At 37.3% G+C, this 72,089-nt stretch overlaps 1 protein-coding gene across 1 annotated transcript; it reads right to left on the bottom strand.

The window, feature by feature from the left end:
* Nucleotides 1-19,467: 19,467 nt before the first annotated feature.
* Nucleotides 19,468-26,400, bottom strand: LOC122027056 (pre-rRNA-processing protein esf1-like). Its single transcript, XM_042585861.1, has 7 exons — nt 25,770-26,400; nt 25,319-25,435; nt 23,639-23,850; nt 22,690-22,852; nt 21,855-21,983; nt 19,907-20,670; nt 19,468-19,800 (listed from the first exon to the last, which is right to left on the bottom strand). Exons 1-7 carry the CDS (start codon nt 26,298-26,300, stop codon nt 19,602-19,604), a joined length of 2,115 nt encoding a protein of 704 aa, XP_042441795.1. The 5' UTR covers nt 26,301-26,400; the 3' UTR covers nt 19,468-19,601.
* Between the last annotated feature and the right edge of the window lie 45,689 nt (nt 26,401-72,089).

Genomic DNA, 72,089 nt, shown 5'->3' with positions numbered 1-72,089 from the left:
AAGAAGAAGAGGAGGAGAGTTCTTCTTCAAGTTCGGAGCAAGAAGAAGAAGCTTCTACCTCCGGAAGGGATGAAGGAGAGAGCGTTCATTCATCCTCAACTCTAGGTAACTCAAGCCATTTAGTTTCTAGCAAATTACACATAATGTGCTTTGAGTGTAGGGAATTTGGACATTACAAGAGTAAATGTCCAAAGAGGGTTAGAAAGACTCCACCGGCGCCAAAGGTCAAGGAAGCCGGAGTCCCAACATGCAAGGGCAAGGAGCACGTGGTGTGCTTCCAATGCAAGCGAAGGGGACACTATAGGAGTCAATGTCCGAGGGGGAGGCAACCTCACAAGGACAAGAGACCGAGCACGTCAATAGGGGGAGCAAAGGCAAACCCTAAGGTAACATTTAAGTCTCACTCTTGCAATAAGACACATGCTAGTAGTTTTGTTGCAATTGTTAATAATGATAAGCATGTTAACTTTAGGAACCAATATATGTGCTTAGGTGCTAAACATGTTAGCCTAGGTAAGGACAACACTAGAAATGTCAATCCTAGGATTAACTCATCTAAGGTTAGGGAGAACCTAGGTAGAAATCCCAAATCAACTAGACACATGCCTAGGAATACCTCAAAGAAAAATGATAAATTAAAGCTTGAGGTATTAGAGAAAGAAAATCAAGTCTTGAGGTCAAGACTTGACTCTCTAGAAAAGGCTCTTGAGGACTTGACTCTAGGGTCTAGGGGTCAAAAACCCAAGTCCAAGGACAAGAAAGGTTTGGGTCACAAACCTAAGTCCCAAGTGGTCAAGCCAACTTACCATGATGTTCCATTCGATTATGGAACAAAACCTAGGACTAGGAAGACCATCACCAAGGTCACAAGGGGAGTCACTCCTAGAGTTGATCTTGATGAGTCCCAAATGACCAAGGCTTCGAAGCCTAGGAGGGTCATTAGAAGGGTTGCTAGGGAAGTCATCCCTAGTGAATATTTAGTGAACCCAATGAGCTCAAATAGGTATTGGGTTCCTAGGAGCGTGATTTCATCACGCTAGATTAGATAGGGTGTGCCAACCTTACTTGAATAGGTAGTTAACCTATTCATGGCAAAAGGTGGCACTTTAGGATTTTTCAAGGTATAATCAAGTCTTGAAAATGAAATTAAGAATTATTCCTAAGGTGATTAGAATGTGTCAATCAAATTTGAGGAGTTGTCTAGAGTCAATCTAATTGGCACATAGTGATCTAAAAATCTTTGGTATAAGATGCTAAGTCTATTACACTTAGGAATATAGAATTTATGGCAAAATGATCGAAATTATCAAAAATGGCAACTAAGGCTAGAATTAGGTATTTTCTATACCTTTACATGTTATTTGTCATATATTGTTTGTCATATGTCATGTCATGACATCATATTTATTTTATGATCATTTAAAATGTCATGATAATGCTTAGGTTAGTTTAAATGTCATGCTTTATTTAAGTTTCACACTTTATGCCATGACATCATGACATTGGCACATGTTTCATTTATGATATCATTATATGTCATGTCATCATCTCTTCTCTTGCATTTATAATCAATGAAATTGATTTAAGGACTAAAACACAATTTGATATGGAGATCAAATTGTTGTTTAGAAAATACATGAGAACCTAGTTAAGATGACCTAAATCCATTTCTCACATCAAAATTGACTTGGATGTGTTTGATACACCTTAGATGTGTGTGAGATATTAGGATAATGAGTTAGGATCAAGGTGCATAGTTCTTGTACCTAGATGAGCCTAATTCGAAATTGGGGATCATAGGGAAAGCTTATGTACAAGTCATGTACATTTAGCCCAAAGATTGTGGTCCTAAATTAAATGGTTTAAAATCATTTCAAAATTGATTTGAAAAACCTTGATGAAGCTTTTCTAGTGATAGCATTTATCATTGAGCAAAGTGATACAAAGATGAGTTAACTTTGAGCTATTTCAAAGACTTTTGAACTTTGTATCAAGATCTGAAAATGGAACTTATTTTCATAGAAAACTATTTTTCCATGATAGTATATGTTATGAGGAGTGTATCCTCAAAATTTTATAATTTTTAGAATTTTCTGTGATTTTCTAGAGGTTTCTGAATTTCGGGAGAAGAAATCAGAAATCAGAAATCAGAGTTGTGGACCGATCAGAGGGGATTCTGATCGGTCCAGGGGTGCCTGGATCGGTCACCGTGACCGATCCAGGGAATCCCTGATCGGTCTGGTGACCGATCAGGGCGTGCCAAGTTGCTAAATTTCAACTGTTGACTAAAATTTCAGCTACGGAAGTTGGTGGTTTAGAGTTATAAAGGTTTGAAACTCACCAAGACATTGTTGGTGCAATGGTCAAGGGGGAGTTGACCTTTAGGGGGAGTTTTTACTCCTAAAGACTTGAGTGATATGGGATTATCACTAAGTTAATTGTTGGACCTTAGTATCAAGGGGGAAATTAAGAGTTTCAATGAAAGGTATGGGACTTTCATTAGGAAGAAACTCTTGACCTTGATTCACTCTTTTTGATGTGTGTCAAAAAGGGGGAGAGTAGAAAGGAGAATGGAGAATGTCTAGAGAAGGAGAATGTCTAGAGAATGTTCAGGGAAGAACATTGGAAAACCTAAGTTAGGTTATCGGGTTAACCAAACTTGATTATAGGTTTGATTATGAGTTTTGTCAAACATCAAAAAGGGGGAGATTGTTGGTGCAACCTTAGGTCAAGGTTGACCTGGTTGACCAGACTCGAGTTGACTTGACTCGAGTTGTGTTTTGATGTTTGACGAGTTATGTTTGACAATGTTTGACGTGAACAGAAAAGTTGTATCTTGATGTTTGACAAGGATACAAGCTTGGGAGATTGTGGGTGCAACCAGTGGTCAAGGTTGACCTGGTTGACCCGAGGTGAGTTGACCAGACATCTGGTGAAAAATCCAAGCAGGGAGCTTGGCACGGGAAAAGTCCAAGTATGGAGACATGGCACGGAGAAGTCCAAGTATGGGAACTTGGCAAGTGAAAGTCAGAGAGGGCTCGGTAGCTCGTTCTCCGGACTAGGTCAGAGAGGGCTCGGTAGCTCGTTCTCTGGACCGGATGTGGAAAGTCCTGGTGAGTGAAGCCAGGCAGACGGATAAGTCCTGGTGAGTGAAGTCAGGCAGTGGGAAAGTCCTGGTGAGTGAAGCCAGGCAGTTGTGAAAACCCTAGTGAGTGAAGCTAGGTGAAAGTCCTGGTGAGTGAAGCCAGGCAGTGGGAAAGTCCTGGTAAGTGAAGCTAGGTAGTGGGAAAGTCCTGGTGAGTGAAGCCGGGTAGATTGGAAATCCTGGTGAGTGAAGCCAGGTGAAAACCCTAGTGAGTGAAGCTAGGTGAAAGTCCTGGTGAGTGAAGCCGGGCAAGGGAAAATCCAGATGGATCAAGGGTGATCGGACATCTGGTGTTGAGAAGGTCAAGTAGGTCAAGGGAGTGACCGGATACTTGACACGAAGAGAAAAGTCCAAGTGGGTCAAAGGGATTGACCGGACACTTGGTGGGGAGTCTTAGCAGGTCAAGGGAGTGACCGGATGCTAAGCATGATGTACCAAGAGGTCAAGGTTGACCGGATATTGGTTTGGACTTGGTTTGGGCAAAAACCAAGACCTGGATCGGTCTGGTGACCGATCCACTGATACTGTGGTTTCCTGATCGGTCTGGAGACCGATCAGAAAGCGATCAGTGTGCCTCTGTGAGCTTACTGATCGGTCTGGGGACCGATCAGGGTACGCACAGAGAGTTGGGCAACTCTCTGTGAAAGCATTCTGATCGGTCTGGGGACCGATCAGCATAGAGCCTGATCGGTCCCCACGACCGATCAGATCAGCCCCAGACCGATCAGGGTGATGCCTGATCGGTCTGGCCCTAGCCGTTGAGAGACAACGGCTAGATTCTTCTGCTGTCTTTGGCCTCTGTTCTTCTCGCAGGTGGATGCAGGCTATAAAAGGGCTGAGGGCTTCTACAGTGGAGTCTCTCTCTTACTCTTCTTCTTCCTCTCTGTTCCTTCTTGCTGCTACTATTTCTCTAGAGCTTTGCTGAGCTCTCGTCTAAGCTTCGCGTGAGCTTCCTTTCGGCTGGGTTCCTGCTGTTGTAGGCGTCGCTTGAAGCTGCTGCTTCATCCAGTCGAAGAGAAGGCAAGTAAGCGAAGGTTTTACAGTTGTATTGTATTTTGCTTCTTGCTGTACTTGTACTCCTTCTTGCTGTTGTAAGTTTTTGTGGCGAGGTTTCTCCACCCATAAGGAGTTTATATTAGCCGGTTTTCCGGGGACTCATCCACCGACGGATTGATAGGCTTCGTCCACCTTACGGACACGCCGAGGAGTAGGAGTATCATCTCCGAACCTCGTTACATCTTCGTGTTGAGGTTTGCTTCTCCTTTTTCGTTTCTATTTGTTATTTCCGCTGCACTAACCCTAATCGTAGGAAGAAACGAAAGTTTTTGAGGTCAGTTATTCACACCCCCCCCTCTCTAGCCGCGTCCATCGATCCTATCACATATTATATATTTTGAGTGTAGGGAACATGGGCACTACAAGAGTAAGTTCCCTAAATTGGCTAAGAAGAAGGGTCAAGTGGCACCAAAGGCAAGGAGAAGCCCAAGGAGACCGCCCCTACAACAAAGAAAAGCAAGGAGTATATTGTGTGTTTTTCTTGCAACCAAAAAGGACATTACCGGAGCCAATGTCCAAAGGGGAAGAAATCGGTCAAGCCTAAAGGAGAGAGCTCAAGTCAAGGGGGAGCTTGTAAGAGCAAACCCAAGGTATCATTTATTGAACCAACTCTTTAAGTAATGGCAACATGCATACTAGTTCTAGCTTATATCATTTTAATGCTATTTATCATAAAAATAGAAAGTATGATAGAATTAAGAAAAATCATGTGGCCTATCATGCTAAAATCACTCAACCTAAGGTTAGAAGGGTAGAAAATAATTTAGGCAATAACTCTAAGGATTCTAGGTATTTGCCTAAGAAAAAGAAAAATCATGGCTTTAGTGAAAAATCTAAGGTTAAGGTGTTATGGAGAGAAAAACAAATCTTGAAGTCAAGACTTGACAAATTAGAACCCTTAGAAAAATCACACATGAAAAACTAGGGTACGAGAAAAATAACCTAGGCATGGGACATCAAGATCCATCCAATGGTCATAAAGGTTTGGGCTATAAACCTAAAACCAAGAAGGATGTGACCGAATATCATAGGGTTCCATATACCTATGGAACAAATCCTAGGTATAGGAGTCAAGTCAAGAATACAAAGGAAGTTATCCCTTGAAGGATCTTTGCAACAACAAATGTGACTAAGACTTCTAAGAAGTCTAAGAAAGTCACCAAGAAGGTCACAAGGGAAGCAATCCCTAGGGATGACCTAGTGGAAGTGACCAAGGCTTCTAAGAAGCCTAAAAAGGTCATTAGGAAGGTATCTAGGGAAGTTATCCCTAGTGAGTACCTAGAGCATCCAAGGAGCACCAATAGGTGTTGGGTTCCTAGGAGCATTTTCTCTACCCCTCAGATGGGTTAGAGAGTGTCAACTCTAATTAGAAGGGTAGTTAACCCAATCTTGATGAAGTTGACACTTGGAGAGCATTTTCAAGGTTATGGTGAACCTTTGAAAATGAAATTGATTAAATATTTACTCTTTGGAAGAGTAAAACGTGCCAAAATTTGGGGAAGTGTACTGAATTTATATTAGCACAATTAATCAAGAGTAAAAGAATGGTAAGTTGGGTTTTGGCATTTTCTTGAAGAAGGAAATATAGGCAATCTAGAATTAATTTTAGGTTTAACTAAGAATTAAGGAAACTTAGATAGATTATCTAGGTATATTTTATTTATGCTAATTGTCATGCTTTGTTTGCCCATCATATGTCATGACATCATATTTTACATCCATGATTATTATAAAAAATATAAAAATACCATGACATGTTATACATACATCATGTAGCAGTAGCATATTTTCTTTTGAAAATTATTTCTTTTTTATGTATGTCATAAAATCATAATGTATTATTTTAATTTCCTTGCAATTAAGGACAATGACATTTACTAACAAGTGACATCCTAGGTGGATGTTCATAATTCTTAAAATTCCTAGATAGATATTCATAATCCCTAGTTTAGGGCAAAATCAAAATCTACATCTCACAAAGACTATAAGATGACTTGTATGTATTTTAGTGCACATTAGATACAAGTGAGATGTTAGGATGATGAACAAGGCTCAAGCTGTTAATTTAGTGCATCTATTTGAGTTTTGATTTCAGCAAATCACATAGTTATGTGTACTCCAATCATTGGAAAAGCTAATGTACAAGTCATGTGTATTGAACCCAAAGAACATGGTTGGAAATTGGTTTTGAAAATGATTTTAAAATAGTTTTGGAAAACCAAGGTGAAGGCTATCTTTTGATAGTAATCATCATTGAATAGTTAGGCATTAACTTGGAAGAAACATTGAAGTTTTTGTAAGTTTCCAAGTTTGTGTCAATCTTTGAAAAATATGAAGTATTTTCTTAGAAAACTATTTTTATATGAAAGTATAAACCCTAAATAATGTCTACATGAGTTTTCATGATTTTTAAAATTTTGTAAAATTTTTAGGGTATTTCTGAATTTCACTGAAATTGGATTTCAGGAAATCAGACATCCAATCGATCGGGTGATAGATTGGAGTGTCTCAATCTTTCGGGTGATCGATTGAGATAGGGAATTATCACGAGTAGAAGCTTGTTAAATCGATCAACCGATCGATTCAACTTTGCTGGATCGATCAGTTGATCGATTCAAGTAGGTTTTCTATGAACATAAGCTTGTGGAATTGATCGGGTGATCGATTGAAGCAAGTATCTATCGACTGAGTCCCAACCCAATCAATTAAAAAGGCTGATTTTTGGCTGGGAAAGTCTGATTTCACCACTTTAAGCCATTTTTAGCCTCTTTAACCATTCCTAACCCCTTGAAATACATTTATACACATTTAAGGATAGTTTTCATGATGAAAACAAGGAGAAATGGTTAAGGGACCACTAGGTTGAAGTTTAGATTGAGGTTCAGTTTCAATATTGGATTTTTTACCTCAAAACTTCAAACTTTAGGTTTCTAAAGGTTTAAGGATTCCAAGTCATTGTTGGTACAATGACAAAAGGTTGAAGCATGTCTTTAGGGGGAGTTACTTTTTAAGGACATGGAAATTAATTTTTCTGAAACCATAGAAGGTGGTTAAACCTTTGTTTTGCAAAATGCTCAAGGTTGAGTATGGGAAAATAATGGAAGATTGGATATCTTCATTGTTGGAATGATTAATGTTCAAGGGTGAGCATTGGATACAATGAAGAGTATGTGACCTTCATTGTTGGAATGATGAATGCTCTAGGATGAGCATTGTGAAATGGTTTAATGCTCACGGGTGAACATTGGATACGATGAAGGGTATAAGACCTTCAGTGTGGTGTTGTAAACAACGAGTGAAGTTGTGAACAATGTTGAGTAATTTTTTAGAGGGAAAGTTTTTTATGTGTGTCAATAGGGGGAGAATGAAAGGTTTAAGTTAGACCTTCATTATCTAAAGAGGGAGTTTGCCCTCTAGGAAAGGAAGAGAATGAAGGAAACTTTCATTCATGCATTGACATGAAGAAAAGTTGAGACTATGGGATTAGTCTAACTTAAAGGTATTGTCAAACATCAAAAAGGGAGAGATTATTGGTGCAACATCCCCTGAGTCAAGGTTGATCAGTTTGACTAAGCTTGAGTTGACTCAAACTTGAGTCTTGATATTTGGGTTTCGATGTTTGACAATACATGAAGATTACAGGTGCAATCGTCCGATTGGGGAGATTGTTAGAGCAATTCTCTTCTGATTAAGGTTTGACCAGGTTGAAGTGAAGAAGAGTCAAGTAGGTCAAGGTTAATTAGATACATGACTGGAAAGCCCTGGTGAATAAAGCCAGGCAGATTGAAAGTCCTGGTGAGTGAAGTCAGGAAAATTGAAAGACATAGTGAGTGAAGCTAGACAGTTGGAAAATCCTGGTGAGTGTAACTAAGTGAAAGTCCTGGTGAGTGAAAACAGGCAGGCAGAAGCCCTGGTGAGTGAAGCCGGGCATTGGAAAGACCTGATGAGTGAAGCCAGGCACATGAAAATCCAAGTGTATCAAGGTTGACTGGACACCTGGTGTTGGAAAGTTCAAGTAGGTCAAAGGGTTGACCGGATACTTGGCATGTGGAAATCCAGGTGGGTTAAGGCTGACCAGACACCTGGTGTTGGGAAGTCAAAGTAGGTCAAAGAGTTGACCAGATACTTAGCACAAAGAAATCCAGATGGGTCAAGGATGACTGGACATCTCATGAAAGTTCAAGTGGGTCATAGAGGACCGGACACTTGGCACGAGACGGTAAGTCCAAGTGGGTCAAGGTTGACCAGACACTTGGCACGAGGAGAACAGTCCAAGTGGGTCAAATAATTGACCAGACACTTGATGAAGAAGTCTCAACAGGTCAAGGTTGACCGGATGCTAGGTATAAGGAGTTCCAACAGGTCACGGTTGACCAGATGTTGGAATTGGGAACCTTGGACTTGAGTTAAGCAAGTCCAAGGGAGGCCAATCGATCAACCAATCGATTGGACTGTAGTCCAATCGATCAGTCGATCGATTGGCTGTGTGTACAATCGAAGGCTCGCCTAATCCATTGGGAAGTGAAATCGTGCACACAAAAGCTTACCCAATCAATCAGTCGATTGATTGGGCACCGCCAATCGATCAACCGATCGATTGGGGAGCTAGAAATCGTGAGAAGTCGCGATAGAGGCTGAATCGATCGTGTGATAGATTCAAGCTTTTTCCAGCGAGCACAGAGGTGCTCTGAATCGATCGACTGATGATTCAATCCTCTCAATCGATTGATTAATCGATTGGGATGTGACCATTGAGAAGGAAGCGTCGAGTTTAAAGTCGTCTTCCTCCCAATGCCTCTAGAAACTCTTCTCCACTGTTTTCTCACAACTCTCATAGGTTTTCACTATCAGTTCTTGAAGCATCTTGGAGTCAAGTGCTGTTGCATTTTCCAAGGTCAAGAGACGTTCCACAAGAAGAAGAAGCTAGGGTTAGGGTTTCATGTTGTAAATCTTGTAAGAGTTTACCTGTATTTGCTTCCCTTTTCTTTCTTCTTATATTGAGAGTTTGTACAAGGCTTTTTTGCCATCGACAGTTACCGAAAATGAGTGTTTTTCATAGTGGAGTGTGTGTCGCGTGTGGATCCTTGGATTAGTCACCTCTTCTTGAGGTGGATACCAAGTAAATCCTAGTGTTAGCGTTGTGAGTCTTATTTTTTGTTCATTTTGCTGCACATCATCACCAAGAAGCAAGCAACCGGAGCGCGACAAGCTATTCACCCCCCCCCCCCCTCCTCTAGCTACAAATCGACCCAAACAGGTTCCTCTCTGCCACTCACGAGGCAACAACCACATCGCCTCCAAGCCTGGTTTGCTCCAACGCTATGCTCCTACAGTCCTGTTGGTCCCGTACTCCCACATCACCATGCTTGCCATGGCCACCAACTGCGGGCTCCACCAGAAGTGTCACAATCCCAACTCCCAAACTGCCAACAATCATTTATCTTCTCCGCCCTAACACTGTAATAAAACTGCACAAAGACAATGGTGAAAAATTATTGTGAAAGACCTAAAAAACGTTGTCGTTTAACGTGTTGAGAAGAACTGTTGTGTTTTAGATGAAGAGACAACGATTTTTAACTGTTGTCTTTGAGCATCTCTATCTTTCTCAACACGTCAATTTACCATGATTTTTTTAGATCTTTAACAATAATTTTTAACCGTTGTATTCCATGTGTAAAGACAACTTATTGTACCCGTTATCTATGAACGCCTTATTTTTTTCAATGCATCGATATCTCATAATTTTTTTCATTTTAGACAATAATTTTTAACCGTTATCATTTGTATTGAAATATTATTATTTTAATCATTTAACTATTATCATTTCTCAACACTAGAGAATAATAAACCGTTGTCTACCAACATATATACAATAAACCATTGTGTGTGTGTGTGTGTGTGTGTGTATATATATATATATATTGATCACTTCTTGCAAACATATATTTATATACAAACTTATAGCAAAATATATATACACAATTATATACAATACTTGTCATTTCTCAAGTTTAGTAGATTCGTCCTCTCTTGAAGTTAGCAATTAATGAAACTTCTCAGTTTCAGAGTTCTCGAAAAGGATGGCTAGTTGGAAATGTTGCCTCTTCTGCTCCATCAAAGGTTTGACCTGGTGGCGGTACAAGCATCTGAAAATGTCAACATGTCAGACGAACTTAAGAACGAGCAAGAAAGCAGACTAATAGAAACATGTCAATACCCATGCCAATCTCCAATGATCTTCCTCCATATTGAAACCCTTCTCTGTTTCGGCCATGCTTCAACTTGAGGAACTTAAAAAGTAACAACCAATTTTGGTTCATAACTAAACCAAACCAATTTGGTTTATTATTAAACCATAATGAATCTAACTTGCCTATAATAGGCATAGTCCACCATCTCTTCCAACCTGACAAATACTTTCCATATTTACCCCTTCATTTGGTCCTATCAGACTTAATCTCTCTCAATTTGAGAATCCAATTCTCAAACTTGTTTTACATCTTTTGGATATATTTGTAGTGTGGGTAACCCAATAGGTTCTCGGTTATGTTAGTCTTTCATAATTAACCATTAATTATGAATCGATCATAAGTGACACCTAGCATTATATCATGTTCCCCAATTGACTGAAAAATCATAGTTGATTCCAGAATACTTTTGTAACCTTCAGTAGTTATGGTCATCAGTGCGCATGTTCCTTTTGTTAATGCAGTTAACATCAATGGTCAAACTCAGGTTTTGATAAATAACAAATAGATTAAAGTTAGGTGTTATGTTTATCTAACTTCTTTACCGAGTGTGCAGGAATTGATGGGTCTAGAGGACCTGACATCATACTGAAGCCTAGTTAGATCTGAAGACCTAATAACTAGCACGAAGTCCAGATAGGTCAAGGTGTGACCAGATATTTGGCAGGAAGTCCAGTTAGGTCTGCGAGACCTAATAATAGTTGAAGTCTAATTAGGTCTATGGACTTGGCAACTAGTAGGAAGACTTAGTGCGTCAAGATGTAAGGCAAGTGATCGTAAATGGTAAGTAAAGGTAAGTCACTAGAGGAGAGTGATCTAATGAGGATAAGACCCAGTGGGACTATAGGCATTAGTCTAGCTTAAAGTCATTTGGGAAGTCTAAGATGAAACCATGACTAGATCATAGTCTTGATAAGACAGAATCTAATTAATAATGACATTTAATATATTGATAACTTTGTTTCATAGTTTATTCTTTATTGTGCTAACCTTGTAATGCAGGAAATCAATTGTCTAAAGAAAGGGGTCCAGACACTCAAACACAGTCTAAGCGCCCGGAGTTGGTCCAGGCGCCTAGTAGGCAGTCGAACCATACAGGCAACTAGCTGAGGTGGCAAACTCTTATAAGTCGGCATATGTTAGGGTCCTGGCACCATGCATCCAAACATGTTCGGGTGCCTAAAGATGGATGAACTTTCAAAGTTAGAGTTTTATGAAGGTGCAGTTACATTAGCAATCCAGCCGCCTTGGGTGGTCAAGACACCCAGAGGTGGATAAGTCAACGAAGTCCTAGGGTCGAATAGGCCTCATTGGAGGCGCCCGGGAGTGGTCCAAGTGCATGGAAAAGGCCTATGAAAAGGACTTCAACCAAAATCTTCATAACATCTTTCGCTTCAACTTTTATACTCGCGCGCTGTTCCGAGAAGACTCCTACGACATCGAAAGGCTGCTTCTGACACCAACACACAGGTGCTTCAACTTCTACATCATTGTGTTAGTAAAAGTTAATTTATAGTTATTTGCTTTATTGCTAAGGAGAGTGTAGGGTGTTATACTTTCCTCGTATTACTCTTTGTACTCAATTACTCTACTGAGAGTTTACTAGTAGAAGATTTTAGTGGATTATCCATCGATAGGTCCAAGGGACCTAGGTTTTAGAGTAGGGGTTGCTAAAGGCTTCGAACCAAGTAAAAAACACTTATGTTCGCTTTCTTATAGTTTCTTCTTTCTTAGTTTAATTTTCCATTGCGCACTTTCTTTTAAGTTTTAAAAAAGACACTATTTTTAAAATACACGTGATTCACCCCCTCCCCCTTCCTCACATGCCAATGGTCCTACACCTTTAATTTGTCTTATACCTACTTGGTTGAGAATATGATCTATGCGTTAGTCCTCACTAGGCTGATTACGTCACACATAGCCCAAGTAATAGTTCCTTATCCTGTGGATTCAAATTACTTAAACACGTGTTCAAGAAGATCATCCTCATGGCGTGTAATGCATTGGCCAAAGACTTACGAGTAATAATCCTGACAAGAGGTCTTAGGGTATGTCTCCTTTATCAAAGGAGTGATGAATTCTCTATGAGATATTCAAAAACCTTCAGGCATATTAACTTATACCTAATCATCCCAGATTTACACCTCCTAGGAGATGTTTGCTAAAATGTCAAAGTATAAATCTTCATGACTAAGATGACTTGAATACCTCAAGTCTAAGGAAAATTACACTTGAGATACAATGAGATCTTCATTGACATAAATAGAACCACATAAAATCTTATAGCATGTCACATCCAATGAACTAGTTACCTTAACCAGCAACCATATATTAAATCTCAATATCCTAATATTTTCATCTAGTGAGGACTGACTTATTGGATAAACTAAGGTACATAATATATACTACTCCTACAGAATTGATAATACTAGAGAATATTTCAATACGTATATAATTACACATGGAGAGATACCTACTAATTGTTATCCAATCACAATTTTTCTCATGCTATGTATTGGATTATGGACTTCATTAATTGAGTTTAAGATCAATATCATATACATATAGAATGCACACTCAAATAAGAAATTTTATTTATCCAATAAATAATACAATATCTAAGATGATTATCTTAGGACACTCAAATATAACAAGCTAGCAACAACATTAATCAACAACATAATATGTCTTCCTCTGAGCCGACATATTTTATGCATGATCTGAAAAAAAAAAATTATTCTATAGTTGTAAGCTACTTTGAACAATATATCTGGCATAAAAGTAATTTTCATTTGAGTCAATTACTTTTAGCATAGATATATGTTTTACCGACACAACATGTACTAAACCTACCTAATGTGTCTTCCTTTGGACCGACACAATAGTTTAATTTAGTAGTATGTGTATAGATAGATCCAAGAAAACCCTAAGAACTTTAATAAAACAAACAAGCACTTGATCAACTTTTAATTATTCAAAAATTAGGCTTATCAATTGATTGATACCATATGGTAATCAATTGGTATCACCCAATCAATTACCCCAATCGATTTGAAAGCCTACTATATGCGACTTCAAGGCCATCAATTGATTGATGATCAATGCCAATCGATTGGTGCAAAGTAATCGATCCTACTCATCGATCACAAATCGTACTATGTTCGACATCTAACTCATTAATCGATTGTTGATTTATGTCAATCGATTGGTGGTCACCAATCAATCACTTAAATCGATTCAAGAACCTTTTGTACTCAATTTTAAGTCCATCAATCAATTAGTGAAAGCATCAATCGATTAGTATCTTTAATCGAGTTGGTTGATTGATTAAACCTATCTATCACGACTTCAAGACCGTTAATTGATTTGCAAAATTGTCAATCGATTGATAGCTTCTATATCCAACCATTTAATTAGCAATCAATTGGTGGTTAGTACCAATCGATTACTAGAGGCAATCGAACCAAGTAATCAATTAAAATCAATCATTTGTTTGATCTCGTTGTCCTAATCGATTGGTGAAATTCACCAATCGATTGGTGTTAACTAAATTGATTGGGTCAATCGATTCCCATCGATTCTGTTCTCAAACTTAGGTCTATTAATCGATTACCCAACTAAGGTAATCGATTACACCATCACGATTTGACCTAAAAACATATCAAGCACGACGGTTCTTTTTGAAGATGGCGACGGTTCACCACTATTCTTCATGTTCTTTATGGAAATCATGAAAAACCTAGAAGATCAAGTCTTTCCTAGGTTTTCTTTGCTCGATCTTCGATGATCAAACATTGGTTTATGCATAAAACATTGAAAATGATGAAAAATCTTACTTTATTGCCATGAAAAATAATGAAACAGAACCTATATGGTTCTAATACTAATTGATAGAAGTTGTTATTTTCTAAACCTCATGAATTCTAAAACCCTAAAAGAAATACAACATGCATCTAGTTTCATCAAAAACATGGAAAGACAAGATAAAAGCATAAACAATGACAATGACAAAGGAACCTTATTGAAAAATCATTGTCATGTAGCATCGTCTAAATAATCCCTGTGCAAAAAGATGAAGTAGAAGCAAGAGGAAGATCTTCCAAGGGGATTAGGGTGACCACACCTAAACCCTTCGTCAATGGGGAATGAAGAGATATCAAGATCATACCTAAACCCTTAGGGATCAATCCTTTATATATAGGATCCGATCCATTATCAGTCCATGGAAAATAACAGACCGAACTAAAAGGATCTACATATTCAACCCACATCTAATAATTTGAAATCTAATAACCTCAAGTTAGATCACTTAAACGAGTTTGATTCGCATTCAAATACACAAATTACATTTAGCCTGTCATAAAGAGATTAAATCCAACAAGTTTTTCTTGTTGTTAATGGTTGTTTTGATGAGTAAATTCAAAAATTATCTACGTCATTGTTGGTGCAATATTCCCTAGGCCAAGGTTGACCTGGTTGATTGAGCTTGAATTGGTTCAAGCTTGAGTCTTGATGTTTGGATTTCGATGTTTGACAATACATGTAGACAACACATGGAGATTGCAGGTGTCATTGTTCATGTGGGAAGATTGTGAAGGAGAGTCAAGTAGGTCAAGGTTGACCGGATACTTGACTGGAAAATCCTGATGAGTGAAACCAGGTGAAAGACCTAGTAAGTGAAACTAGGCAGTTGTGAAATCTTGGTAAGTGAAGCCAGTTGAAAGTCCTAGTGAGTGAAGCTAGGCAGAAGAAAATCCTAGTGAGTGAAGCCAGGTGAAAGTCCTAGTGAGTGAAGTTAGGCAGAAGAAAATCCTGGTGAGTGAAGCCATGTGAAAGACCTAGTGAGTGAAGCTAGGCAGTTGGGAAATCCTAGTGAGTGAAGCTAGGTGAAAGTCCTGGTGAGTGAAGCCAGGCAGTTGGGAAGTCCTAGTGAGTGAAGCTAGGCAACAAGGAAAGTCCTGGTGAGTGAAGCCAGACAGAGGAGAAGTCCTAGTGAGTGAAGCTAGGCAGAAGGGAAGTCCTGGTGAGTGAAGCCAGGCACAGGAAATCCAGATTGATCAAGGTTGATCAGACGTCTGGTGTTGGAAAGACCAAGTAGGTCAAAGGGATTGACCGGATACTTGGTACGAGAAAATCCAGATGGGTCAAGGTTGACCGGACATCTGGTGGAAGTCCAAGTGGGTCATGGAGGACCGGACACTTGGCACGAGGAGATAAGTCCAAGTAGGTCAAGGATGACCGGACACTTGGCACGAGGAGAAAAGTCCAAGTGGGCAAAATGGATTGACCGGACACTTGGTGAGAGAGTCCTAGCAGGTCGAGGGTGACAAGATGCTAGGCATGATGTACCAACAGGTCATGGTTGACCGGATGTTGGTTTAGGGGATTTTGGATTTGGTTTTGGGCAAAAACCTTAAGCTGGATCGATCAGCCGATCGATTGGCTCATGCCCAATCGATCGGCTGATCGATTAGGTGAGTCCCCGCGACAAGCCTCCTCCCAATCGGTCAGTGGATCGATTGGGAGAAGCTCGCGATCGCACAGAATGGCTCTGGATCAATCGGCCGATCGATTCAGAGCCTCCAATCTATCGGTTGATCGATTGGGAGTCGCGATTCTGTGCGATAAGCCCTGGATTAATCGGCCGATCGATCCAAACGATTCCCGACAGCACAGAGGCGCTCTGGATCGATCGACCGATCGATCCAAAGCCTCCCCAATCGATTGAGAGCAATCCAATCGATTGGGATTCGACCGTTGGCGCTGGATAAAGACATTGGCGTGCGATTTCGTCGATAGAACTTCCACGGCTTCGATCCTTCTCTTCAGCGATCTTCACAGCGTCTCCACATAGTTCTCACTGCCAAATCTTGAAGGTTCTTGGAGGCATTTCCAAGTCCAAAGGCGGATCTACAGTAAGAAGAAGAAGCTAGGGTTAGAGTTTCTTGTGTAAACCGTGTAAGTTTTCTCTTGTATTTGCTTCTCTTTGTTTCTTGTTGTATTGAGAGTATTGTAGGGCTTCTCCGCCTTCGGTAGTTACCGAAAAGGAGTGTTTTCATAGTGGAGGGTGCATGAGTGTGTGGATCCTTGGATTAGTCACCTCTTCTTTAGGTGGATACCAAGTAAATCCCTTGAGTTAGCATTGTGTGTTTGTTTTCTTGTATTTCCACTGCACATCATCAAAGAAGCAAGCAACGACGAGCACGAGATCGCGCCAAGCTATTCACCCCCTCTCCTCCCCCCTAGCTTAATTTTCGATCCCAAGAGTCATCATTTTCTTTTCAGTGGAATTCAATCACCAGTGTCTTTTGGTGGTTTTGGAAGTATGAGCAGGCACCTGGCCTTAACCGGTTGTCAACTAGTAAGATATTTTATTCTTGAAGATTGCCATTCAGAAACTTTTGTTATAAATTAACATTTGATTGTGTTTGTTGCTATATATATAGTTATTAACAAAAAGAGACTATCTTAATTAGTTATCCATCTTTCAATTTCATCAGATTAATTATATGGTACTTAACTCTCCTTGTTCTTTGTATTCTGTAGAATAAGGTATATGTGATGCAGTAATGGGCTATGCATATAATTTGAGCATGCTAAACCCTTACATGGTTAGTAGTTTTGCTTCTTTTCCTATTTGGATGTCTTTTACCTGAGTTAGGAGTAACTAACAAGCATTGCAGCCCAACTTAAGTGCGTGCATCATAGCTGTTCCAAAGAGCAATGTCAGCAAAAGATCATACTGAGGTCTGACCAACTTTTATCAATGAACTTTTATATCTCAATTTCCAAACTATATATGCAGGTAGGGAAATATTTCTTAAGCATCCATCAAAAAGACTTGGAGGTGCAATGATTAGGCCCTTTCTATAGTCTTTATAGTTTCTGAGTTCACCAAAAAGAAACATATATTGGTATAAACAGGAGGTATTAGAGTTAAAATTTTGTGATCAAATGATACAATGTAACTGTTAAGGTGCTAGTATCAAGTTAAGTTTCCAAACTCTCGAAGAGCATACAGATTTTCATTCGTAAGTAAATTTGCATCTATGATTTAATTTGAAATTATGAAATAACATTTTTATTGTTCTAGAGTGTGCATTTGATATGGTATATATATCATTTTAAACGTGATTTTTCTTATGAATACCGCTAGATTTGCAATTAGAAATATTTATCAAAATATCTTATTATTATTTGATAATTGTTTAATTTTATTTTTTTAATCTGATTTTTTAAATTTTATTTTAATTATATGGATTTTAATATCAGATACCTCATTTGGAACAAGGTCCATTACTCATTCGGTCCATTGCATGAATAAAGGTCCTCTTAATGGTCCTTCCAGAGTGGCTCCAAATATTCTAGAAGGAGATAAAATCATGAAAATATTTATCCTAACATACTGATTGATCAAACACTTAATAAAATATTTTTATATCTATTGAAAATTAACTTTGTTTTTCCCATCACATTTCCCCTCCTCGGTCCCACCTTATTATTTACACTTATGCCCTCTTTCTTTATTTCCTCACCCAAGTTTTGTTTTTTTTAGTTTTATTTCTTTTTATTTGATTGATTTTGTTTTTTTTGTTAACGATTTTTTTTATCAATTTTACTTTTTTATGAGTTTTATTTTTTTAATAATTTTTTTATTATATGTTATACTCTTTGCATTTCATTTTTTCTTAATTTTTTATTGATTTTATTTTTTTTTTAAAACAAAACTAATAAAAAAATGTTGAGGCTGGCAATTAAAAAAAAAAAGAAAGTATAAGCATAAAACGTAAATACAATTAAATTTTGTGATGGAACGTAAGAGGAGAATGTGTCAGGTGGATCAGTTCAAATTTTCTGTCTCTTAAATTTTTCTGTCCTCGTGTTTCCTGTTGATCGGACGGACTAGATTACATCTCAAAGCATCATGGCATCCTTAAGATGTGTGCAGTATCATCATGATGTGTAAGGCATCCTTGGGATATAATCCGGTCCGTTCGATCGACAATGGGACACGGGAATAGAGAAATTTGGGAACAGAGGATTTGAACTCCAAGTGGATGGGAGAAGAGCAGATCCTCTGGTCTGCAAATTATTGATCAAGGATGGTCCATTACATGAGGACCCTTGATTTGGATAGACCCTATCTTTAAATAGGTGGGGTCCATCTAAATCAAAAGTCCACATCAATGAATCATCTATTGATTCATAATTTATGGATTAGAGAATTCCTACTACCATGGGAGAAGTAATTTACCTTCAAAATATCCATATAAATACCAATATTTATAGTCTGTAGGGCCAGTATCATTTTGTCCATGCATCTTATATGCTTATTATCAATGTCATGAATTTTGTGCTGAGGGCATGTATATTACATGATTAATGTTAGGAATTTTGATGTTCTTTGCTCCCTCAAAAGTATCTACAAATAGTAGCACACTGATGGTGAAAACAATTTAGCATTGACTGATAATTAAATTAGCAAATACTAGAAAGTTCATAAATCGATAGTTCTTTTATTTTTGGGGAGTAAACAAACAAGATGCATCATTGTTCAATAGAATTAAAAATTAGTATAGTATATATATCATTTTAAACTAGTAATTTTTTTTCACGGATACCATTAGTTAAAATTAAACCGAGATAATTAGAAGTATATATCAAATTATCTTATTATAATTTGATAGTTGTTTAATTTTTCTTTTTTCAATCATTTTTGTTTTATATTTAATTTTGATTATTTTTTAATATTAGATGTCATCCAAATATCTGAAAAATGTCATTTCAAATACTAAAAAAACAATGAAAGGCAATCATATCAGATAAAATCATTTTGCAAACCTTACATTAATGTGGAGTGAAGAATTATCAAAGTAATTTATCATATTTTTAAATTTTACAACAGATTCAAAATGAAATATCAAAATAATATGCCCAGTAACTCTTGGCACCACAAAGAATGCCACAATTGATCCCGAGGGTAAAAGAAAATTAAAGTTCTACCAATAATTTACTTAATTTCTTCTCTAAAGCATCAATATCTATTTCATAATCAAAAGCTCAATGGTGTACCAAAATCAATATAGTTTAATGGATCCTCATCTAACTTAAAATGATAGCAGCCCACGTTTTCATGATAAAACAAAACAAAATCATCTTCTCTTGGATTGTTCTCGCAAGGTACCAACATTTCTTTTAAGCGATCGTATGGTCGATAAAAGCTCATTCTTTTCATCAGGTACTGAAACAGTAGGCCTAACATCTGGTTCGACGACATTATCATCTTGTTGGGTGTCCATGCACACTGCACCCTTCTGCTTTCGAATTTTTTGCTTAACATAGGTAGCACTTCTGTAAAACCGAAATAGAACTATGTAAGGGCATAATCTTTTACATATCATACTAAATAGTAACAAAATTATGCTATCTGAAATCAATGGTGTAGTAACCTACTAACCTTTTGTACTCTGGATTTGTTGGGTCCAAGGCATACAGATGAGATGTGGACAGAGCTGAGAATCTTGGGTCTTTGCTAACATCAATGTCAGGAATTTTGTCCTCGAGGGCCACTTCCTTTCCTTTCTTGCCTTTAACCTTTGTGCGCTTCATGTTATATCCCTTAGGACCTCTATTAGATCCTTGATCATCCGCCAGCAGCAGCTCCAGCTCAGCTCTGCTAACTTCTTGTTCCTTTTTGATATCTCGCAAAGATCCTTCATCATCCACCTTGTCGTGTCTGGATCTCTTTTTTTTTGGCTCGGCCTTGGTCTTTTTCTTGCTGGTCTTGATGGTTTCAGAATCATTGGGTTCTTCCATGAAGAAATCATCACTCATGTTAGGTGCATCCTCTTTGGTATCATAATCACTGCTATCGTCCTCAGAATGCTTGCATCGGTTCCTCCTAGCCTTTCTTTTCTCACTTTTCTTTTTGAGAACTGTTTCCCAAACTGTTTCTGATTTTCTATCCTTCTTCTCAAGTAACCTCTTACCGAGATCCTCAAGCTCTGTACTGAAGGTGATCTCCATTTCTTCATCATTGCTGTTCTCTTCATCGGAAGCATCTCCAGATTTTAGAGCAGCAGCTCTGTCTTCATGAACTCTCTTACGTTTTTTTAATTTGCTAGGAGATGAAGCTGCTAAATGGTCATTTTCTTCATCTATACTGTCATTTTCGTAATCACTGTCTCCACTAGATGCTAAATACTCATTCAACTCATCAAGCTACCAGAAAATTTATAAAAAAAAAAGATCAATATTAATGAACTGAAAACTAAAACAAAGAAAAACTTTAAAAAACATTGCATGTACATAATAAGATAACAACACAACCCCAATAGGCAATCCAAAAACTCAAGGCTTGAGAAGAAGTCCTTTCTTTATTTTTGTTCCCACACCGATTAAATCTCAGGATGACAAGGATTGAGGTTAACTTCGAATCTTTAAACCTATCATCCATGTGGGTAAATTCCACAAGCTTATCCACTACAATAATAGCTTCAGCTATTTCACCAAATATTTTGACGACGGAAAAGATATATGGCAATCCGCAATGTCAAGCATGATCAACAAGAACTCCTTGCATACTTGTCAATCAAATGATGCTTACATCAAGTAATGCAGCTTTAGTCAAACACTGAATTCAACATTCTCAAAGTCGAATTGAACCTTCAATTATTACTTCATCAAGGTAATATTAGTTAGCTTTCACTCTGATTTGGGATAGATGAGTCGCAAACGATGAGTTTAAAGTTTGTTCAAAAGATATAATTTTTAGAAAAATGATATGCTCAAGGAAAGAATCTCAATAAAATGCTCAAGGATAGACACATAAAATGATGGGACCCACAAAAGTAAAATGGTGGGACATGAATTTATGTGTCTATCCTTGAGCATTTCATTGAGATTTTTTCTTGAGTGTATCATAGCTCTATTTTTTATTTGTCAAAGGAATAAAGAGGTAAACAATCTATCCTTCCACTAAACTCTCGTTCTGATTGAGAGATTGACTTCTCCCTTTAAATGAAACAAGCCCGAAGGCCTACATGTGATAATGAAGAGATTAATGAAGATTGTTATGTATTCACTCCCTAGACAGAAAGTGGTCAGCGCCAAAGTCACTGAGAGAGATGCATTGACAAAGAAAGAAAAATCATCAAGAAGAATGGATATGTCTGCTTACGGGAATGAATTGTCAAAGTTGAACGTAAAAAAAAAAAAGAAAAAAAAAATCTAAACATAACCAAATGTAAAAACATTGGCATAAACTGATCAAGTTATTATCACAATAGTGGCATAATTTGAAAGAAATCAATTCCAAGATACAAGTTTTCTACATGAATCCTGTTTAAGAGAATATTTAACAGTATGGAAATGTAGCTGAATTGATCTTAGCCAAGATAACCAACCTGATCTGGATTGAACTTTCCTCTTAATAATTTTTTACGCTCTGGTTTGTCTTCTTCCCAGGTTAGTTTGACTTTACTGTGTTGTAAAGCTCGAGTTTGGAAATCTGGCCCGTTGTAGCCTGCCGATGCCTGAACAATATAGCAAGAATGTTAACCAAGTTAGTCTGAAATAATCAAATAAATAACCTAAACATAGTAAAAAGTATTCAAACTAAAGTAAGATTTTATGGTGAGAAGTTTACTAGCATCCTCATTGCCTTAGTTATTGTGAAAAGTTTATTAGGATTATCAATGCCTTAGTAATCTTGTAATTACCTTAGTTTTATCACGATAAGTTTACAATAACATTAGTTTCTCTTCTTGTAACTGCTACATAGAAAAGAAAATTGTTCCAGTGCTTTTTTACATGATAGACTGACTACATATAGAAAGTAATTACAAATATGACATGATGAATTCGTCAAATAAAATTCAAAATATAATTAATACCAACTTGAATGTGTTAGTTGTTTTTGTATCCAACATTAAGTATTCATTGACAGCTGATATGACAGAGAAGAACATAGCAAATACCATGTTGAATAAATTGCACGATATCTAAATACTGTTAATTAGTTATCAAGCAACATGAAAATTTCATCGGTCACAATGGTAAAAGCACTTCTATTATGATGCTGTAAGTTTTTTCCTTCTTTATTTTTTTTTTTTTGTTGCCACTTGGAGAAAACAAAGAAAGAGCTTGAGAAGTCTGTTTAGTTTACTGACATATTTTGTCACAGTTAATGCTAGTCAAGAGAGCAGAAAACTTAAAATCCATCTCAGGAAAAACAAGTACCTCTTTGGCTATATCTTGAGGAGGTTGCTTAAAATCCATCGAATTAGGAATGAAGCGCAGATCAAACACATTAGAACTTTCTAGAAACTCGGTACCATCCAGATTATTATAAATATGACTTGCGGTGGCAACAGAATCAAGAATCACCACAGCATAATAGTACCTGCAATGCCATTGAAAGGAAAAAAGCAAAGCAATGCAAAAAATTTAAGATGATATATCATCCACATGAAATGGACTAAAACAATAAAAAAAATTCAAAATCATGTAATAAACTATAACTGCAATATCATTGCAATAAAAATAGCAACACTGATATAGAAAGATCATCAGAAGATATTATCCATATGGCTTCACTATCAACATACAAAATTACAAAAATCATATAATAGTATAATAAATATTCTATAGTTATCGATTAGAGGGTTAGCTGTTATGTTCATCATGTAAAAAAAACTACGTAGCATGATGAGAATGCTAAGATCGATATGTGGAGTTACTAGAAAGGATAATTTTTTAAAAAATTAATATTCAAGAGCAATTAGGTGCAACTTCAATAAATAAATAAATAAACTCCTCCCACCCTCTAGCCACTTGGCGGTCGACTATAAGCAGACTTCGTAATTTACCTCCTTTCACATAACTTGGACAGCTATGAGGAGTGCCTAGGGTGAGCTTTAGCTACAATAAACTTAAAAAAACAGAAAATAAGTTGAGATGGCATGGATATGGTATGGATGTGTTAAAAAACATAACCAGAATGAAAAAAATGCAGATATTTTGGTTATCCACATCTGATTGCTAATATTGTACAAATAATAAGAAGATATGTATTCTTGACAATAGGAGATCATATGACATTTAGCAAAAAAGCAAAAGAAATCATGAAAGTTCAAACAATACTATAGAACAGAAAATCATGAAATAAGACATGTTTTACTAAATTCACCTTAACTTGTTCAACTCATAAGTACGCAGTTTTTCATTGTCGATATCAGAATCATCCTCATCTGAATTACCACTGTCAATTAGAGCAAAAGGTCCACTGACTGCTTCAATTTCCATGCATTTCAACCCAAATTCAGATGGATAGATAGACACTGACAAAACTTGTCCACCCTTTGGGAGACAAGAACTCATGACGACATATAAATCAACAGCCTATATGTTAATGGAGAAATTTTCAGTTATGTTTTACAATAAATATAAAATCCTTAAGCAAACATACATCAAGATTAAATAAGAAAATTTTAAGGCAATCATTGCTAGCTAAATTAAAGATGACTATCAGAACAAAAGTAAACATAACAAACTTTTTTAAGTACAAGAGATAGGAACTAACTAGGATATAAACAAACTGCAATTGAAAAATCAATGGAAAGGCTAAATATGCGAGGATGAAAAAGTGGACTACAACAACAACAACAACAACCAAGCCTTTTCCCACTAAGTGGGGTCGGCTGTATGAATCCTTTTACGCCATTGAGCTCTATCTCCTATTATATCATCATCTATATTTAAATAAATTTTATCTTGTTTTATTGTTGCTAACCAAGTCTTTTTTGGTCTTCCTCTTCCTCGTTTTATATGCATGTTTATCATAGTTTCACATCGCCTAACTGGAGCATTTATTGGTCGTCTAAGTACATGTCCGTACCATCTTAAACGTGTCTCTCTGAGTTTTTCCTCAATAGATGCAACTCCTACTTTCTCTCTAATGCTCTCATTTCTTATTTTGTCCATCCTCGTATGTCCACACATCCACCTTAACATCCTCATCTCTGCAACTCTCATCTTCTGCTCATGTGCTCGAGTCATAGCCCAACATTCAGCTCCATATAACATAGCAGGTCTAACTGCTGTTTTATAGAACTTACCTTTAAGTTTAAGCGGTACTTTACGGTCACATAAAACACTCGACGCTCCCCTCCATTTCACCCATCCTGCTTGTATTCTATGTAAGACATCTCTCTCAATCCCTCCATCATTTTGTAAAAATGATCCTAAATATTTAAATTTCTCGGTTCCAGGCAACTCGTCCTCTCCTATCTTAACAATTGTTTCATTACTTCTAATATTGCTAAACTTAAATTCCATATATTCCGTCTTTAATCTACTAAGCTTAAAACCTTTCCCTTCTAGTGTTTCCCTCCAAGATTCTAGCTTAGCATTTACTCCTTCACGTGTCTCATCTACCAAAATAATATCATCTGCAAATAACATGCAAAAACTCTCTACTGGGCACTAGTTCAAGTTCCCTAATTGTCCATTTGGATTTGAATTTGATTTATAATGCATCAAAAGTTGTTCAAGTTTCACCAAACATGCTAACATACGTTATCACAGAGCATATCTTATTTATTAATGGGAAATCAGTATACAATGTCAGATTCTTTCGATTATAATTTCTAAAACTAACTAAATAATGAGTACAAACTATAGGAAAAATTAAGTCATAACTACTCATATACGAGAAAAATGATTGAGCAAAATAAGTACTATATTTCATATGATATTATCTTAAGCCACAAAATAAGCCCTTTATACAACGAACAAGCTACCATCATGTAGAAAAACAAATGCATACTAAAAAGCAACAAGATATATCAATTGAAGTTCCATAACGTACCTTAATATGATCCCAATCCATATTTACAACAGCGAGTCTATTAGTTTCATTATCGATTATAGGTGTATCCTCATGACTAGCCAATAGATACTTCCAAATGTCACTATTCACTGAGCGCTGTACAAAAAAATAGATAAATCACAGTTAGACTACTGCTAAAATAATATATTTCACTCTGTTTCCTAACAATATAAAAGTGTGATACCAGTAAGCCTTCCAAATAAAACAAGGGAAATCACAATGGAAGACTAACAGAAAATTACTACCTAGCAATCGTTAGAATGTGAATTTAGAAAGACCATCTAAAATCACATATTTAGAAACTTTAATAAAGGAAGGTAACAAATATTAAATAAGTATACTAAATAAATTGAAATAAAAAGTAGAACATACTTGAATTGTGAATCCTACATAACAAAAAAGAAAAAAGAAATATTAAAATAATACTAACATCATCGTCTTCAGTGTCTTCATCTTCCGACGAACTATCCTCATGGCTACTAAAATCAGAACGATTCAACTCCTCTTCATCATCAACATCACTGCTCTTAACTGCTTGCTCCGCTGAAACATCTGTCTCGGAATCGATACCGTCACTACCTTCCTTCACAGGCTCCCGCTGCTTCTGTTGCTCCCCATCCTCCTCCTGATTGAGATAGTAATGGAGAAGAGGATTCACAGATTTCTTCTTACGCTTCCCTCTCTTGTCGACGGGAGCATCAGAAGCCTCGAATTTCTTGTCCGAGAACATATGGGTGAAGCGGGAGTCAATTTCAACCTTCGATTCACGCTTCGGCATCCGCTGGAACCGGGGATCGTAGTGCACCGACGCGAATCGGGAATCCGTGGTGCGTTTGTTATTGGTCCCATTCTTGGCGTTGCCGTTCTTCCTCTGCTTTCCTGTCGGAGGCATCGAAGAAGACGACGCCTGAAGCCGTTGCTCCTTCTTCTTCCTTTTCTTCTCGCCGGCGCCGTTCTTCATGGCGGAAGGCTTTGCTTTGCGTCGGCGGACTTGAGATGACTCAGATTGCAAGCTAGGGTTTTTTAGGGCACCGCAGCTTTGTTTATTTGTTTTGGCTGTTTCTATTTGAGAATTTATAGCAACCGTCGCAACTTCTTTAAGTTTTGATGATACTTGACTTTTTCCTGCCCAAACAAATAACAATATAAAAAATTAGATAATTATATAATTAGAAAATATCTTTTATTTTTTAAAAATACCTCATCTAATTTTTTATTTTTTTAATAATCCAAGTATCGAGTTTTAAATCGAAAAATATAACTAAATCTTGACAGCTAACATCACAAGTAATACAAGAATTCGTAGAATGTATTTGATATATATAACATTTATTATATGATTATCAAGTAGTCACATAATTAAATTTATGAGAAATAAAAAATAATCAAATGTTATTTTATTTAATTTAGATAATATAATAAAAAATTATTTGTTTGAAAGTTTTAATGAATAACTTAGTTTAATATTTTATTATATTATCTGATCCGATGGTAAGGTCAGACCCCGCTCTGCAAAAGGTTACTGCCATGCTAGAGGTCAAAGTCACGGTGGTCACGGGTCTCCTGTCATCGTCCGATCGGGCAACCCACTTGCCCAATCGGAATAAGGAATGTTTGATTCGACATTATCACAGCTCGGCCACACACCGAGCTTCCGACGCTCAGAGAACCAAAGTAGCGGCAAAATAGAAGCCGAGCGGCTATCCTTCTCAGACTTACATCAGGTCTCGGAACCAGCATACGACTTTTAAGCACGACCTCCCATTCGTCGCAATAAGGAGCCCGAGCGACGGATAGACGGCCGAGTGACCATTCCGCTCGGCCCGAAGACGTCAAGACAGCAGGACGGTCGGGTGATCCCCCCGCTCAGCTCCAGAACAAACAAATTAGGGATCCTGCGACATCCTTTTGGGAACCCGTGCCATCGACAGACGACATGGTTGGCGACATGGACAGGCAGAGGGTCATACGGCGGAAGCTTCCACTGTCATGTCAAAGATATACTCGAGTCATTGTGGTATGGTGTCAGAGACGCTTTCCTAACATGTCTTTTCAGGGGAAGCCTTAAGAAGCACACACTCATTGAGAAGTGTGCACGCGCTCCCTCGTAGCCCTGTATAAAGGACCCCAAGCTTCAACGGAGGTATGCATAATCTCTATTGTAGCTACAGTTACTCTGCCACTTTGCTTCCTCGTTTCTTCTACATCTTCAGTGGTTGACTTGAGCGTCGGAGGATCATCGCCGGGGAACCCCTCCTTGGCTCTCGGCACTGACGTTGTTGTGGTTACAGGTTTCACTAACGCGAAGTCCACCAGCGGTCAACAGGAGTGTCACGTCCCCAGCATCCATCGCCTCGACTCTTGGACATGATCAAATTTGGCGCCATCTGTGGGAACGCACCTGCATCAGAGCCGAGAAAATGGAAGAAGCTGGATGACTTCACACCGTGACGCTCACTCAAGAAGAACTTGATATGCTCGTGCAAGCTCGAGCAGCCAAAATAGTCGAGCAGCAACAGCAGAAGGCGCTGGCTGATCGGCTGGCACAACAGGCCACATCAGCGTCAGGAGGCCGAGCGACGCAGGAGGACCGACCGAAACAACTCTCAATTTAGGGACAAAACAGAGGGCCAACCGGCACCCATGGAGAGACACCGCCCGCCCCAATACCATTCTACCGGGCTTTGTTCAAGACGCCCTCGAAAATTGCACAGGCGAATCAAGAGCGAAGATCTTCTTCAGATGAAGCACCCGTTCGGGACGCCCGAAAGGGAAAGGCACCTCAAGGCGACAGATCCCTCGAACTGATCAATCGCCGGTTCTCCGAAGCGATACTGCAGGACCCTTTGCCAAGACACTACGCTCCATTAGCTAATGGAGAATACAACGAGTCGACCGATCCAGACGACCATTTAGGCAAGTTCGACAACGCGGCCACCCTTTACCAATACACAAATGGGGTGAAGTGTCGGGTCTTCCTTACCATGCTCTCCGACTCGGCACAGTGATGGATCAGGAGACTGCCGGACGGATCGATACAAAGCTTCAAGAATTTTCGAACAGCTTTCCTACATCATTTTGTGAGCAGCCGGCGCTACCAGAAGACGAGCATCAGCTTATTTTCTTTGAAGCAAGGACCAAGAGAAGCTCTCCGGGCGTACATCCAATGATTTAATCAGGTAGCTATGAATATCCCCTCATCTGAGACCATGATGAATACCTTCACCCAAGGGCTCGTAGAGGGAGACTTCTTCCGGTCACTCATCAGGAAGCCGCCACCGTGACTATGACCATATGCTCAAGAAGACTAATGAGTATATAAACGTGGAGGAGGCCCAGGCAGCCAAAAGGAAGGAGGCACCAGTTGAACTCTCGGTGCCAACCGAATAGCAATCGTCGAGTGGCCACCAACCACCGAATGGGCCAAGATCTGAGGATCGGCTTCACCAGGAAACGAGGGCGCACGTCGTGCAACATGTGGCTTTCGATCGGCCAAAGGCATCGAAAGGCAAGGTATGGACACCCATCAGTCGATGTCGCACAATACACGTGACTGCTGTGGTCAGACGCCAATCACCAGACCAGCCCCAAGGGGCTATCGTCGTCGATCGCCCTCTCCCGACCGACGGCACATGCATCAATCCACCGGACGGTGAGAGGGTGCGAGAAGGTCACCCAAGCGACAACGCCACCATCAGTAGTCCGCCATCGACCATCCGCTAGCCTCCCGTGAACGAAATAGGTCGTCTGCTCGAGAAGAGGAAAATAGAAGCAATACCGCTAGAGGAGAAATAAGCATCATCATCGACGGACCGACCAGCGGTGACTCTAATCGAGCCAGGAAGTCATACGCTCGCCAGTTGGAGATACATGCAGTGGGATGCAGTCGAGAAAAGGCAAGTGGACCTGAGATCAGCTTCGGGCCCCGGGACCTTGAAGAAGTAGAAGTCCCGCGCGACGATGTCCTCATCATCCAAGCGGTAATCGCTAACTATACTATCCATCGAGTTTTTATTGACATAGGGAGCTCGATAAATATAATCTTCAAGAAGGCTTTCAATCAGCTCCAGATTGACCAAAGCGAGCTACTTCCAGTGATGACCCCACTATATGGATTCACTGGCAACGAGGTACAGCCGATCGGCCAAACTAAATTGGCCATATTGCTGGGAGAGGAGCCATTTAGGAGGACCACAACCACAAACTTCATCGTGGTAGATGCCCCCTCAGCCTACAACGTCATCTTGGGCCGACCGACCCTCAATGAGTTCCGAGCAGTAGTTTCAACCTACTGCCAAAAGATCAAGTTCCCGGTAGACGACCGGGTTGAAGAAGTCAGAGGCGACCAACTAGTCGCTCGGCGCTGCTACGTTGAGATGGTCAAGACCGAGGCCAGATCCACTCGAAAGACTCCCAAACTAGAGGTAAGCGTCATCATTGAAAACCCACCTACTCTAGTTTATGAGGAGAAAGAGGAAGTGCAAATCTATCCTCGCCGAGCAGAAGCAACAACTTTCATAGCGTCCGGCCTAAAAGCTGAACAGAAGGCGGAGTTGATTGCCTGTCTCCAGCAAAACCATGACGTGTTTGCGTGGTTGACGCACGAGCTCCCCGGGATTTCCCCGAGCATTGTGCAACACCAACTCCACGTCCGATCGGACACTTTTCCGGTAAAACAAAGAAAGAGAGACTTTAGCGCCGAGCAAAATTTGATCATCCGGGCGGAAGTAGAGAAACTGCTGGAGGCCGGCCATGTGCGGGGAGTTCAATTCCTGAGATGGCTCGTGAATGTAGTATTGGTCTCGAAGCCGGGTAACAAGTGGCGAGTCTGCATTGACTTCCGGGACCTCAACAAGGCATGCCCAAAAGACTTCTACCCGCTGCCTCGGATTGATTAGATGGTAGACTCCACTGCTGGGTGCGAGCTGATATGCATGTTGGACGTGTATCAAGGGTACCACCAAGTGTCGCTCGCCCGGGAAGATCAAGAAAAGGTCAGCTTTATTACGGCTGATGGCACGTATTGTTATAATGTCATGCTGTTCAGATTGAAGAACGCCGGAGCCACCTATCAAAGGCTGATGAACAAAGTATTCTGACGGCAGATCGGCCGCAACTTAGAGGTATACGTCGACGACATATTAATCAAATCCCTTTGAGCAGCTGATTTATATGCAGATATCAAGGAGACCTGCCAGACACTTAGAGCGTACGGGATCAAGCTGAATCCAAACAAGTGTCTATTCAGCGCGAAAAGTGGACGATCCAACAATTGGTATCAGAACGGGGTCACTTTGATTTGGTGCAACCACCAATCAAGTATTGTAGTGATTTTCAGTTTTTCGAAGTCGATCGGAATCAGTATTATTGCTGCCTTCTGATATAGTTTTTTCGTAATCGAATTTTTCTCAAAGTTGGTGCAACACCACTCAAGTTCGCGTGTTTAGTTTTTTTTAACCCGTACTACTAAATCCAAGACCTAGTCTTGGAACCTTTATTGTTTATCTTTCTGTGTGCAAGATTCATTTTTCAAATGGCCCATCAAGAAGGCTACAGCATAGCCCGACCTCCGCTCTTCACCGGCGAAGATTTCAGCTACTGGAAAGGCCAAATAGAGTCATACCTCCAAACCCAGTTCGAGATGTGGATGATCGTCAAGACTGGGATCTCGCTTCCACTCGACGATTCGGGAAAATCAGTTTCGTGTGAGAACTGGGACGCAAGTATAATAAAAAAGGTCGAAGCCAACGCCAAAGCGACTTGCACCCTCCAATGCAAATTAACGAAGGAGGAGCTGAACCGCGTCGGCCCGTTCTCGAGCGCTAAAGAATTGTGGGAAAAGCTGATCAAGTTGCATGAGGGCATGTCCGACACAAAGGTAAGTAAGCGTGACTTACTATTTAATAAATTATATAACATTAAAATACAGGAAGGTGAGACGGCTAGCCAGCTTCATGCCCGTATATAAGATCTGCTCAACGGACTCCACGCAATCAGACAAAAAGTGGAGAACAACGACGTCCAAAGGTACGCCCTAAATGTCTTTCCGAGAAATACCTTGTGGACATCCATGGTAGATGCTTACAAGGTATCCAAGGATTTATCTTTAATTAAACTTGATGAATTATTTTCTGAATTTAAATTATATGAACAAATTAACACTCAATCGTCCGAGAAGGGTATAGCTTTGATTGTAGGTACAAGCAGAGCGCGCGAACCAAAAGCAAGACGCAGAATCAAACCGGAGTCTGAAGAAGAGCCAGACTCAGATGATGACAACGACAAGATCACAACCAAACTCGTCAACTTGGTAAGAAAGCTCTACAAAAAGAAGAAGGACTTCAACAAGAAGGACATCAAGAAGGTGATCCCGTCCAAGGAGGTTCAACTAAATTCAAAGGTGAAGTTCGAAGTAACCTGCTACGGCTGCAACCAAAAGGGATATATCAAAGCCAACTGTCCGAATCAAAAGGATGCAAAGAAGCAAAGAAAGAAGAAAGCTTTGAAGGCAACTTGGGATGAGTCCTCATCAGAAGAGATCGATGAAGAGCTCGAACAGGCGAGCTTACCTTGCACTGACGGCCTGAGACCAAATCAACGAATCTAAAAGCGAGGACAAATCAGAAGTAGAATCAGAGAGAAGTCACGGATCCGTATCCATTTTCAAACGGCCTAACCCCGATATAAGTAATTCTCGGTTACATAACTAGTCAATTATCTTATGGGTAAATTAGCTAAATCTAATGTTTAGATCAAATCACTTCTAAAGGAGGTAACAACCCTTAAAGAAGTGACTAACTCTGAATCCTTGACTGACCCTATTCAGACTGAAACCTCAACTCAAATCCAAAAGCTTCAGGAGAAGAATTCCAGCCTGAAAACTCAAGTCAAGGATTTGAAGATCACGTTGGAACGGTTTACACTAGGTTCCAAGAATCTTGATTTGATTCTTGGAAAACAAAAGGTCGTATACAATTGATCCGGACTAGGATTTAGGACAAAAAAGAAATACCGTTCATATATATCTCTTGTTAATAGAACAAACAAGAAACTAGTCCAAGCATGGGTCCCCAAGTCAAACTTGGTTAATCAAGTTGAACTTGGTCAATATTGGATCCCGAAGGATCAAGTCCATTACCTTGATAGACTATATCGAGGCTATAATCTAGGGGGAGCCAATAGAATGACCATTGTTAGAACTATTTGATGAATGTTTTGTTTCCTCTGCTTTCATTATATGCTTAGATTAGGATAGATTAAGGACACATGCGTAATTTACACTTGATTGGTTAGTCCTAGGAGTTTCAAAAAGGAAAATTAAATATATAATCTCTTTGAGTGGCTTTGTCTAGAAGTGGTGGATGATCTCATACCCAAGAAGACCTAGTGCCTCGCCACAACCTGAAAACTAATCTTTAAAATGTGTATTTAATTGACCAATTGAAAAACCTGAGTCTAACTCAAATTTAAATTAATCCTTAGACATAATATAAATCAAAGATAAAATTAACCATCTCACAAAATTCATAAGGTTCCCTGATTGATAATTTAGAAATGGGCGAGATGGACCTAGGTAAAATTTAGAATTGAATTAAAATAATCTTAAATTAATAAGCAAATAAATTAATTGTAACCTAATTAAATCAATTTCATTTTAATTAAATAATTTTAACTTAATTAATTAAATCATTTTAACTTAATCACTTAAATTATTTTAACTTAATCACTTAAATAATTTTATAATTTTAACTTAATTAATTAAATAATTGTAACTTAATCACTTAAATTATTTTAACTTAATCACTTAAATTATTTAACTTAATCACTTAAATTATTTTAGCTTAATTAATTAAATAATTTTTAAATAATTTTAAATTAATTAATTGTAACTTAATCAATAAAATCAATAAAATCAATAAATCAATTTAAGTCAATTAAGATTACTAAATAAGTTAAATCTAACCAATTAACTAACTTAACCGAATTAATCAACTCAAAATATCCATCTCATGATCACCCATATTCTTCATGCTTGATAATCTAGACTGGTGAGATGGAATATTAAGAAATTAATTTCAATCAAACTATCTACTGAATTTGTCAATTGAACTAAATCAAATACTTTATGTGTAGGAACATAAAGATTTGGATCAATGGATGTTGGATAGTGGCTGCTCCAGGCACATGACTGGAGATAGATTGAAATTCACTAAGTTGAAACTCAAGAATCTAGGGTCAGTTGCATTCGGCAACGACGGAACCCTTAAGGTAATCGAAACAGGTAACATCCAATTAAGTTTCGATTTTTATATTCGAAAAGTCTTACTGGTTAATCAATTTAATTTTAATTTACTTAGTATCAGTCAGTTATGTGACTCAAGATACTTAGTCACATTTTCAAAATCTGAGTGCTTAATTAAAAATATTGAAAATCCTTAAATCACATAAGGGAATAAGAAGGAAAAATATTTATACAATTGACCTATCATCCTCTTCACTAAAATGTCTATTGACACAATAAGAGGAGACTGAGTTGTGGCACAGAAGACTGGGTCACACTCATACTAGACTCATTTCAAAAATGAGTCAAAATGACTTAGTTAGAGGTTTGCCCAAACTAAAATTTATAGATAATTCAATTTGTATTGCTTGTCAACAAGGTAAACAAACCAAGTCAACCCACAAGCTAACCAACTTAAGTAGAATTAACTCAATACTTGAACTTTTACACTTAAACCTTTTTTATTCACATGGGGCTAAGTCACTAAGCAAAAATCAATATTGCTTAGTAATAATTGATGATCACTCAAGGTTTACTTAGGTAAAATTTCTAAAATCTAAAGATGAAACCTATGAAATCTTTCAAACTTATTGTAACTTAGTATAAAATGAAAAAGATATTAAAATTAAAAGAATTAGAAGTGACCATGGGGGGATTTGAAAATCTAAAATTTATTGAATTTTGTGAGATTAATGGATATAAACATGAATATTCATGCCCTAGAACCCCCAACAAAATGGTCTAGTAGAAAGAAAAAATAGAACCCTACAAGAAGCCGTCAGAACCATGTTAAATGAATACAATTTAAACAATCAATTCTGGGTTGAGGCAATTAATACAACCTGTTACATTCAAAATAAAATTTTAATTAATAAAATACAAAATAAAGCTCCATATGAATTATATTATAATAGAATTATTTATAAGTTTTTGGATTTAAGTTTATATATTAAATACTAAAGACTACTTAGGAAAATTCACATCTAAATCAATCGTAGGAATCTTTTTAGGGTATTTCACAACCAGTAGAGCCTATAGAGTTTATAACAAAAAATACCTTAAAAGTTGAAGAAACAACTAATGTAATTTTTGATGAAGAAAACAACTTATCTGACTTAATAAATGAAAACATTAATCAAAACATTGAAAATATTAATTCAAGAAATATAGAAGATGATGAAGATATTCAAATAAAATCTAGTCAATCACAAGAACCAATTATTGACTCTAACATAAGACCATCAAGAACAAGTACCAATCACTCATCTGACTAAATTTTGAGTGACCCAACCCTAGGAGTTAGAACTAGGTCATCTTATAGGAACCTAAATCATATAGCTCTCATTTTAAAAATTGAACTCAAAACTATAGAAGAAGCCCTACTTGACCCAGACTGGATACTAGCAATGCAAGAGGAGTTAGCCCAATTTGAAAGAAATTAGGTCTGAGAACTAGTACTCAAACCCAATAACAAAACCATAGTTGACACCAAATGGGCATTTAGAAATAAAATGGATGATAAGGGTGAAATTGTAAGAAATAAAGCTAGGTTAGTAGCTAAAGGGTTCGATCAAGTAGAAGGGTTAGACTATGATGAGACCTATGCCCTCGTAGCAAGACTTGAATCCATTAGAATGCTACTGGCCTATGCAGCACACAAAGGATTCAAGTTATTTCAAATGGATGTAAAATCCACTTTTTTAAACGGATTTATCGAAGAAGAGGTATATATACGTCAACCCCCAGGATTTGAGAACTTAGACCACCCGAACCATGTTTTTAGGCTAAAAAATGTCCTATATAGACTAAAACAAGCACCTAAGACTTTGTATGAATGACTATTAAATTATCTAATATCTAAAGATTTTTAAAAAGGTCAAATAGATCAAACCTTATTTGTAAAAACCTTAGAAAAACATATTTTTATAGCCCAAATCTATTTAGACGATATAATTTTTGGTTCAACCAACACTAAATTTCTAAAAAAATTTACCAAATTAATGGAGAGTGAATTTGAAATGAGTCTAATAGGAGAACTCAACTTTTTCTTAGGCTTACAAATTAAACAAACCAAAGATGAAATTTACATCTTTCAAACAAAATATGCCAAGGAATTAATTAGAAAATTTGGAATGAAAAATTCAAAAACTATAAGTACTCCAATGGCTACAAATGTTAAAATTGACTCTGATTTAGAAGGAAAATCAGTAGACTTAAAATACTATCGAAGTGCGATAGGAAGTCTACTCTATCTAACTGCAAGTTAACCAGACATTCTATTTGCAGTAGGTATGTGTGTAATACCAATCTTGTGCAAAAGAGTCACACCTAACAAATGTTAAAAGAATATTTAGGTATATTAAAGGAACCTTAAATGTAGGACTTTGGTACCCTAGAACTTGCACCTTTGACCTAATCAGCTACTCTGACTCAGACTATGCCGGGTACAAATTAGATAGAAAAAGCACAAGTAGTAGCTGCAAATTCCTAGGTCAGTGCCTAGTAAGTTGGTCAAGTAGAAAATAACACTGTATTACTTTATCCACTACTGAAGCTGAGCACATAGCCTTAGGGGAATGTGCATCTCAACTATTATGGATGATGCATGTCTTAAAAGACTATCAAGTAGAATATACAAACACAAAAATTTCCATTGATAATATAAGTTCAATTAACTTAACTAAGAATCCAATTCACCACTCAAGGACTAAGCACATAGAAGTCAAACACCACTTTGTAAGGGATCATGTAGCTAAGGGTGACATTGTGCTAAACTATGTTGAGTCAAAGTTAAACCTGGCTACCATTTTCACAAAACCCTTACCTGAACTCGAGTTCAATGCACTTAGAAGGCAAATAGGAATGTGCTTAGTAGAATAGGGATTGTTTTTTTAATTGATTCTTCATTTACAATTTCAAAATACCTTGAATTCAAATTCTAGGAAATATATTTTTCAAAATTCCAATTTTTATTAGTTTTCAAAATTTAAACTTAGCTTAGGAATTTTCCCCCTAGAAAGCATGTACCCCTAGTTTTCTGCTAGAGTATCTCACAAGCACACTAGGATTACCTTGCTTGTGTATGAAATCATCTAGAATGGTGTGAAATGCATAGGGTATTACCTAGACTTCAGAATGCTTATATCTGTGCATCACAATAAGTCTGGGCAATAAATACCAAATTTACATTAATCAAGTTAAGTTATCCTATCTTAGTCAAATCTAACTGGATCACTAACTTAACTTGACTAACCAAGTGAAAGCTATTACTTTTTAGGTAAGCAGCCAATAGCTGTTGGTGCGGGAAGCATCCGACGATCGAACCTATGTTTTGATTATATCAAAGGGTTCAAAGTTAAGGTGTTTTGGTTTCTAATATGTTGAACAAGTTTGCAGAAAAGTCCTAAGTGTACTTAGGCAAAAGTCCTAACTGCGGTTAGACAGGTGGAAAACCCTAGGGGGTGGTAACCCTAGGTCATAGGGGATGGTAACCCTATGCGGAAAGTCTTGGTGGGTCGAGTGCTTCAGGCAAAAGTTCTGGGGGGGGGGGGGGTAACCCTAGGGGGAAAGTCTTGGTGTCGCGAATCAGTGAAAGACCGGACCACCAGAAGCGAAGTCCAACAGAAGTCCCAAGCATCGAGCACCGAGCAAAAGTCCAATGATTTGGAGGATCGTGCTGGCAACAGGTAAATCTCCCGAGTGGAGTAGGTGAGGACGCTTTCCCCATGAGGAACAAGAGGCGCTTGCCCACCTAGGGTTTCCGCCGAACTGTCGACTCGACAGCCTGGAGACTGTCAAACTTTCATATTCATACTTTTAATATGTACTAACTTTGTGTTGTAGGTATTTTGGGACTAACATGTTTGCAGGTACCAAAAACACAAAGTACACCTCGGATGAACAATGTCCGAGGCGCCTCCATAGGGCTTGGAGGCGCCTCGGGTGCAAAGCTGAGCTGGCTGTGAAGCAAGCTTGGAGGCGCCTTGAAGGAGGCTCAAGGCACCTTGGACTGGTGGATGAAGGCGCCTTGGAGAGCACAGAAGGCGCCTTGAAGGGATAAGTCACGACCAGTTCAGGCTTGATCCACGCGGGCGACTCGGCTAGTTTAAGGCGCCTTGGATGGGCTTTAGGGCGCCTTGAGCACTGTTTAAAAGGGGGTTTCGAGCATCACCTTCAATCAACGAATTCCAAGCGATCCCTTTGCAACTAGCTGCTAACAAGACCACCCAGAAGTGCTACGACTTGACACCGACGACCAGGAACTCCGAATCTTCAGATTACTATACTGTTGTCGGTATAACGATCTTTTTTTCTTGTACTTAATTGTAATATTTGTACTCTATTCGAGCTTATAGTTGTTGCCCACGGAAAGCGATCAAGGATCACGGGCCTTCGAGTATGAGTCGTCACAAGCTCCGAACGAAGTAAATTCCTTTGTGTCTGTGTGCTTGTTTTTATTTTGCGCTGCTTATTACTCTGTTAGTTTTTCATACGATTTACGAATTCGAAAAGTGAAAGCCACGAGCGCTATTCACCCCCTTCTCTAGTGCGTCTCGATCCAACAGTAGCTAGTGGTTAGACATTTGGCTAAGGAAACTAAGTATTTAGTTTGAATTTTTAATTACTCATGCTTAGACTTTAGGACTTTGGAAAAGAAAACTAAGTTTTTCTTTAACAAAATTGTCTTACTCTTTTGGGTTCTAAGTGAAGTGGACTTTGCTAAAGTTATACAAATTGATACTATTTAAGCTAAGTACTTTTCAAATTTTAACTAAGTAAAATTATTTTTTTAAACCCTAAAGTATTTCTTTTTGAAAAATTTCTTCTTAAAAATATTCTTAAAGTTTTATCAACTATTGTTTTAACTCAAATTTAGCTAAGTTACTTTTCAAAGTCAATAAACTTTCCCTTAGCTAAACTACTTTCCAAAACATTTTCTCTAAGGAAAAGTTTTTTTAAGCTAAGTACTGGTTTTTTTTAATCTATTCATTTACTTAGCTAAAATTTATTAATCTATTAAGGAGGAGCTTTTCACTTAAATTTATTTATGCTTGCGATGTTATTTAAATTTAGTTATGCTTGCGCTGTTCTTAATTCTTTATAGCATCATTCCTTATTCTTTATGTTTTTTTTCTTAACTTTGAATTTTTGTTGCCATAATCAAAAAGGAGAAGATTGTTGGTGCGGGAAGCACCCGACGATCTAACCCGAGTTTTGATAATGGCAAAGGATTCAAAGTTAAGGTTATTTGTGATCTAATGTGTTTGAATGAGTTTGTAGGAAAAGTCCTAAGGTATCTCAGGCAAAAGTCCTGGCTGCAGTTAGGTAGACAGAAAACCCTAGGGGGTGGTAATCCTAGGTCCCAGGAAGTAGTAACCCTAGGCGGAAAGCCTTGGCGGGTCGAGGTCTTCGGGTAAAAGTCCTAGAGTCAGAAACTCTAGGTGAAAATCTCGGTGCCGCAGATCAGGTGGAAAGTCTGGGCGAGTCGTAGAGCAGACGTCTAATGGAAAGACCTGAGGACTCAGGTGCTGAGCAAAAGTCCAGTCGATCTGGAGGATTGAAATGGCAACAGGTATACTCTCCTGAGTGGAGTAGGTGAGGGCGCGTTCCCCGCCGAGGGAACAGTAGGCGTCGGTTAGACCTAAGGTTTCTGGTAAAAAATTCAAAGTCAGAACTAGACAGTCCGGAGATTGTCAAATACTTCTGTTATCATGTTTATAGTATGCTAACTTTGTTTTGTAGGATATGTTATTATTTTTTGGATTAACGTATCTTGTAGGATGTAAAAAGAACTCAAATCCCCGGATGAATGGTGTCCGAGGTGCCTCCATGGAGCTTGGAGGCGCCTCGAATGCTTTGGCAGAAGATGCGTAGAAAGTCGGGTTGAAGGCACCCTCCTAGAGTGCTGAGACGCCTTGGACGGACTTGGAGGCGTCCTCAAGGGCATCGGAGGCGCCCTCAAGAGGATAAGCAGCGGGCGAAGCGGAGCTTATCCGTGCTACGAATCCACCAGGAATGGAGGCACCCTTAAGGGCTTTGAAGGCGCCCTCAACGGCTTATATCAGCCATGTTGGTGCAATCTTAGGTCAAGGTTGACCTGGTTGACCAGACTCGAGTTGACTTGACTCGAGTTATGTTTTGATGTTTGACGAGTTATGTTTGACGATGTTTGACGAGAAGAGAAGTTCTATTCTTGATATGGGACAAGAATAGATGTTTGGGAGATGATTGGTGCAACCGTAGGTCAAGGTTGACCTGGTTGACCTGATTCGGGAAAAAGTCCAAGCAGGGAGCTTGGCACGCGAAAAGTCCAAGTGTGGAGACTTGGCACGCGAAAAGTCCAAGTGTGGAGACTTGGCAACTGGAAAAGTCCAAGTATGGAGACTTGGCACGGAGAAGTCCAAGCACGGAGCTTGGCACGAGGGAAAGTCCTAACTGGGATGTTAGGCAGTGTGGAAAGTCCTGGTGAGTGAAGGCAGGCAATGGGAAAGTCCTAACTGGGATGTTAGGCAGTTGGAAAGTCCTGGTGAGTGAAGCCAGGCAGTGGGAAAGTCCTAACTGGGATGTTAGGCAGTGTGGAAAGTCCTGGTGAGTGAAGCCAGGCAGTGGGAAAGTCCTAACTGGGATGTTAGGGAGTGTGGAAAGTCCGTGAGTGACTGGCACGGGAAAGTCCTAACTGGGATGTTAGGCAGCTGGAAAGTCCTGGTGAGTGAAGCTGGGAAAGTCCTAACCGGATGTTAGGCGGTTGGAAATGAGTGAGAAAGCGTGAAAACCCTAGTGAGTGAAGCTAGGTGAAAGTCCTGGTGAGTGAAGCCGGGCAAGGGAAAATCCAGATGGATCAAGGGTGATCGGACATCTGGTGATGGGAAGTCCAAGTAGGTCATAGGAGTGACCGGATACTTGGTACGGAGAGAAAAGTCTAAGTGGGTCAAAGGGATTGACCGGACACTTAGCGGGAGTCCTAGCAAGTCAAGGAGTGACCGGATGCTAGGCAATGTACCAACAGTCAAGATTGACCGGATGTTGGTTTGAACTTGGTTTGGGTGAAAACCATGAGTCGGATCGATCCGTGATCGATCCGGATATCATGAATATTCTCGATCGGCCGGTGACCGATCGAATACATCAGTAGCATATCAGGATAACTGATCGGTCCGGTGACCGATCGAGTCGATCGGGTAACAGAGCGAGGCGCAGAGGGGCTGATCGGCCGGGACCGATCAAGCCCGATCGGTCCCCGCATCGATCAGAGCCTCGATCGGTGGACCGATCAGGAGGTTCCCGATCGGTCCATGGACCGATCAGGGACGGAACAAGAGCTTCTTCCCGATCGGTCCACGCATCGATCGGGTTCTAGCTGCGACGCAACGCCAGTTTCTTCACCGCTTTCTTCTTGGTATAAAGGATCGAGCGCATCTTCGTGCTAGCCCCCTTCTTTCTCTTCTCAAGATTTGTGGGTCGTGATAAGAGCTCTGTTGAGTTCCTTCCGAAAGCTTCGCGTGAGCTTCCCCGACTGGAACAACTGCTTCTGTTAGGGTTTTTGAAGCTGCTGCTTCATCCGGACTCAAATCGACGAGAAAGCAAGATTGGTAGAGTGTTTGTGTATTCTTATTGTATTTCTTGCTTATTCTTTGTACTTGTACTCCTGTTTGCTGTTGCAAACAAGTGTGGCGAGGTTTCTCCACCCGAAGGAGTTTTATTAGCCGATTTTCCGGGGACTCATCCACCGACGGATTGATTGGGTTCGTCCACCTTACGGACACGCCGAGGAGTAGGAGCATCATCTCCGAACCTCGTACATCGCTGTGTTAAGGTTTGATATTCTTCCTTTCATTTCTAGTTTATTTTTCCGCTGCGCTAACGAATTGTAGGAAGAAACGAGCGATTTGGGGCGGCTATTCACACCCCCCCTCTCTAGCCGAGTACGTAGGATCCTAACAAGTGGTATCAGAGCAAAGGTTTGCTCTTCATCGGATTAACACCCGGGGAGCACGAGCTAGAGGATGGATCTACTCGGAGAAGATGTCACCATTCCACCATTCTACGAATGCGGTGACTTCGCGTATTGGAAGGTAAGGATGAAGTACTTTCTTATGACTAACATAATGAATTGGTTTTGTGTACAAGAAGGTTTTATTCCTCCGGTGGATAAGGAAGGAAAACCACTTGAGAAGAAGGAGTGGACAAGAGAACAAATTCACAAATCCGAAATCAATGAAGAGGTAACGAGAATAATTGAATTTTCATTGCCTACTAACATCTTGTGTAAGATAGGTTACAACAATGCCAAGGAATTATGGGATAACTTGGCCAAGTACCATGAGGAGAGCTCCACTTCAAGCCATGAAGAGGAGCCTAGTGAGCCAAGTAGCTCACATCATGGAGGGAGCGAATTGGGAGTTGAGGGCTACTCAACATCCAAGGAAGAAGAGGAGGAGAGTTCCTCTTGTTCAAGATCGGAGCAAGAAGAAGATTCTACCTCCGGAAGGGATGAAGAAGAAAGCTCATCTCCATCCACAAACCTAGGTAACTCAAACACTTTAATTTCGAGCAAATTACATATATTATGCTTTGAGTGTAGGGAGTATGGACATTACAAGAGCAAATGTCCAAAGAGAGTTAGGAAGACTCCACCGGCGCCTAAGGTCAAGGAAGCCGGAGGCCAGATACCCAAAGGCAAGGAGCACGTGGTGTGCTTCCAATGCAAGCGAAGGGGACACTATAGGAGCCAATGTCCGAGGGGGAGGCAACCTCACAAGGACAAGAGATCGAGCACATGTATAGGGAGAGCTAGGGCAAACCCTAAGGTAATCTCTAAGGCACATTCTTGCAATTCTAGTAGGATGCATGCTAGTAGCCTTATTGCTATTGTCAATAATGATAAGCATGTTAATTATAGAAATCGATACACATGCTTAGGTGCCAAACATGTGAGCCTAGATAAGGATAACACTAGGAAAGCCAACCCTAGAATTAACTCATCTAAGGCTAAGGAAAATCTAGGTATGAAATCCCAAATCATCTAGACATATGCCTAGGAATACCTCAAAGAAAAATGATAAATTAATGCTTGAGGTATTAGAGAAAGAAAATCAAGTCTTGAGCTCAAGACTTGACTCTCTAGAAAAAGCTCTTGGGGATTTGACTCTAGGGTTTAAGGGTCAAAAACCAATGTCCAAGGACAAGAAAGGTTTGGGTCACAAACCTAAGTCCCAAGTGGTCAAGCCCACTTATCATAATGTTCCATTCGATTATGGAACAAAATCTAGGGCTAGGAAGACCATCACCAAGGTCACAAGGGGAGTCACCCCTAGAGTTGATCTTGATGAGTCCCAAATGACCAAGGCTTCAAAGCCTAGGAGGGTCATTAGAAGGGTTGCTAGGGAAGTCATCCCTAGTGAATACTTAGTGAACCCAAAGAGCTCCAATAGGTATTGGGTTCCTAGGAGCGTGATTTCATCACGCTAGATGAGTTAGGGTGTGCCAACCTTACTTGAATAGGTAGTTAACCTATTCATGGCAAAAGGTGGCACTTTAGGAATTTTCAAGGTGCAATCAAGCCTTGAAAATGAAAGTGAATATTATTCCTAAGGTGATTAGAATGTGCCAACCACATTTGAGGAATTTTCTAGAATCAATCTAGTTGGCACATAGTGATCTAAAAGTCTTGAGGATATGATTTTAGGTCTATTACACTTAGGAATATAGAAATTATGGCAAAATGGTCAAAATTATCAAAAATGGCAACTAAGGCTAGAATTAGGTATTTTCTATATCTTTATGTGCTATTTTCCATATATTGTTTGTCATATGTCATGTCATGACATCATATTTATTTTATGATCATTTAAAATGTCATGATAATGCTTAGGCTAGTTTTTATGTCATGTTTATTTAAGTTTCAAACTTTATGCCATGACATCATGACATTGGCACATGTTTTTACTTATGATATCATTATATGCCATGTCATCATCTCTTGCATTATAATCAATGAAATTGATTTGAGGACAAACATATAATTTGATATTGAGATCGAATTTGTGTTTAGAAAATGCATGAGACCTTAGTCTAAGATACCTAAACCCATATCTCACATCAAAATTGCCATGGATGTGTTTGATACACTTTAGATGTGTGTGAGATATTAGGATCATGAATTAGGATCAAGGTGCATAGTTCTTGTACCTAGATGAGCCTAATTCAAGAAATGAAGGATCATAGGGAAAGCTTGTGTACAAGTCATGTACATTTAGCCCTAAGATTATGGTCCTAAATTAAAAGGTTTAAAATCATTTTGAAATTGATTTGGAAAACCTTGATGAAGCCATCTTAGTGATTGCATTCATCATTGAACATTGTGATACAAAGTTGAGTTAAACTTGAACTATTTCAAAGTTTTTGAACTTTGTATCAAGATTGAAAAATGGAAGTTATTTTCATAGAAAACTATTTTTCCATGATAGTATATGTTATGAGGAATGTATCCTCAAAATTTCACAATTTTTGAAATTTTCTGTAATTTTCTAGAGGTTTCTGAATTTCGTGAAGAGAAATTTGAAATTATCAGACCTGGATCAGGTCTGTGGACCGATCAGAAGTTCTGATCGGTCCAGTGAAGCATGGATCGGTCTACAGACCGATCCAGTAAGAACCAGAGAGCTTGGTGCGATCTAGTGAAGGTCTGATCGGTCTGGGGACCGATCCATGGGGTTTCTGATCGGTCTGGGGACCGATCAGAGCTTGCCAGTTTCTGATTTTCAGCTGTTGGTCTGAAATTTCAGCTGGAAGTTGGGTTTTATGGATTTCTAAAGGTTTGAAACTCTCCAAGACATTGTTGGTGCAATGGTCAAGGGGGAGTTGACCTTTAGGGGGAGTTTTACCTAATTGTCAAGGGGGAGTTGACTTTTAGGGGGAGTTTTTACTCCTTAAGACTTTTGAGGATTAGTGATATGGGATTATCACTAAGTTGATTGTTGAGTTTAGTATCAAGGGGGAAATTAAGAGTTTCAATGAAAGGTATGGGACTTTCATTAGGAAGAAACTCTTGACCTTGATACCCTCCTTTTTCCTTTTTGATGTGTGTCAAAAAGGGGAGAGTGTTCATTGGAGAATTATTGGAGAACCCAAGTTAGGTTATCGGGTTAACCTAAGCTAGGGGAAGAATGTCAAGGAATGTTCGAAGAAGAACATTGGAATTCTTTTTGATGTGTGTCAAAAAGGGGGAGAATTATTGGAGAACCCAAGTTAGGTTATCGGGTTAACCTAAGGGGAGAATGTCCAGAAAATGTTCAAGGAAAGAACATTGGACATTGGAAGATGGTTGGAAAACCTAAGTTAGGTTATCGGGTTAACCTAACTTGATTTTGGATTTTGTCAAACATCAAAAAGGGGGAGATTGTTGGTGCAATCTTAGGTCAAGGTTGACCTGGTTGACCAGACTCGAGTTGACTTGACTCGAGTTGTGTTTTGATGTTTGACGAGTTATGTTTGACGATGTTTGACGAGAAGAGAAGTTCTATTCTTGATATGGGACAAGAATAGATGTTTGGGAGATGATTGGTGCAACCGTAGGTCAAGGTTGACCTGGTTGACCTGATTCGGGAAAAAGTCCAAGCAGGGAGCTTGGCACGCGAAAAGTCCAAGTGTGGAGACTTGGCACGGGAAAAGTCCAAGTATGAAGACTTGGCAACTGGAAAAGTCCAAGTATGGAGACTTGGCACGGAGAAGTCCAAGCAGGGAGCTTGGCACGAGGGAAAGTCCTAACTGGGATGTTAGGCAGTGTGGAAAGTCCTGGTGAGTGAAGCCAGGCAGTGGGAAAGTCCTAACTGGGATGTTAGGCAGTTGGAAAGTCCTGGTGAGTGAAGGCAGGCAATGGGAAAGTCCTAACTGGGATGTTAGGCAGTTGGAAAGTCCTGGTGAGTGAAGCCAGGCAGTGGGAAAGTCCTAACTGGGATGTTAGGCAGTGTGGAAAGTCTGGTGGGTGAAGCCGGGCGGTGGGAAAGTCTTAACGGGGAGGTAAGGCGGTTGGAAAGTCCTGGTGAGTGAAGCCAGGCAATGGGAAAGTCCTAACTGGATGTTAGGCGTTTGGAAGTCCCTGGAGTGAAGCGTATGGAAGTCCTAACCGGGATGTTAGGCGGTGTGGAAATCCTGGTGAGTAAAGCCGGTGAAAACCCTAGTGAGTGAAGCTAGGTGAAAGTCCCGGTGAGTAGCCGGGCAAGGGAAAATCCAGATGGATCAAGGGTGATCGGACATCCGGTGATGGGAAGTCAAGTAGGTTAGGGTGACCGGATACTTGCACGGAGAGAAAAGTCTAAGTGGGTCAAAGGATTGACCGGACACTTAGCGGGGAGTCCTAGCAGGTCAAGGGAGTGACGGATGCTAGGCGCAATGTACCAACAGTCAAGATTGACCGGATGTTGGTTTGAACTTGGTTTGGGTGAAAACCATGAGTGGATCGATCCGTGATCGATCCGGTGATCTGTGAATATTCGATCGGTCGGTGACCGATCGAATACATCGAGCATATCAGTGTGATAACTGATCGATGCGGTGACCGTGAGTCGATCGGCCGACAGAGCGAGGCGCAGAGGGGCTGATCGGTCGGGGACCGATCGGCCTGCTGATCGGTCCCGCCGATCGAGAGTTCCTGATCGATCGTGGACCGATCAGAGGTTTCGATCGGTCCATGGACCGATCGAGTGACCGAAGCTTCTTCCCGATCGGTCCACGCCGATCGAGTTCTAGCTGCGACGCAACGGCCTAGTTTCTTCATTGCTTCTTCTTCGGTATAAAGGATCGAGGGCATCTTCCGTGCTAGCCCTTCTTTCTTCTCTTCTGATTTGGTCTGTGATAAGAGCTCAGTAGAGTTCCTTCCAAAGCTTCGCGTGAGCTTCCGACTGGATCAATTGCTGTTAGGGTTTTTGAAGCTGCTGTTTCATCCGGACTCCAGTCGACGAGAAAGCAAGATTGGTAGAGTGCTTGTGTATTCTTATTGTATTTATTGCTTATTCTTTGTACTTGTACTCCTGTTTGCTGTTGCAAACAAGTGTGGCGAGGTTTCTCCACCCAGAAGGAGTTTTTATTAGCCGGTTTTCCGGGGACTCATCCACCGACGGATTGATTGGGTTCGTCCACCTTACGGACACGCCGAGGAGTAGGAGCATCATCTCCGAACCTCGTACATCGCTGTGTTAAGGTTTGATGTTCTTCCTTTCGTTTCTAGTTTATTTTTCCGCTGCGCTAACGAATTGTAGGAAGAAACGAGCGATTTGGGGCGGCTATTCACACCCCCCCCCTCTCTAGCCGTACGAAGAGATCCTAACAAGCCAGTCTCGACCAGCAGCTTGAGACAATACATTCTAAGCAATCCCTAAGCTGTGCACTGCTAACAAGACGATTCGACTGAGCTATAACAAGACCCCGACGACCCGAAGCTGTGAAGTTTCAATTTCCTATTGTCGGTATAGTTTTTCAGTACAGTTTTATTGCAATAATTTCTTGTAATATTTGCGAGCTTATAGTTGTTGCCTAAAGTAAACGCTCAACGAGCGTGGGCCTTGAAGTAGGAGTCACCACAAGCTCCGAACCAAGTAAATCCCTGTGTTTGCTTGTGTCTCTGTGTTCTGATTTTCGTTGCATTTATTCTATGATTTTTCAAACGAAAAGTGAAAGCCACGAGTGTTATTCACTCCCCCCCCCCCCCCTCTAGCGCTTTTCAATCCAACACTTAGGGTTGAAAAAGATTTTGATAAAATATTTAACATTAAAAGGAATTCCTTGTAAAAATACTTTAGCTAAGAAGATGAATTCTTTTTTAAAAAGAAACTTTATCAAAACTTAGTTAAGTACTTAGCTTTTGAAAATATTTTGATAAAAGCTTAGTTTCAAAAAATTTGATCAAAACTTAGTTAAGTATTTAGCTTTTAAAAGATGTTGATAAAAGCTCAGTTAAGTACTTGACTTAAGAAAAATGATAAAAACTTAGTTTGATGAAAAATTAGCTTTTAAAAATATTTGTAGATAAAAAGAATAGTTAAGTACTTAAAACTTTTTCAAAAATATTTGAACTTGATTTTTCAAATAAGGTTTACTGAATTTCCTTTTTCAAAAATACTTTGAGAATTAAAAAATTAACTTTGAAATTTTGAGAAAAAAACTTTGAAATCTTAAAAAATAATGTTTTAACAAAAAAAAAACTTAATGCCTTAAGCTTCCTTTTACTCCCCCTTAATCAATGCCAAAACAATTTTAAATTTTAGGGTCCTAGTCCAAGCATATAAAATAAGCATAAAAGTCATTATTTATTTTCCTGATTTTCCATCTCACTCATTCTATGTTGTCAAGCATGTTTAACTTATGAGTGTGTGTGAGACGGAGTTAAGTTTGGTTGATTTTATCTTTAACTTTGAAAAATATTTATGATATTAAAGTATATTTTTAAAATAATTTAAGTTAAATTTGGAATTTAAAAGTAAAGTATAAGTTTGAATTTTGAATGATTTCAAAATTTTGAAGACAAAAGTATTTGAGTTTCAGAATAATTAAGTTTAAATTTGAAAACATATACGTTTGAGTAATTAAATTTTGAATTTTAAAACTTTTTAATAAAAATAATTATGATTAAGATTTTAAAAATTAAATCATTTAAAAATAATTTGCTTTGATTAAGGATTTTAGAATTAATTAAAATTATGATTTGAAACTAATTAACTTTTTAAAATTAGTTATGATTTGAAAATAATTATAATTTAATTATAATTTAAAAAGTAATTAACATTTTGAAATTAGTTATGATTTAAAAATAATTATAAATTTTAATTGAGTTATCTTTAATTTAATTAATTTAGGTTTGGTTAACTACTTTAAACATAGGTCCATCTCACCCTTTTCTAGATTTTAAGCACTTAGCTTAAGAAAAATGATAAAAACTTAGTTTGATAAAAACTTAGCTTTTAAAAAGGTTTTTAGATAAAAAAGAATAATTAAGTACTTAAAACTTTTTCAAAAGTATTTGAACTTGCTTTTTTAAATAAGGTTTACTGAACCTCCTTTTTCAAAAATATTTTGAACCTTTTTTTAAAAAATATAACTTTGAAATTTTGAGAAACAAACTTTGAAATATTGAAAAATAATATTTTAACAAAAAAAACTTAATGCCTTAACCTTCCTTTTACTCCCCTTAATCAATGCTAATTTTTTTTTAAGTTTTAGGGTCCTAGAGTCCAAGCATGTAAAATAAACATAAAAAGTCATTATTTATTTTCCTGATTTTCCATCTCACTCATTCTATGTTATCAAGCATGTTCAGCTTATGAGTGTGTGTGAGACGGAGTTAAATTAGGTTGATTTTATCTTTAACTTTGGAAAATATTTATGATATTGAAGTATATTTCAAAAATAATTTAAGTTAAATTTATATTTTAAAAGTAAAGTATAAGTTTGAATTTTGAATGATGTCAAAATGTTGAAGACAAAGGTATTTGAGTTTCAGAATAATTAAGTTTGAATTTAAAAATATATACGTTTGAGTAATTAAATTTTGAATTTTAAAACTTTTTAATAAAAATAACTATGATTAATATTTTGAAAATTAAATCATTTGAAAATAATTTAATTTGATTAAGGATTTTAGAATTAATTGAAATTAATTAACTTTTTAAAATTAGTTATGATTTGAAAATAATTATAATTTAATTATAATTTGAAAAGTAATTAATATTTTGAAATTAGTTATGATTTGAAAATAATTATAAACTTTAATTGAGTTATCTTTAATTTAATTAATTTAGGTTTGGTTAAGTACTTTAAACTTAGGTTCATCATACCCTTTTCTAGATTTTTAATCAGGGAACCTTAATAGTTTTGTGAGATGATTAATTTAATCTTCAATTTAGATTACAATCTAAGAATTAATTTACAATTGAGTTAGACTAAGGTTTTACAGTTAGTGAATTAAATATTTATTTCAATGATTGGCTTCCAAGCTGTGGTGAGGCACTAGGCCTTTTTGGGTATGAGATCATCCACCACTTCTAGACAAAGGCTTTCAAAGAAATTGGATATTTAATTTCCTTTCTAAAACTCCTCGGTCTAACTAGTCAAGTGTGAATCAAGCCTAGGGTCCTTATCTACCCTAGTCTAAGCATGTATAGTGAAAGCAGTAAAGCAAACATCAAACAAATCTATCTATCGATAAAAAATGGTCTTTCTATCGGCTCTCCCTGGATCATAGCCTTGATGGGGTCTATCAAGGTAGTGGATTTGATCCTTGGGGACCCAATATTGACCAAGTCCAACTTGATTAATTAAGTTTGACTTGGGGACCCATGCTTGAACTAATTTTCTATTTGTTCTATTTACAAGTGATAAGTAAAATCTGTATTTTTATTTAGCCTTAAATCCAAGTCTGGATCAGTTGTAAATGACTCTTTGTTTTCTGAGAATCAGATCAAGATTCTTGAAACCCAAGGTGAATCATTCCAACGTGTCCTTAAGTTCTTTAACTTGAGTTTTCAAATTGGAATTTTCTTCCTCAGGTTGTTGGACTTGAGTTGAACTTCCATTTTGAACTGACTTAGTCAAAGGACTTAGGTTAGTCTCCTCCTTAAGGATTGTTACCTCCTTTTGGAGTGACTTGACTCAGAGGTTGGATTTGGCTAACTTACGCATGAGATAGTTAACTAAGTTATGCAATTTATCTATTTGAGAAATTCTTACAATGGGGTTAAGCCCTTTGGAAATGGATACGGACCCGTGGCTTCTCTCGGATTTTATTTCCGACTCGCTCTCAATTTTAGATTTGTCAATTTGTCCTCGGGCTGTAAGCGCGAGGAAGCTCGTTTTTCCGAGCTCTTCGTCAGAGTCTTTTGAAGAAGACTCATCCCATGTCACCTGCAGTGCTTTCATCTTCCTTTGCTTCTTCGTTTCTTTTTGGTTCGAACAGTTGGCTTTGATGTGTCCCATTTTGTTGCAACCATAGCAGGTTATTTCAGACTTTACTTTTGGAGTTGATTGCACTATCTTGAACTGAATCACTTTTTTGATGTATTTCTTGGTGAATCCTTTCTTATTTTTGTAGAGTTTATATACAAGGTTGACAAGTTCGACTGTAATCTCGTCGTCATCGTCGTCTTCTGAGTCTGGTTCATCTTCATATTTGGGTTCAGTATAGCGCTTAAGCTTTGATTCCCATTTTTTGTTTGTACCTACAACTAAATCAATACCTTACTCGATCAGAGGTGTATTAGTCTGTTCATGTAATTCAAACTCTGAGAATAATTTATCTAATCTAATTGAAGAAAGATCCTTAGAGACCTTGTAAGCATCTACCATTGATGTCCACAAAGTGTTCCTGGGAAATGCATTTAATACATACCTGATGACGTCGTAATTTCCCATCTTCTGTTCGATTGCGTGAAGGTCGTTGAGAAGGTCTTGGATGCATGCTTGTAGTTGACTCGCCAATTCACCTTCCTGCATTTTTATGTTATATAATTTATTCAAAATTAGATCTTTTTTTACTTACCTTAGTATCGGAGGTCCCTTCATGCAGCTCAATTAACTTCTCCCACAAGTCTTTAGCGCTTGAGAACGGGCCAACTCGGTTTAGCTCCTCCTTTGTTAATCCACATTGGAGAGTGCATGTCACTTTGGCATTGGCCTCGATCTTCTTCATCAAACTTATGCCCCAGTTCTCGCATGACACTAATTTTCTTGCACCGTCGGGTGGGAGTGAGAGGTCTGTTTTGATGATCATCCATATCTCGACTTGCGTCTGGAGGTGGTACTCCATTCAGCCCTTCCAGTAGTTGAAATCTTCGTCAGAGAAAAAAGGTGGGCAAGTTATGTTGTAGCCTTCTTGGTGGGTCATTATAGAAGTAAATCTCGCACACCAAAAGAAAAAAAGAAGCAAATGTCCCCAGACTTGGTCTTGGATTAGTAGTGCGGTAGAAAAATAAAACTAGCAATTCACTAATAATAGAATATTAATAAAATATTTTTTAAAAAATATTATTGTTAATTTTAGTTTAAAAAAACCCTCTCTCGATTGGCGGTTTTACCAATTCAAAGTAATCTTGCTCTGATATCAATTGTAGGATCGAAAAGTACTAGAGGGGGGTGAATAACGCTCATGGCTTTTACTTTAATTTTGAAATAATCGATCAAAGATACGCAGCGGAATAATAAAAAACAAACACAAACATCAAGATTTTACTTGGTTCAGAGCCTGTGGTGACTCCTACTCCAAGGCCCGTACGTAAGAGTGCTTTCGATGGCCAATCACTATAGCTTCAAAAATTTACAAATCAAAGTACACTTTAAATGCAATAAATAAAAGTATACCGACAAGTATGAAAAGAAAATTTAAAGCTTCCGATTGTCAGAGTCGAGTTAAGGCTTTATCGGATCGTCCTTTGAGCAGTGCGCAGTAGAAAGATTGCTGAAATCAAGTGTATTATAGCCTCTACTCGAGACTGCCTTAAGTAGCCCTTTGAGGGTGCCTCCAGCATCCATAGGAGGCACCTTTAGTAAGGATACTTATCCCGAAATCACAACATCGATAACCTCCGCAGTGTCCGCTGCTTATCCACCTGAAGGCGCCTCCCAGCTGTTGGAGTGTATACTGAAAGCCTAAGCTTTGTAAACATTCATTATGAATAAAGAATCACATTTGGTCAAATTGTCTACATTTGTTTGTAGTTGTTCATATAATTTATATTGTAGATAACATAGTATGTGGTGTCACATGCAGAAGATGATGTTATCAATACCTTATAAATTATAAACAGTAGCTCATGACTAAAATGGAAAGGAACAAACCATTAGAAGGTCGTAGTGTAATTAGGTATTAGTTTATCTTGACTATATAATTACACTAGTACACTCAGAGTGTATTGAGTAGGACCATTAGAGGTCGTTTCTTTTATACTGACTTTATAAAGGAACAAAGACCTCAGTTATTATGGAAGTGTGTGCTCTTAATCCTAATATAATAACAAGCACATATGTTTGATATTTATTTCTTTAATTTATCAATGGGTGAGATTTAGTTCGATGAATCAATAAACCCGATAAGTTGGGAAATTGTATCACTTATAGTGTGTGTTGTTGATTATAGAAGGAAACTGTGTCCTAGAGATACTAGGTTGATAATGTCCTCAAGAGGAGCTCATAAAGATTGTCATGTTAAACCCTACAGGTGGACTTAGTTCGACATGATAATAAGGTTGAGTGGTACTACTCTTGGACTTAGATATTAATTAAATGAGTTGTCAGTAACTCACTTAATTAGTGGACATTCGATATCTTAAACACAGGGAGACTAACACACTCATAATAAGAAGCACCCAAAATATAATTTGGGATTGGTGCGGTAGTTCAATGATAGTTCTCTAGTGGAATGAATTATCATTGATAAAATTAAGTTGTGTGTTAGGGCGAACACGGGATGCTTAATTTTATCGGAGACCAAAACCAATTCCTCCTCTCGGTCCCTATCGTAGCCTCTTATTTGTAGAGTTCTATACCCACCTATACCCACCTTCAATACCCACCCAATAGGGGCCGACCAAGCTAGCATGGGAAACAAGCTAGGGCCGGCCTAGGTATGAATTTGGGTGGCCGGCCCTAGCTTGAACCCAAGCTAGTGGGGGCCGGCCAAATTAAATTAAAAAGTAATTTTAATTTTAATTTTTATTATGTGGAAGAAATAATTTATTAAAGAGAATTTAAATTAAAATATCTCTCTTATAAAAGATCTACAAAAGATTAAAGAAAGAGATTAGATCTCTTTCCTTATTTGTAGATTAGTGAGATATTTTATTTTCTCTTTAAAATTATTCACATATTGATAAAATTAAAATTATAGAAATTTCCTTTTATCAACCATGAAGAGATTTTTAAAGAGAAATTTTATTTTTTAAATTTCCGAAAACAAATTAGGAAGTTTTAATTGTTGATTGAAACTTGTCCAATTTGTTCTCCAATGATGTGGCCGGCCAATGTAGGTTTATTTGGGAAATTTTATTTTATTTTTCTCAATTAAATCATGTCAAGGAAATTAAGGAAATTTTATTGTAATTAAATTTCCTAATTTGCCTAGGCCAAGGAATATAAAAGAAGGGGTGAGGGTGCCTTCATGAGACACAACCTCTATTATTTTCTCTCCCTCTTTTCCTTGGTGTGGTCGGCCATCATCTCTTCTCTTCTTCCTCTTTGTGGTGGCCGAAACTCTCTATTGCTTGGAGCTCTTGTGGAGGCCGGATACTACTTGGAGAAGAAGAAGAAGAAGGAGAGGAAGCTTGCATCTCTTAGAGCTTGGTTGGTGTTTTTCTTCTTCCTTGGTGGAGCTTTCTTGTTTTGGCCGAACCTAGCTAGGAGGAGAAGAAGGTGCTTGGTGGTTTCTCATCTCGGAAGATCGTTGCCCACACAACGTTCGAGGTTAGAAGAGGAATACGGTAGAAGATTAAGAGGTTTTTCTACCAGGTATAACTAGTAATTTTTCTTTCCGCATCATGCTAGTTATTTATGGAAATAATACCAAATACAAGAGGCTTACGTTCTAGAATTTCGAATATGTTTTTTGAAGTTGTGTTCTTTTATTTTTTCTTTTCCTTGTGATTTGATTGTTCTCTTTGGTTAACCTAAAGTTATTTTAGGAAATTAAATATTATCTTTCTATAAAAGGTTTTGTCTAGTCGGTGGTGGTTGCTCCCATATCCAAGAAGGCCATGTGCCTCGCCACGTCAGTACTGGGAACCAATTATGAAAATTAATATTTAATGGAATTAATAACTTAAGGAGACTTGGGTCGAACGTGTTAAGTTCCGCAGGAGATCCAAGTCAAAACCTAAAAGAACAAATAGATTAAGTTTTGGATCAAACGTGTTAAGTTCCACAGGCGATCCAAAATTTAATTTAAAAGAACACATGGTAGCTAGGAAAAGGTTCAGACCTTTGTACAAAATTTTTGTACAGTGGAACCTATAGGTTTTCCGAGTAGCAACCAACACCAGCTCCATGGAGGGTGCCCTCCATCCAGCGTTCAAGCCGCCTTCCATCTCCTTTGAAGGTGCCTTCGTGCCTTGTTGTGCGAGGCTTTCAACCAAGGCACCCGAGGTACCTCCAATAGCCCGGAGGCGCCTCGAACACTGTTTATCTAAGCATTCCCTTGGGCAACTTCATTCCTACAAGGCATATTAATCCACAAACAAAGTATACTATGCAAAACAAAGTTATCATAATAATATAAGATAAATTAAATACAAGTATTTGACAGTCACCGGACTGTCCGATTCTGACTTTGAGTTTCTTGGAAACCCTAGATCGAACCGATGCCTACGTTCCCTCACTGGGAAACGTATCCTCATCTACTCCTCTCAGGAAAGTTTACCTGCTGCTAGACCGGTCCTCCAGATCGACTGAACTTTTTCTCAATGTCCGACGCTTCCGATCTTCATGTTGGACGTTTGATTCATGACCCGTCTAGACTTTCACCCGGTTCGAGACATTAGGATTTCAACCTAGAGTCCCTGACTCTAGGATTTTGTCCGAAGCACTCAACCCGCCAAGCCTTTCTGCCTAGGGTTACCACCCCCCAGGACCTAGGGTTACCACTCCCTAGGATTTTCCATTTGCCTAATCGTAGCTAGGACTTTTCCTAACCTAGGGTTACCATGCCCTAGGACCTAGGGTTACCACCCCCTAGGATATTCCACTTGCCTAGAATCCACTAGAACTTTTTCCTAAGAACACTTAGGACTTTTCCTGCAAGCTCAATCAACCTTGTTAGATAACAAGACAACTTCACTTTGGACCATTTGACATAATCAAAACACAGGTTCGATCGTCTATTGCTCCCTGCACCAGCACTAGCTTCACTCACCAGGACTTTCACCTAGCTTCACTCACTATGATTTTTACCTGACTTTACTCACCAGGATTTTTCCACTGTCCGGCTTCAATCACCGGGACTTTCCAATTGCCTAGCTTCACTCACCAGGACTTGCCTTTGCTTAACCCCCAATTAAGACTTTTCCAATCAAGTATCCGGTCAACCTTGATCTACTTGACTCTTCTTCACATCAAACTGGTCAAACCTTGACCAGAGGGGAATTGCACCAACAATCTCCCCAAATGGACGATTGCACCTACAATCTCCATATATTGTCAAACATTGAAACTCAAACCCAAACATCAAGACTCAAGCTTAAGACAACTCAAGCTTAGTCAACCTGGTCAACCTGACCTAGGGGATATTGCACCAACAAGATTTACTCACTAGGAATTCTCCTTGTCTAACCTCCAATTAGGACTAGTTACTTAGTAGACTTCTCACTTGTCTATCTTTCAGTTAGGGCTTACCCCTACTAGTCATCTAGTCCTGACTAGACTTCTTTTTTCCAAACATTCAATCTTGTTTGGATTAACCCTTAGTCAATCTGACCATATATTAGTATATTGTCAAATATCGAAACCCTAGAGGTCAATTGCACCAACATTAGTGAGTGAAGCTAGGCAGTGAAAAATCTTAGGGGAAAGTAACCCTAGATAATGAGAAGTCTTGGAGGAGTGAACTCCAAGCATGAAACATAGTAGGTTGGGTAGACTTACAAGAGTACGACTTGATCCTAAGGGATTGATCCATAGGTGGTAGACTTGGAGGAGGAACCTCCAAGTAAAAGGTAAGTCTAGTAGGTCAGGAAGACTTACAGACGTGCAGCTTGATTTTAAGGGATTGACCCTTAGGTGGTAGACTTGGAGGAGGGACCTCTAAGCAAAAGGTAAGATTAGTAGGTCAGGTAAACTTACAGATATAGACTAAGTCACTTATTTGTATTTTGTATGGTTGTTTTATAGGAATCTAGAACTGGAAGCAAAATAGAGAGGAGATAAACGTAAATGGGTGAACCAAATTTGACTCAGGTCGAACCTGATACAAATCAATTTAGTAGACCGAACCAGCGGTTTGGTAGACCGACTGGGTTCAGTCTAAATTATTAAGTTGTGAAATGTTGATATGGAAGATGATGTGACAAAAGATCTGGTTCATCTTTATGATTTAGATAAAGATAAGAATATGTCAGATGATGTGGATAGAGATAAGGCATCATCTAGATAAAGTTTGATCTAGATAATGCTTGATCTAGATATGACTTCATCTAGATATGTCTTTATTCAGATAAAGATCTGATCCAACTCTATAAAAGGAGACAAAGGCTCTATGTTTAAAAAATTCATTCTTCATCCTACTCTTTATCTCTACGCTCAGACGAATTTCCTACCAAGCTCTATGACCGGGGAAGCTTCAAGAAGGGTGTGATGCACTCAGGACTTCTAGATCAGTCATAATAATTTGTTCGTATTTTCTGTTTATAAGTTGCACTTATTTTTTATATCTTATTTGTACTTGTGCTCGATCTAAACTATAAGACAGGTTTCTCCGCCTTCGAAAAGTTTCAAAAAGGAGACCACTAGTGGAGAGGTGCCTCCCGTGATTAGACATTGGATGTACTGACCCTAGGGGATTGGGAACCAAGTGAATCTCACGTGTTCTATCTTATTATTTTATTTATATATTCCTCTGCATAGAAACTTTCACAACAAGAAAAAAGCTAACAGACAATGCTTTAAAAGCGTTGTCTATGTGGCTGAAAAAGTGTTGTTAAAAGTATTGTTGTTAAAAGTCTGCTCAAAGACAACGCTTTAAAAGCGTTGTCGTTTGTAGCAAAGACAACGCTTTTGCAACGCTTTAAAAGCGTTGTCATTTTTTTACAAAGACAACGCATAAAAAACGTTATTTTTGTTAAAGACAATACATAAAAAAGCGTTGTCTTTGTTAAAGACAACGCATAAAAAGCGTTGTCTTTTTTAGCAAAGACAACAATTTCACAATGCATAAAAAAGCGTTGTTTTTTTAGTAAAAAATAAGAAGTTTTAAAGTATTGTCTTTTAATACCAAAGACAAATAAAAGATAAATGAAAATAAATCTATTTCAATCAACAACATATTATTAAACAAACAACTAAGATCAATATAGAAATTATCATCCTTACACTTTCATAACAAACATAATTACTTGCATACAAATAAATTTTAATTAGGAGACACTCAAAACTACTCTTATCGACTACATCTTATTGCATGAACTTAAAGAACCTTAATAGATGCTACTTATCCTCTTGACTTGAATGTTCTTTACTCATTGACTTTAACCATCTTCTCGTTTAAATCCCAAAGTCTTCTTAATAGTTCTTCGTCAAAGTACTTTCCAGTCACACCCTTGAGGTTTGGATGCAGTGCCACATAGCATGTAGTTGCTGCTCCTATAATCATTCATATCCGAGCTGTTTAGCCGGAGTTTCTGAATACCTCCATTCACCATTCAAAATATCTGAAAAGGCACTACATGTAAAATTTCCAAAATCTCAATATTTAATGAAAGTCAACAGGAATAAGCAAACGACATGTGAAATTTTCACAATCTCAACTTCTATCATCCAATAAGTCAAAACCTTATTTCAAAAAAGTTAAGAAATTAATGCATCATAACAGGTCAACTGGAATAAAACTATCAACTAAACATAAAGGCAAACATAGGGAAAGTAAATACCTTGCAGATGACATGTGAGATTGTTTCTGTAGTCCACATGGCAAGGTCTGACTGGGATAACTAGTATCTGTTCTATGTAGTTGTTTATAGATTCATAATGTTGAGATATAGACTGAGTTAAAGTTTTGTCACCTAAAACTAACTCCAGCAATGATGCAAATCTATTCTGTGGGAAAAGAAAAGAATATATGAACAAAGAAAATTCAAGTATTAGATAATAGACATGAAATATGAAATAGGAAAAAAAACAAGATTCAAAATATAAACCAATTCAGTATGCTTACACAACTTCTATAAAAATAAAAGAACTAATAGATTCAAGATAATAAGAACATGAACAGACTGAATTCTTAAAAGAATTATTACAGATGAGATAATCATCTAATGACAAACTATATATGCATGTCAACAATTTGCAAGGGAAAGTAGGAAACTCACTTGTTTGTAGTCTGGATTTTTGATCCAATCTAACCTAGAGCATGGAAAGTAGAAACACATCAAGTAAACATCTAGTGAAACAAATACTGGAGCATGTAACAAAACCTAAAATAATTGCATTCAAATAAAGAACAAACATCATGGGAACATAAATCACTAAATTAACAAGCATTACATGGAATTAAACTAAAGAAATTGTATCAACTAAAACTTATATAATGGAAGAGATATTTAATCAAACACTTGATGGACATGAGTCAATGAAATCATAATGTGTGCAAATGAAACATAGGAGGTCAAAGTAATACAAGCACTTAACATTCATATAAAACATGACTCAACATGAAAGAAATCAAACACATAAGAAACCACAAGTGTTTATGGATGAACCCAAGCTTTGGACGGATCTTGTAGATGATGGTTGTTATAGATGGAATTAAACTAAGGAATGAAATAGCAAAACATTAAATGAAACCTAATCTAGTAAATGAAAGACAATGCAAGTAAAAAAATCTAGTCTAACTTAAACTATGATTGCAAGGAAATTAAAGTAACATCAAGTAAGCATTGAATGAAATCTAGAGCATTAAAGAAATTTAATTTATCCTAATTGCATTCAATCTAAGGACAACTATCACTAACATTTAACCAAACAAATCATTGAAAGAAATTAAGAAACTAAAATGCATTAATAAAGCTATAAAAGGTGTTTGGGGCATTACATCAAACAACTTGTGAGCAACATTCAACTTAAGCTTAATCTAGAGAATCTAGAACATGGGAACTTGAATTCAATTACAATCAACAATCATTCAAAACATAATAACCAAAGAAGAAATCAACAATCAAAGAAATAGACCAATCTTGGTGACAAAGAAGTTGCTGTTGGATGCTTGAAGACGATCGGATCTGATCAGAAGTTGGAGCTTGTTCTGTCCAGATCTAATATGGATGAAGGATGCTTGAAGATGGTAGATGGTGGTCGGATCTGAAGTGAAATCAGAAATTGTTCTGCTCAGATCTGATCCGGATGAAGGAAGTGGCAGCAACTTCGGCCGTGGCGAGCAGGATGGCATCGAGGTTGAAGTGCATTGGAATTGAAGTTGTGTGCCCTAGCTTCCTCCTCTAACCCGAAGAGGAAGGAGTTGTTGGATTGCGGTGAAGTGGGTGATGATATTTACGGTGGCGTCGGGGCAGAAAATCTTGAAGGGCAGAGTGGATAAAGAATATAGTGAGATGGAGAGGATTGTTGGTGCGGGAAGCATCCGACGATCGAACTCGTGTTTTGATAATGGCAAAGGATTCAAAGTTAAGGTGTTTTGTATTCTAACAAGTCTACTTGAGGATTTCAGGAAAGTCCTAGCTGCGGTTAGGCAAAGGGAAAAACCCTAGGGGGTGGTAACCCTATGCGGAAAGTCTTGGCAAGTCAATGACTTTGTTAGCAGCACGTTGAAGAAGGAAAACCTAGAACTTGATGTTTTGAAGTGCAGGTTGAAACCCCTTTATAAAGGGTGTTCAAGGCACCTTGAAGGCTGTCCAAGGTGCCTTGAAGGCTGTCCAAGGCGCCTCCATGCTGCCGAGTCTTCCGCGTGGATCAAATCTGATCTGGTCGAACTTCATCCCTTTAAGGCGCCTTATGCCCTGCTCAAGGCGCCTTCCAAGGCGCCTTATACCCTCACCAAGGCGCCTCCATTGAAGCTTCGCAGCCAGGTCAACTTTTGCACCCGAGGCGCCTCCAAGCTCCATGGAGGCGCCTCGGATACTGTTCATCCGAGACAAATCTTCGTTATTTTGTACCTGCAAGACATGTTAGTCCCAAACAACATCCTGCAACACAAAGTTAGCACAAAATAACAGTATGAATAATAAAGAATGTTTATGACAGTCTCCGGACTGTCCGGGTCTGACTTCGGATTTCCAACCGGAAACCCTAGGTCGACCCGACGCCTACTGTTCCCTCTACGGGGAACGCGTCCTCACCTACTCCACTCAGGAGATTTTACCTGTTGCCAGTCGATCCTCCAGATCGACTGGACTTTTGCTCAGCACTCGACGCTTCCTGACTTTCTGCTGGACCTCCGCTTCCCGGCTAGTCCAGTCTTTCACCTGGTTCGCGACACCAGGACTTTCCACCTAGGGTTACCACCCCCTAGGACTTTTGCCTGAAGTCATCGACCTGCCAAGACTTTCCGCATAGGGTTACCACCCCCTATGACCTAGGGTTACCACCCCCTAGGGTTTTTCCCTTTGCCTAACCACAGCTAGGACTTTCCTGAAATCCTCAAGTAGACTTGTTAGAATACAAAACACCTTAACTTTGAATCCTTTGCCATTATCAAAATATGAGTTCGATCGTCAGATGCTTCCCGCACCAACAATCTCCCCCTTTTTGATTATGGCAACTCAAATTCAAAGTTAAGTAAACAGACGAATAGATAAACATTTTTAACACAGGCAAATTTGCTAAGAATAGATCAACACATTTACCAAAGCAAATTTGCTAAAGTAAACTATATGCTCCCCCTTAACTGTTGCTCCCCCTTAACTGATGCTCCCCCTTTTATATTAATTTAAATTTGAATTTTATTTTTGCTACTCTCCCCCTTTGCCATATATAAAAAATAAGCAACAATAGGCATTTGAATAACTAAATTTTGAGACCACTTATCAGTCAATTCTTATTTTTAGCTAATTGAAATGATGATGTTAGCTCTTTAGAAACTTAGTTAACATTATAACATTGTTAGGAAGTGTATCTTTTTGATAGTTTTTAAAAGTTAGTAATAATATCATTCTTACTTAGGAGAAAAATTATTATTATTATTATTATTATTATTATTTTAACTTTGAAGGTACTGAGTTAAGTTTTGGAAAACTATACAGGAATTTACAAAGTTCAAAGTTAGCTAAGTTCAACAGGGTTTGAAAATTAAGATTGGAACTTAGCTTAGCTCTTTATAAGTATTGAATTTGAAAACTTAGGTTAATAGTAAACTTAAGTTTGAACAATATTTAAATTTGGTTTAGGTTATTCATTCAAATTCAGTTGGTCCTTAAGTCCAAGCATGAGTCATGTTCAATAGATTAACTTACTAGGTATCAGAGCCCTAAAGATCAAACATGCTTAACTAGAAAATTGAGTATCATTTACCAACTGTCTAACCTTTAGCTACTTGCTGATTGCTTATAGAGCAATAGCTTTCACATGGTTAGTCAAGTTAAGTCAATTTGGTCTAGTTAGTTTTGACTAGAGCTGGAAGACTTGACTTGATTAATGTATATTGCGTATTTAACGCCCAGACTCATATTGATGCACAGATATAAGCATTCTTGAGTCCAGGCTATACCCTATGCATCTCATGCCGTTCTATGTTTTTTAATCACAATCAAGGTATACCTAGGTGTTTGTGAGATGCTCTGGCTTAATTCTAGGGGAACATGATTTCTAGGGGGAAAGTCTAGGTTAATTCCATTTTTTGAACAATCTAAAAAAAACTGGAATTTTGAAAGCTATTTTTCTTAGAATTTGAAAGACAAAAAACAAGATAAGACACCTACCCTCAAATAAAACACATAAGTACTCAATAACATGTCCAAACAGTCTAAAAAGATCTAGGATACAAGTAAAAAAGATGAGTAAGATAGGCAGATCCAAGAAGTGAATGACATAGCCCGAATATCTAAGAAACAGAATCAAGCCGGTGGATCGTCAGCTGGAGGATTGGCTGGAGGCTGCTCGGGTGGTGGCTGAGGTTGTCCCTGACGCCGAAGCTCGCCTCGGAGAGATGCGAAACCAGCAACCATCTCGGATCGCATAGATCGAAGAAAGCGATGGCTATCTAGCACAGCCCGGCGCGTCTGAGTGGTTTGGACCTCGAGGCGAGTGAGTCTGTCCTCGACAGAGAGTGGTGCTGAAGATGAAGGCCCGGCTGAAGTGGAGGGTCCGGCAGAGGTGGAAGGATCTGTGAAAAAGTCCTCTGTCAGGAAATCGGGCCACTCCTCATCTGCATCTGGTGCGTCCTCGGCCTCTGGAGCACCAGGGGCAACAACTGGTGGTGGTCGGCCCTTCCAGGCTAGAATTGTAAGACCGTTGGATTCGATAGAGGGGGGGTGAATATCGATTCGAAAATATCGAGTATAAGCGCAGCGGAAAAGTAAAGTAGACACAGTTGTTTTTACTTCGTTCGGAGCCTGTGACGACTCCTACTCGAAGGCCCGTGGTCCTTGACCACTTTCGTTGGGCAATCACTATCAATTCGAATATTACAGAGTTAAGTACAAGAATTGACAGATAAAGAAAATACCGACAATAGAATTAAAACAAAACCAGCATTGAGTCGGAGAGTTTTTCGTGGCGTCGCAAGAGCACAGAGCAGCAGATCTTGGATTCTAAGTTCTTGTTGAAGCTCTACCCTTGCCCCTTCTTTTATATGAAGCTCAGGGCACCCCGGATCCCTTCCAGGCGCCCTGGTGAGACGTGGCAGGTCCAACCAGTGAGCTCCACGTGGCGACGCACAATCGAGATAAAACTTGCCTCCCGGGCGCCCGGACCCCTCTTCTCCAGAAAGTCCTTCTCCTGCAAGAAAAGGTTAGTCCGAGGCAAATGTACCCTGCAGCAAAGATTGTTAGCACAGTTTTATAGATAAGCAAAGTATGACTTAGATTCCGTCTTTCCGAGACCGGAATCTAGTCACGATCTCGACTTAGATATCCGAAATGGATCTAAGCCGGATCGACGCCTAATGTTCCCTTCCCGGGAACGCGTCCTCGCAGTCACTCCCCTCCAGTGACTTACCTTACTTACCTGCCAGACATCCGGTCAGCCCGTCGACCTAGCTGGACTTCTCGCCAAGCGTCCGGTCAGCCCGTCGACCCGCTTGGACTTCTCGCCAGCTATCCGGTCAGCCCGTCGACCTAGCTGGACTTCTCGCCAAGCGTCTGGTCAGCCCGTCGACTTGTCTGGACTTTTCATGCACACTCGATCAGAGTGTTAGACAACAACAAGCTAACTTAACCTGATTTGTCATTCATCAAAACCTGGGTTAAATCGTTAGTGCAAACCGCACCAACAATCTCCCCCTTTTTGATGGAATGACAACCTGGTTAAGTTAGTGTAAACATATGCATAAAACAACATGCATTTAATGTGGTTTTTAAGTTAGTTTGTATTTTCAGTTTGGTTCAGCTAACTTAACCACCTAACTCTCCCCCTTTGGCATTCATCAAAAATAAGCATGGATTAACTAAGCATAGACTTTAAACAAAAAACATGTCAAGATAATCTGGGGAAGTTTAAACTTTTGAAACTTGTTTAAAGCGTTAGCTTTTAGAAAAATAGCCAAGTTTAGACAAAATCTCACATACAAGTTTCAATTTTGAAATGCTTTTCAAATAAGTTTTCAAAAATTCCAAAACTGAGTTTGAAAAGGATTAAAAGATTTAATTTGTAAACTTAAGTTTTTGAAAAATCTAATTTCCACAATTTTCAACACTAAGTTTTTGCAAGTTAAATTTTCAAAGTAAGTTTCAACTTTTCAAACATAAGTTCTCAACATTAAAATTCCAAAACTAAGTTTTCAAAACTGATTGAAATTTATTTTTCAACACTAAGTTGGTAAAAGAATCAATTTTCAAAATTAAGGAAAATGATTTTGAGAAGCTTAGTTTGTAAACTTAAGTTTCGAAAGAAATCTAATTTCCACAATTTTCAATAACAAAGCAATTTTTAAAACTAATTTTTTGTAAAAGTTAACTTTCAAATCAAAATGTCAAAATTAAGTAAAATCAAATTTTAAGAACTAGAGTTTTAAATTCAGTTTTCAAAAACTAAGTTAAATCTAATCAATTTTCAATAAAAAGTAAAACAACTTAGTTTTTCAAAAATAGGTTTAAGAAAACATTTTTCAAACATAAATTTTAAAATATTTTTAAATAAAGGGAAATTTTAATTAAGCTCTCCCCCTGAACTTGACATAAAATTTTAAAAGTATTTGCTAAAAATATTCAAAGTAATTTTTTTTTTTTATATTGAGGTAGAATTTTCTAGAGAGATTTTAAAGAGAAGATTAAAAACTAACACTTAAGGAGATAAATAAACCTCCCCCTGAATTTGATACTCCGTTAATATATTAATCCTCCTTATTTATTACTCCCCCTTAATATAATGCTAAGGTTTGAGTGTGTTAAATTTCAAGCCCTGACACATTTGTCTACCTAGTAACACTTATATTATTATCTCTGTATCCTTGGTATAATTATCTATTTGAGTTTGATTAATCATTAATTTTAGATTCAGGCTTGTAAGCTTTAGTTTAAGGTTAAATAAGATACGATTTTATTAATTCAATAACAGTTAACCATTATCAATAATTTATCGATTAATTTTTACTTGATTTAATAATTTAATACTTATTTAAAATGATTTAACCTTTGTATTAATTAATTGAATTGGTTAATAAAAGTATTAGTTATAATTCGATTTTTTCACTTATTTCCTTTTAAGTTGGATTAACTTAGTTTAAAGTTAGTAGTAATTTGAAGTACAAAAAAATTATTAAACATAGTTAAAGTTCAATTTGAATTAATAGTTAATAAGGATAACTTATGATTTAATTTATAGTGAAATTAGGATTTTGATTAACGTTAAAATTAAGATTTATTGAGTTAAATTAAGAATTAATTAACTATTTAGTGTAAGTTAATTTTTTAAGTTCTTATTTCAATTATTCACTTATTTAATTGAGTTTATAATCTTAAGTTAATCAAATTTTAATTATTTGTTAACAACATATTTCAATGTAATTTTGAATTTAATTATTTAATTTTATTTAGTTTTAAGTTTATTCTGAACATAGTTTTTGAAGGTAATTTAAGTTTGATTTTAATTGTGAATTATGTTTAAATTTTAAGTCTTAAACCTAAATTAACTTTAAAGTTTTGATGTTAAGTTTTAACTATAAAAATATGTTTTAATCTTTAAAGTTTTAAAGTTAAAATAATGTTTGAGGTTACAATAATGTTTAATGTTAAAAATATGCCTAAAGTCTAAATCATAATTTTTAATAGTTTTTATTATTATTATTATTATTATTATTAAAGTGAAAAGTTATTTTTAAAAGAGTTTTCTAAAATAAGTTTTAATAATTTTAAAAATAATTTTTAAAAGAATTTTTAAAATAAGTTTTAAAAGTTATTTTTTAAAAGAGTTTTTAAAATAATTTTTAAAAGTTTTTAAAAGTAATTTTTAAAATAGGTTTTAAAAGTTATTATTTTTTTTTTTTAAATAGATTTTAAAATAAGTTTTAAAAGTTTTAAAAGTAATTTTTAAAAGGGTTTTTTTTTTTTAAAAATAAGTTTTTAAAAGTAATTTTTAAAAGAATTTCTAAAATAAGTTTTAAAATAATTTTTAAAATGATTTTTAAAATAAGTTTTAAAAGTTTTTAAAATAATTTTTTAAAATTAGTTTTAAAGGTTTTAAAAGAATTTTTAAAATAAGTTCTAAAAGTTTATAAAAGAATTTTTAAAATAATTTTCAAAATAAGTTTTAAAAGTTTTTTTTAAAAGAATTTTTAAAATAATTTTCAAAATAAGTTTTTAAAAGTTTTTTTTTTTTTTTTTTAAAGAATTTCTAAAATAATTTTTAAAATAAGTTTTAAAAGTTTTTAAAAGAATTTTTAAAATATGTTTTAAAAGTTTTAAAAGAATTTTTAAAATAAGTTTTAAAAGTTTTTTTAAAAGAATTTTTAAAATAATTTTCAAAATAAGTTTTAAAAGTTTTTTTAAAAGAATTTTTAAAATAATTTTCAAAATAAGTTTTTAAAAGTTTTTTTTTTTTTTTTTTTAAAAATTTCTAAAATAAGTTTTAAAAGTTTTTTTTTTTTTTTAAAGAATTTTTAAAAGTTTTTTTTTTTTTAAAAGAATTTTTAAAATAATTTTTAAAATGAGTTTTAAAAGTTTTTAAAATAATTTTTTAAAATTAGTTTTAAAGGTTTTAAAAGAATTTTTAAAATAAGTTTTAAAAGTTTATAAAAGAATTTTTAAAATAATTTTCAAAATAAGTTTTAAAAGTTTTTTTAAAAGAATTTTTAAAATAATTTTCAAAATAAGTTTTTAAAAGTTTTTTTTTTTTTTAAAAAAGAATTTCTAAAATAATTTTTAAAATAAGTTTTAAAAGTTTTTAAAAGAATTTTTAAAATAAGTTTTAAAAGTTTTTTAAAAGAATTTTTAAAATAATTTTCAAAATAAGTTTTTAAAAGTTTTTTTTTTTTTTTTTTAAAGAATTTCTAAAATAAGTTTTAAAAGTTTTTTTTTTTTTTTAAAAGAATTTTTAAAATAATTTTTAAAATAAGTTTTAAAAGTTTTAAAAGAATTTTTAAAATAAGTTTTAAAAGTTTTTTAAAAGAATTTTTAAAATAATTTTTGAAATAAGTTTTAAAAGTTTTTTAAAATAATTTTTAAAATAAGTTTTAAAAGTTTTTAAAAGAATTTTTAAAAGAATTTTTAAAATAAGTTTTAAAAGAAAAATTAGTTTTAAAAGTTCTTTTAAAAGAGTTTTTAAAATAATTTTTAGGTTAAGATAATTTAAGTTTAATTTTTAAAATAAATTTGTAAGTAAAAGAGAAATTAAATTTAATTTTTAAAATAAAATTTTAAATTAAAGAAAATGTTATTTTAATTTAATTGATTTAATTTTAATTTAATTTAATTAAATTAATTTCTTTTAGGTCCTTAGTCATCTCACCTGATCTATATTTTCAATCAGGGAATCCTACAATTTTGTGAGATGAATTAGATTTAATTATAGGGTTTGATTTAACTTGTGTTAGATTCAGGTTTAGCTTTGGTATCAACAAATAGGCATTCTTCGGATAAACTTCTAAGCTTGGCGAGTCACTTGGACGTCATTAGAAGTAACCAACCTTTCGAGGTTTTCCGAATAGTCCTATCCATGGAGCTTAGTACTAAACATTGGTCTAACTAGTTAGGTTCTGTTTAAGGGTAGCTTCGGTCAGTTCCACTTGGCCAAATGCACCAGATCGAAGCCATATCTTTCTAGACATGCGATGCCCAAGCTTCCCTAACGTACTATCATCCAAAAACTTTACCCGTACCGTGATTCAAGTTAAACTGGGTCCCTTTTTAACTAATCCTAATTACCCTGCTGGGTTAGTTTATTTGGGTTACCCTGTCGGGTAAGTTATTTTTGGAGGTGCCAGCTATTCTGGAGCCTCCCCTTAAATTATTGATTTTTATTTTTAAGATTTCTTGTATAATTAGAGTTGGTTTTAGTTAAGTTTTATTGTTTAATTTGTAATTTAAATTTAAGTTTTTAATTTTGAATTAATTAAATTGGTCAAATTATCTTTCTTTAAAAGAGTATATTTAACATTTAAATTTTCTTTCAATTTCAATTTCAATTTTATTGGGTTAATTGAATTATCTTTCTTTAATAGCTTATTTTTAAAGTTTAGGTTTTTATTTATTTTTGAGTTAATTAAATTGTTTGAATTATATTTCTTTAAAGATTTATCTTTTAACTTTTTATTAATTGTTAATTTTAAATTTTCTAGATTATTTTTGTTTAATATGTTATCTTTTACATTTAATTTTAAGTTTGTTAACTTTCGTTTTGATTTTATCCTTATATTTTCTTTACCTTTTAAGTTGATATAATTAGTGGAATTTATTAAATAAGTCTTATCATTAAAATTTAATTTTTTGTTAATTAAATTATCTTGGGTTTGGATAGAATTTTCCAGATTGATATTGTCTAGATTATTAAATAATTTATTAATTATGTCTAGATTAATATTGACCTTGTCATCCTTTTTGTTCGAATTTTCAAATTTGTTTAGGTTTAAATTCGAATTTTTAGATTTATTGATTATTTTCAGATTTTCTGTATTTTCTGAAGTAATTATATTTATTTTCTCAGAAAATATCCTAGGGGTATTTTCTATATTTTCTGAATTAATTATATTTATTTTATCAGAAAATATCCTAGGGGTATTTTCGCAAGTATTGTCATGTATACTATTTTCACATATACTTTCAGACATATCCAAATTAACATGCACATATTTTAAACTACTACTAGCAAGGGTGTTTTGGTAATTATTACTAACCTTGAGCGCAACCCCTAATTCAGCAGGCTTCTCCGTTGGATCTGACTCGAGTCCGGATTCGACTTTAACTTGATCTTCTAGCTCCATTGGCGTCTCGTGAAGCTTGATCAACTGGGTCCATAGCTCATATGCATTCTTGTATTTTTCTAGTCTGCATATAATATTGTTAGGTAAGATATTATAAATAATTTTACTTACGTTTTTATTCAGCTCCGAGTTCTGAGAAGGTTTTTTCAATATTAGCATATAATCAATATCTACGCTTCCTAAGAAGCATTCCATTCTTCGCCTCCAGTAGTTGAAATCTTCATCGTACGGTGGTGGTTCATTGGGGTTCCATCCTTCTTGAAAAGACATTTTTCTTGCACACAATGAAACAAAGACAAAATCCCAAGACTTGGTCTTGGATTAGCAGTGTTGGAAAAAAAATATTTCACTACTTTTTTTTTAAAAAAATAATAAAATATTATTAAAATATTAATAAAAAATATTATCTCAAATTTTTGAAAATGTAATATTTTGTTGATACTAAATAATAGTGAAAAGATGACGATGTATTTTTCAAAACCAGTTTTGGAGGGAAAAAACGAAAGGCGTAAGGTTTTATTTTAAAAACGAACGATATATAATTTTTCTTTAAAAAGACCCCCTCTTTGTCTGATTGGTGGTTGCACCAAATCAGAGCGGTACCTGCTCTGATACCACTTGTAAGACCGTTGGATTCGATAGAGGGGGGGTGAATATCGATTCGAAAATATCGAGTATAAGCGCAGCGGAAAAGTAAAGTAGACACAGTTGTTTTTACTTCGTTCGGAGCCTGTGACGACTCCTACTCGAAGGCCCGTGGTCCTTGACCACTTTCGTTGGGCAATCACTATCAATTCGAATATTACAGAGTTAAGTACAAGAATTGACAGATAAAGAAAATACCGACAATAGAATTAAAACAAAACCAGCACTGAGTCGGAGAGTTTTTCGTGGCGTCGCAAGAGCACAGAGCAGCAGATCTTGGATTCTAAGTTCTTGTTGAAGCTCTACCCTTGCCCCTTCTTTTATATGAAGCTCAGGGCGCCCCGGATCCCTTCCAGGCGCCCTGGTGAGACGTGGCAGGTCCAACCAGTGAGCTCCACGTGGCGACGCACAATCGAGATAAAACTTGCCTCCCGGGCGCCCGGACCCCTCTTCTCCAGAAAGTCCTTCTCCTGCAAGAAAAGGTTAGTCCGAGGCAAATGTACCCTGCAGCAAAGATTGTTAGCACAGTTTTATAGATAAGCAAAGTATGACTTAGATTCCGTCTTTCCGAGACCGGAATCTAGTCACGATCTCGACTTAGATATCCGAAATGGATCTAAGCCGGATCGACGCCTAATGTTCCCTTCCCGGGAACGCGTCCTCGCAGTCACTCCCCTCCAGTGACTTACCTGCCAGACGTCCGGTCTGCCCGTCGACCCGTCTGGACTTCTCGCCAAGCGTCCGGTCAGCCCGTCGACCCGCTTGGACTTCTCGCCAGCTATCCGGTCAACCCGTCGACCTAGCTGGACTTCTCGCCAAGCGTCTGGTCAGCCCGTCGACCTGTCTGGACTTTTACTGCACACTCGATCAGAGTGTTAGACAACAACAAGCTAACTTAACCTGATTTGTCATTCATCAAAACCTGGGTTAAATCGTTAGTGCAAACCGCACCAACAAGAATCCCCTCGGCAGTGACCTCTGCCCCTGCTAATCTAAGGCTACGCTGACCGACCTCATCATAAATGGTAAGCGGGATGAGTACCCCTCTAGTGATGTCTATTCTAGAGCTGGAGAATATCTGGGTCAATATATGACAATAAGGCATATGAACCACTCCAGATGTAACTGTGCTAGATGCAAGGATAATGTTATGAAATATATGGAGGGCTATGTCTATGTCAAGGCGCTGGGTGAGGGCGTACAAAAAGAACGAGTGGGACGGTCGCATCTTCGAGACGTCTCGAGATGATAAGGGTAGTATACAAGCTGTCAGGACTCTGTATATAGCATAATCCTGAACTCGAAGAAGAGTGGATCTGAACTCGGTCAGGCCCAAGGGTCTCTCCTCCCCAAAGAAATGCATGTAGATGTCGTCTAATGTAATGTGTGAATAGGGATCACCAAAGTGTAGGGTCCTACTCGGGTAACATAAGAATGTACACTCGGACTCCCTAAGCTCTAGGCTGGTGCGAAGTAGGGAGGGTGTAAGATGAAGATCAGTACCACCAACTCTGGTGGAATATGTTCTATCATCAACCTTTTCAAGGTTGTGATAGAACTGGGCACATAGATCTTGGTTGACTGTAGTGGTACAGTCAACCAGTTTATCTAGATGATAGTGGTTTATCATCTCGATAGTGGGTTGACAGTATTGGGACAAAAATTCTCGACCAATATATCTAGGTTTAATTGACTCAAAGGTAAACCTAGAGAAATCTATCCTATGCTATTCCGAGGGAAATCTCGGGTCCGTGGAAGGGGCCCTAGCTGGTGTGGTATCCACAATACGACGCTTCCTATTGTTGACATTATACAAGAAAAGTTTGCAAAACTAGCAAATAATGTAGGAAATAAACGATTGAAAGAGGGTTTAGATTATACCTAGGAGGCATAGCTAGGAATTAAAGGGAAGGAGATAGGTAGAAGGCGCCTTGGTTGGGAAGAATCCGAAGAAATCGGCTTACGGCAGAACACGAACAGAAACGAAAAAATGCTTTTGTTCGTGACAAAAAGAAAGGTTTAAGGCGCCTTAAGGTCTCTTTAGGGCGCCTTTGGAGGCGCCTTAAGGGATCCTTAAGGCGCCTTAAGTGGGCGGCGGGAAATTTCCCGCCACTGCTTGAGGTCGCCTCCTCTTTGATGGAGGCGCCTTCATGTGCTACGTGTCCAAATTTTTTTTTTTTTAAATAATTTTTAAATTTAAGCTTTTTAAAAATAATTTTGAAATTTAAGTTTTTAAAAATAATTTTGAAATTTAAGTTTTTTTAAAAATAATTTTGAAATTTAAGTTTTTAAAATAATTTTGAAATTTAAGTTTTTAAAATAATTTTGAAATTTAAGTTTAAAACAATTTTGAAATTTAAGTTTTTAAAATAATTTTGAAATTTAAATAATTTTAAAATTTAAGTTATTAAAAATAATTTTGAAATTTAAGTTTTTAAAATAATTTTGAAATTTAAGTTATTAAAAATAATTTTGAAATTTAAGTTATTAAAAATAATTTTGAAATTTAAGTTTTTAAAATAATTTTGAAATTTAAGTTATTAAAATAATTTTAAAATTTA

This window comes from Zingiber officinale, chromosome 10A, assembly GCF_018446385.1.
Source record: "Zingiber officinale cultivar Zhangliang chromosome 10A, Zo_v1.1, whole genome shotgun sequence".
Lineage (NCBI taxonomy): Eukaryota > Viridiplantae > Streptophyta > Magnoliopsida > Zingiberales > Zingiberaceae > Zingiber > Zingiber officinale.
Note: the sequence above shows the minus strand (reverse complement) of the source record. Positions and strands in the feature narration are given on the sequence as shown.

What these genes read in the sequence shown, in the direction of transcription:
- LOC122027056 (XM_042585861.1), bottom strand. Translation starts at nt 26,300, where the DNA reads ATGAAGAACGGCGCCGGCGAGAAGAAAAGGAAGAAGAAGGAGCAACGG. An exon ending in TGGATTGGGATCATATTAAG is followed by an intron (nt 23,851 to 25,318) that starts GTACGTTATGGA and finishes ATTAACATATAG; the next exon opens with GCTGTTGATTTATATGTCGT. An exon ending in ACAAATCCAGAGTACAAAAG is followed by an intron (nt 19,801 to 19,906) that starts GTTAGTAGGTTA and finishes TCGGTTTTACAG; the next exon opens with AAGTGCTACCTATGTTAAGC.